Source organism: Sitophilus oryzae, unplaced genomic scaffold, assembly GCF_002938485.1.
Source record: "Sitophilus oryzae breed Bouriz unplaced genomic scaffold, Soryzae_2.0 scaffold_1062_pilon_pilon, whole genome shotgun sequence".
Taxonomy (NCBI): Eukaryota; Metazoa; Arthropoda; class Insecta; order Coleoptera; family Curculionidae; genus Sitophilus; species Sitophilus oryzae.
In genome coordinates, this window is record NW_022145685.1 from 1,857,942 (window position 1) to 1,930,030 (window position 72,089).

At 33.4% G+C, this 72,089-nt stretch overlaps 1 protein-coding gene across 2 annotated transcripts; it reads left to right on the forward strand.

Annotated features, from left to right (window-relative positions):
- The first annotated feature begins 19,154 nt into the window (after nucleotides 1-19,154).
- On the forward strand, nucleotides 19,155-53,073 carry LOC115878435 (transketolase-like protein 2). Of its 2 annotated transcripts, none has more exons than XM_030894950.1 (6): nucleotides 19,155-19,345; nucleotides 23,247-23,582; nucleotides 29,747-30,153; nucleotides 37,241-37,599; nucleotides 45,225-45,491; nucleotides 52,652-53,073. In XM_030894950.1, the coding sequence occupies exons 1-6, from the start codon at nucleotides 19,254-19,256 to the stop codon at nucleotides 53,054-53,056; spliced, it is 1,866 nt and encodes a 621-aa protein (XP_030750810.1). In that variant the 5' UTR covers nucleotides 19,155-19,253; the 3' UTR covers nucleotides 53,057-53,073. The 2 variants fall into 2 exon arrangements, with proteins under 2 accessions (XP_030750810.1, XP_030750806.1); XM_030894946.1 differs by lacking the exon at nucleotides 52,652-53,073 and adding an exon at nucleotides 48,632-49,096.
- Nucleotides 53,074-72,089: the final 19,016 nt, after the last annotated feature.

Here is a 72,089-nt window from a genome sequence, read left to right on the forward strand (position 1 = left end):
TGAGAATTATAGATAAATTGTTTTTTTTTCGGATGAGACCAAAATTGGTCTAAGATCAAATGACCATCGAATTCGGGTCTTCAGAGCTCCAGAAAGACGAGCGAGACTCCAGGCTTTCAAATCTGAACCTCTTGGTTTGGGATATAAATCTCAGTTCCTCCTTTATATCTTTATAAAGGAGGAACTGTGGAGGTACCGTATGATCGAAAAAAAAACGGCGTCAGCGATGGCTATAAAATGAAGATGTCTGTCATTTTATATATAAAATTATATGGGGAATGTTTTCCATCGTCATTTCCAAGCCAACGCCGACCATCGTCATTTCCAAGCCAAGGACGCCGTTTTTTTCGATCATACGGTGTTATACTGGGAGCAAAAACTCCATTGTTACCACTTCAACAAACTTGAATGGGTCGAAGGTATGTTGATTTAGTGCTAAAATCAATCGTTAGGCTTTGGAGAGCTGCAATTGGGGATAATTTTGACTTCATGCACGATAATGCAACTCCCCATACCAGCAAAGTGGCTAGAGAATCTCCTGAAACGGAAGGTGTCGTAGTTTTGGACTGTCTTGCATGTTCACCAGATCTAAACCTTATCGAATACTTGTGGAACCAGCTCAAAGAATGGTTAGAGCTCGTCGAAACAATCCAGGAAATATCGTACAGCTTATTGATGCAGCATTAGCAGAATGGAAAAACATACCCCAAGACAACGCTGATAATTTAATAAGAAGCATGCCATCGCGTATAGAAGCTTGCATAGAGGGGCTACCTTATCGAATACTTGTGGAACCAGCTCAAAGAAGGGTTAGAGCTCGTCGAAACAATCCAGGAAATATCGTACAGCTTATTGATGCAGCATTAGCAGAATGGAAAAACATACCCCAAGACAACGCTGATAATTTAATAAGAAGCTCGCCATCGCGTATAGAAGCTTGCATAGAGGGGCTACCTTATCGAATACTTGTGGAACCAGCTCAAAGAAGGGTCAGAGCTCGTCGAAACAATCCAGGAAATATCGTACAGCTTATTGATGCAGCATTAGCAGAATGGAAAAACATACCCCAAGACAACGCTGATAATTTAATAAGAAGCTCGCCATCGAGTATAGAAGCTTGCATAGAGGGGCTACCTTATCGAATACTTGTGGAACCAGCTCAAAGAAGGGTTAGAGCTCGTCGAAACAATCCAGGCAATATCGTACAGCTTATTGATGCAGCATTAGCAGAATGGAAAAACATACCCCAATACAACGCTGATAATTTAATAAGAAGCTTGCCATCGCGTATAGAAGCTTGCATAGAAGGGCTACCTTATCGAATACTTGTGGAGCCAGCTCAAAGAAGGGTTAGAGCTCGTCGAAACAATCCAGGAAATATCGTACAGCTTATTGATGCAGCATTAGCAGAATGGAAAAAATATACCCCAAGACAACGCTGATAATTTAATAAGAAGCTTGCCATCGCGTATAGAAGCTTGCATAGAGGGGCTACCTTATCGAATACTTGTGGAACCAGCTCAAAGGAGGGTTAGAGCTCGTCGAAACAATCCAGGAAATATCGTACAGCTTATTGATGCAGCATTAGCAGAATGGAAAAACATACCCAAAGACAACGCTGATAATTTAATAAGAAGCATGCCATCGCGTATAGAAGCTTGCATAGAGGGGCTACCTTATCGAATACTTGTGGAACCAGCTCAAAGAAGGGTTAGAGCTCGTCGAAACAATCCAGGAAATATCGTACAGCTTATTGATGCAGCATTAGCAGAATGGAAAAACATACCCCAAGACAACGCTGATAATTTAATAAGAAGCTCGCCATCGAGTATAGAAGCTTGCATAGAGGGGCTACCTTATCGAATACTTGTGGAACCAGCTCAAAGAAGGGTTAGAGCTCGTCGAAACAATCCAGGCAATATCGTACAGCTTATTGATGCAGCATTAGCAGAATGGAAAAACATACCCCAATACAACGCTGATAATTTAATAAGAAGCTTGCCATCGCGTATAGAAGCTTGCATAGAAGGGCTACCTTATCGAATACTTGTGGAGCCAGCTCAAAGAAGGGTTAGAGCTCGTCGAAACAATCCAGGAAATATCGTACAGCTTATTGATGCAGCATTAGCAGAATGGAAAAATATACCCCAAGACAACGCTGATAATTTAATAAGAAGCTTGCCATCGCGTATAGAAGCTTGCATAGAGGGGCTACCTTATCGAATACTTGTGGAACCAGCTCAAAGGAGGGTTAGAGCTCGTCGAAACAATCCAGGAAATATCGTACAGCTTATTGATGCAGCATTAGCAGAATGGAAAAACATACCCAAAGACAACGCTGATAATTTAATAAGAAGCATGCCATCGCGTATAGAAGCTTGCATAGAGGGGCTAGTGCCACCACACAGATTATTAAAATTAATTTTTTTTTTATTTTTGCTTTTTGGTCAATAAAAATTTAAATATCATTTCGTTTCAGAACCCCAAAAATACCATTTCATTTAAATCGGACAATAGTGATAGTGTCTATTTTGGGAACAGATAATTTTTTTATTTCTGTATGGATTATTTTTCGTTAAAAGTCTTTTGTAAGGACTGAGTTTTATTTATAAATACAAAATGTTCATACCTCTCAAATATTATTAAAAATAACAGATGATTCCATATAAGTTTGGTTGTGTTTATAATATGGGGCCTAGAGATGATTTTTGATGTTGCCCCCAGTTTTTTGTTTTTAACAACAGTATTCTCAGAATATTACAATTATTATAAGACAAATATTGGTTATCGATTTTGCAGCATCGCTTTCGAATTGGATTGCAGGAGACGTAAAGACGAAAAGGGGCGACCCCGAAAGGCGGACTCGGGAACGGCGGGCGACCGGGGCGGCGCTCCCGAAGGCAGACACATCAAAGCGACAACGGCGAGCTCGCGCTAGATTGCTCGCTATAATTACTATGCGAAATTATTAGCATATTAATTAAAGAAAATGTAATTAAAATCGAGTTGTATCGAATTATCACATAAGCGAGAAAAGCCAGGGAGGGCTTCCGAGAATTATCTAGGAAAAATTCGGCAGAATACTACTTCTTTATTGAAGTGAAACTACGAGAAAAAAAAGTGGTAAGGATCGCACTATCGCAACACCAAAAAACATTTGATTTAAAGCTAAGAAACTCATTACCAATATTAATAAATTTAATACTGTACCTGATCCTGATGTGACCCAATATCCTCTGGCTGTGTGCTATAGGAAGTAAATTTCCATGCATATTTTCATCGATAGGTTTGTAACTTTTAAATAACGGTTTAGGTAATGCATCTAGCTCATTTACTAGCTCAGAATTAGAATTATTAGAGTTTAACCAACTCGCATTTATGGCGTTAAATTAGGGATTTGCATAAAAGTGTGCATTTTGGGTGGAATTTCACAAAATTTGCAAGCTATTTGAGGAAACAGAAAATGTACAGAAATAAATTGAAAATAATATTTATATTTAAACAGCATTATATGTCACTTTTTCAAACATGGCCTCCAAATCCTTCAATTTAATAGATGTTAGCAAGAAGTTTCACTTCAAATATTCGCACATAGTGCACACAATGTTTTTTATTTTATATACCTACTTACTAACTCCTCAAGAATTGTAAGCTCAGGAGCTTGAAACACCCTCAAAAGAAGAATTCCACTCCTCCATCTACCAGAGTAGATGATATAGCAAGAATATACAACATTGAGAAACACCTTCGACGTAAATCCAAGAATAAATGGGTACCTACCCCAGCATCCTAGTTACTGGTCACTGCGACGCTATCGAAAAATGCGTACAACTTATCTTAATTAGGAACTATCGGAAAAAAGAAACATCCATCTTATCCGATAGTCAAGCAGCATTAAAAGCGATCAATTCAGAAACCATCAATTCGAATTTGGTAAAAGAATGCCTAGAGAGGTTGAACAAATTCAACGAAGAAAATAGAGTCGTCTTCCTCTGGCTGCTAGCTCATAGTGATGTAAAAATTCTAAGTAATCGTTACAAAGTAACAGTTACTTTACGAGGACTCGAAGTAACGCTTACTATTTGAATTTAGAAACGTTAACGAATTTACTCGTTACTGAGCTAATTCGTTACTTTTGCGCCGGCGGTAATCGTAATCCCTGGAAATGCACGAACCGAGGACTCGAAACTCGATACTGAAATATTCCTTACTTCGACGTAGGTCTAGTTGTTACCAATATGTTTATGTTTAAAGTGTTGACTTGACGCCGGCCAGTGTTTTGGATGGCAAATGTGTGATATTTTTATTACAATTATTATGATTGGCTCATGCCGACCCGGAGGCGGTCTGTCCCTTTGCCGTTTGTTGTCGTTTTTTATTTATAGAATAGAATTGTTTATTTAGATTAACATGTCTTAGATATTAATTAAAAATGGATTCACGTTAGTTACAAAAAATGTTAACATCTGAAAAGCAGAGCAAATGTTTTTCTTCTTCAAAAAAGAATAGATATTTCGCCACTTACACTGTAAGAAAATCTCCAAATAAAAATAGTAATTTTTAGTAAATACTGCTGGCATTAATCCAAATTACTTTTTTGAAGAAATGAATCCGCCACAAAGGAATATACATTTTTTTAATAATTTTACATTTTAACAAAAATATATACATTTTTTTTATCTTTACTCTTTAATGATTGCCTATTTATTAATGTAATACAAAGAGAGAGAGAGAGAGAGAGAGTAAAAAAAATACTTTATATTTATTATACACATATTTTCTTTGTTTGATTTGTTTTCTTTTATTTTTAATTTTATTAATAGTACATAGTTTTATTTAACATATCATTATAAAAATATTATACATATTATTAAAAACATACTATTCAGTACTTGAATACCGACTATTGAAATTATCCTATTAAGCCCTTACACTAGAAGAAAGTAGAAACCCCTTATAGGTTAAACCGAGCATGCAACGAAGATCGCCGCGCACAATAAGTAACGAAGTTCCACGTCAAGCCCAAGTCTTCCAACCTGTACACAAAACAACGATTATAAAGTAACGATACTAAAGTACCAAAGTAACGAGTAACTAAAGTAACTAAAGTAACGAGTCCTATTACCAAAAGTAACTAGTAGTTACAAGTCCATAAAAGTAACTAAAGTTTACATCACTACTAGCTCATCAAGGGATGGAAGGCAATGAAAAAGCAAACGATCTATCTAGAAAAGGAAACACCCCACTAATTGGACCAGAATCGTTCTGCTTCCCAGGTTAGGTTAGGTTGTAATCCAACTTAAAGCGGAACTCAAAAACCTGGAAGACTCCATCCGTAACCTGGAATGAGAATTCTCCATCGGTCTTCGAAAAAATGAGTTATCTCAAGAAAGGGGGACACAATAGATCTGTAAGGTCGCGGTGATTATCTCGCGGGTCGTCCCTCCTTAAGATAAATGGTGTTTAGAGCTTGGATGGAATCAAGAGCTTTAATCCTTAGGGACACTTATCCTTAAGCTGGTGAGTTGAAAACATATATTTTTTACATACAACTTTTTCCGTCCGTTGTAAGTTGAAGTTTAGGAGAGAAACTCAATATCTCTTATGCATAACTATCTATCATCTCCCCAGATATCACAGGCAATATTATCACACATAGTTTTACAACTATTTTTATAGGGACTTTAATCGCGAACGACGACGCTTTGTATTCCTCCCAAACGTGCAAAACTTCAGCAGCCTAAGAGCGCTTGCACACACGCCGGCAAAATCGGTGCCGGTGTCGGTGTTGAAATCGATTGCAATATAAATAAATTAGCTCCTTCACATATACTCCGATCCGGTAAAATTGTCGGGACCGGCAAATACAATAGAATTAAATACAACTGTCGGAACGGGTGCAAAGCCGGCGCCGACTCCGGCACCGATTTTGCCGGTGTGTGTGCAAGCGTTCTAAATCTCTTCTTCTTCTCGTCCGTTAACTCTCGAAAGAGTATGGTGACATCATTCTCCATCCCTCTCTATCTTGAGCGGCTATAGAAGCCTCTTGCAGGCCGTGACCAATAATTTCTATGGTTTGGTCCACCCAGCGCGTCGGAGATCTTCCTCTTGATCGTTTGCCATTAATCTTCCCTTCGATTATGATTTTTTCTAGTCCATCTGTTCTTCTCGAAATCCAATTTTATTGGATTTATCGAATATGGAAATGATATACTAAATACCTAGTCACACTTTTCAAGATACTGATCTTTTAGTAATAGCGATTATTATATTGAACTTATAATAAATTTGCTATTTGATTTTTTGAAGTGCAACTACATTACGCGCGCTGTATTATTTTTATAAAATACAGATTTCCTAGATCTAGTCCGGTCCTGAAGCTACTTCCTGTTTCGGAAGCGGCGTCGGGACGCCGTTCGGCGCCTCCTTTGGCGTCGTCGGCGGGGACACACGCGCCAAATTTAGATTATGTTTTTATCGGTGCGTCCGATTCGTTTGCATGTTAATTTTTAAACTTGTTTTCGGCCTCGTCGCCTTGGGATCTTCATTAATTCTTCGAAATATTGCCGGGGAATGGGAAGGGGTTAAGTTTGGTGGTCACAAGTCGTGATCGAATCTGTTTTCGTTGATTTTGATGGACATTCGACGCGACGCGACGGTCCTCTTATTAGGGACGTTCTGATTTAGAGAAAATATCGATATTAGCATGAAAAATTTATGTTTTCAGCCAATTTTGGGGACAATTTCTAACCGCGGTTATGTATTTCTTCATCTCTCGTGGGGAGATTCCTCACGGAGAAAAAGTAAAAATAAGATTTATTTTTTTAAAACATATGTCGATTCTGCTTTGTCTCGTAGCTACAGGGGGTTTAAATTATACATCCCTCCCCCTTTTTTTCGATTTATTTTACATTTTCTCTTATAATGCTTTTAGTGATTCGAATGAAAAATTCTGAGGGTGAAAGTTACTATAATTGCTACATATTTTAATTCTAAAAAAGTGACGATAAATTCACCAGAGGCATGCATATGGGTTATAACTGGAATATTTTGTCAAAGAAAATACATGCTTTATAGTAGAATAATACATGCAATTATAGTAGAATATATGGAAAGATACTAAAGAATAAAATAGAAAATGAAAATAAAGAGATAGAAATAGAAGAACAGGCGGGTTTTAGAGCGGGAAGGTCTACTGTGGATCATCTGTTTACCATAACACAGGTCTTAGAGAAAAAAACGGCTAAAGATCAAGAGGTACACTTACTATATATAGACCTCCAAAAGGCTTATGACAGCATACCATTAAATAAATTGTGGGAAACGCTGGAAATAACTAATATAAATGTCAACCTGTTGAAAGCAGTTAAGAACTTATACCAGAACACCACAGCTAGAATAAAAATACGAGACTCATTGTCAGAAAGCATAAAAATTACAAAAGGTCTCAAGCAGGGATGTTGCCTATCTCCTATACTATTCAAAATATACCTGCAACAGGCACTAAAAAAATGGATGCTTAAGTGTAGAGGAATGGGAATCCCCCTAATAAATGAGGACACCCTGTACACCCTATTTTTTGCGGACGACCAGATAGTCCTAGCCCAAGATCACGACGACCTTGAATATATGCCAAGGAAGCTGATAGAGGAGTATAAGAAATGGGGGTTGGAAGTAAATATCACCAAAACTGAATGTATGACTTTAAGGGGGCCGCAAGAGAACATATCTTAGAGGATGGAAGCGTGATAAAAAACTGTAACAAACATAAATATCTTGGATTAAAAATAACTAACGATGGAAAACTCGATGAGGGTATGAAAGATCGAATAATGCAAGGCAGGAGGGCAATATCTATGTTGAATGGTGTACTGTGGGATCAAGGAATCTCTAAAACTAATAAGAAGAACATATATAATACGGTAGTGAAAAGCATAATAACTTACGGAAGCGAAGTATGGCAGTTGAAAAGCAGAACAGAGAACATGCTATTAGCGACCGAAATAGATTACTGGAGGAGATCTGCTGGAAAATCGAAAAGAGAACAAATAACCAACGACAGAGTACGAGAGATTATGGGAGCAAAACACACAATTGTGGACGACATAAGAACAAAGCAACTCATATGGTTTGGTCATGTGCAACGAATGCCCGATCACAAAATACTAAAACAAATTTTACTGTGGACAACTCGAGGCAGAAATAAAAGAGGAAGACCGCGACGAAGCTGGAGGGAGGGTGTGGATAAAGAACTAGAAAATAGAGAAATACCTGATGATCTCTGGCTAAATAGAGAAGAGTGGAGGTTAGGTGTCGGAAAACGTCGTAGAATATTATGTATATAGAAAGAGCATCAATCGCATACCGTTTACATAACTTTTTGGTAAATTCTAAACATTTGGGCGGGGTTTCAAAAAATGTTTCGCTTGTGCCTCTTTTTTGCTCTCTCGTCCTCTATTTTTTATTTTGTAAGTTGGCAACCCTAGGAGGAAGACGTGGGGGAAGACTAGAAGAGATTAGAAACATAAATATCAGATAACGATGTGGAATACAGGACGTAGTGAGATGGGGTAGGCAAAGAAAAAGACAATGGTTCGCACACGTAAAACGCATGGAAGAAAACAGGCTACCACGCATAGCTCTAAAAGGCGGGTAAGAGACATCCGAGAAGATTTATTTAAGTAGACCTAACCTTAAAAATACCAAAATACTTTTTTATACGTTAGTTAACGTTTTAAAAGATTGCAAAATAATCTGCAGATACCTTGTACCTTGTAAGATTTTTTGTAAATATCGACAATAAAAATATTTCGATATTAATTAACTAATCTAGTCTCTAATTTTGCAGGGCCGGATCTACCTAAGGGTTGTTTGGGCTGCAGCCCAGGGCCCCGAGGTTACAAGGGGCCCCCAGACCCCGCTAAAAACAATAGACCCATAGGTGGAAACTGTTGAATCGTGAAATAAAATTAAAATTCACGTTAAAAAGTTTAAGCCAGACCAGATGGTTTTGCCACTATGATGCTGTCAAAGCCTTAAAAATAATTATGATGACATTATAAAAATTTTCGAAAGTTTCAGCGAAAATGAGATTGAGAAAGTTGATTTCCGGACAGAGGCACGAAATTTATTCAATAAAATGGCGAAACTCGAGACTGCAATTTTGATTATCTTTTGGGAAGAACTTTTGCAGAGATTTCATTTAGTTAATAAAAAATACGCCTGGTTTAGACATTTGTGAAGGCGACAAGTTAATTGTTAATTGTCATTAAAAGACTTTGTAAACAACATACGATACCGATCAGATCAAAAGCTAAAGGAATACGAAGAGAAAGCTAAAAATTAAGTACTAGTGTGAGGATAGACTACAATGACGTAAACAAGAGACGCATTATTCCAAAATTTTCAGATAAGTCTACCGGTGAATTCTCAGTATACGGCGCAGAAAGAAGAAAGATTTAAAAGAGACACGTTAAACGTTATGTTAAGACCAAAATATCGAAAACATAGATTTGGAAATTGCACGTCATATTATTGATTACTATCCCGATGACGTAGACGAGCATTTAGTGAATGAGTGCATTCAATTAAAATCGTACTGACTCCAATCTAAGCCAGAGTCTTACACTAGAGTCTTACACTAGTTAATCACTAGCTGTGAAGCAGAACGCTCCTTCTCCAAGATGTCCTATGTAGAAAATAAATATAGGACAATAATGTCGAACCATCGACTAAATAATTTATCACTTCTTTCCATAACCTGTGATCTAACAAAAGACTTGCAATGTGATGGCCAAATAACTGTCAATTTCTGTGACTGCAACCTATCAAATTCTTTTACTAATTCATAATAAATAAATAAAATAGTTTTATTGTTTTTTTATATTCTTATATAATATCACTATTTCGGTTTCTCTCTCACCCAAAGGTTGCCTGGAAGAGATTACTACCACGGCAATAAGTCGCCTTTTGTACAACTAATACTTGCGTAGATTTAAGTAACATTTATGGTTTTTTTTGTGCAATAAAGAATATATAATAATAATATATCATTATAGAAACAGTTTTTTGACAATGGCTATTAGTTGAGTACTTAGGTAGGCCTCTAAGTAGTTTCAGCCCAGGGCCCCACAAATTCACGATCCGCCCCTGTAATTTTGTCTCTTTTTTTAGCTTTTAAGTTTAACCTCACGATATTTTTTTTTTGTTTTTTAGTCAAATCGTATCAAGCATTATGATTACATGTCTGAAAATTTAATTAAAAAATTATCATATCAAAGAGGCAGTTCGATTTTATCGCAATCGACAATTTCGAATCTGCTTGGTAAAGTAATTAACATAATATAATTTATTTTTACTTATTACAATAACTGGCTATATATTACACTCCCTAGAACATTTTAAATTATAATAATTTAATTTACCAACTTATAGATTTTTAAATGGAAATGAACTTATCATTTACATGTAACTAAAAGAAACGTACATTTATTATGCATACTTTGTTTTAAATTTACAACTAAATATACACAAATTATTATCTTCTGTTTATTTGTGAACTATGGAGAAAACAACTGTTAAGAATTTTTCCATTTGTATAGTTACTTTATCGAAAAGGAAAATTTTAATGAAATGTACAAGGCCATAAATAAAATAAACATACAAAAATAAGCTTTAATAACAATAAAACAAAAAATAAAGTAGTAACAAATGAAAACCAATGATGTTTGGTTTTCATGAAAATAAATACACATTGTTTACCTTTAGGGATTTTTACCTTTAGGGATTTTTACATTTTTACCTTTAGGGATTTTTTTATTATCGAATACATGGTTTTCTTAAACTGTGAAATTTTCTTACCCCATCGAAACTGTGTGGTTTGGATTTTAACGTGTAAGACAGTGATGTCGACAGCTTAATGAACAATCAAATGTATTAAAAAGAGATAAAAATTTAGGTTAATACATTTCTTCTATGCGGTATTGCCGGATTTTGCATCAAAATGTCAAACCGCACAAGTAGGCGTTTATGAAAAATGTTTCTAGATTTGGAAGTTAGTTACTCATTTTACTACAGCTGTAATAAATTATATTTAGCTTAGATATATTGTAGATATATTGTCTTCATTTCAGTAGTATATCTATATATATATATATATATATATATATATATATATATATATATATATATATATATATATATATATATATATATATATATATATATATATATATATATATATATATATATATATATATATATATATATATATATATATATATATATATATATATATATATTATATATATATATATTATATATATCTATATAAAATATATATATATATATATATATATATATATATATATATATATATATATATATATATATATATATATATATATATATATATATATATATATATATATATATATATATATATATATATTATATATAGTATATATTTCTACATATATATATATATATATACATACATATATATGAAAGTTTTTAAAATAGTTTATTTTTTCTACACACGTTTTCCTACAAACTTAACAACCGGCAATACTGTATGCCGCTTTTTATTTTTTCTCTCTGTCTGTCAAACGGTTATTTATACTTATCTCTGTCTGCATGCATTAAAATACAAACCACGCAGATGAAGTCACCAGGGCTAGAATAGTGTAAAAATATATTGAAAATTATAAGTTAAGTATCTGTTTTTATAAAATAGCTAATGGGTCTAGAATTTACGATGACCAATTTCACAATTTTCCAATGTGACATTGATGTGAGCGTTTTCAATATGTTAACATTAAACGAAGCGTTTGATAGTATTTATTTTTTTTTATATACTTAGTGTCTTTTATCACACGAATGTTAACAAATCATAGATTTACGATAACAAAAATTAAATATACTTCCAAACGGCACTAATTTGTATTTGCTGTTTCACTATTTAATTAATTATACTTATCTAAAAAACGTTCAGGTTACCGACCTTATTGTAAATTTTTACAGATAAGATAAATTTGAACATTCAGAAGTAGGCACTTTAAGATATTACTAAATTATGAAATTATTGTGTTAGTTAATTTTTTTTGTTACAAACTAAACCACTTGTTGAGTGAAAAGTTCAGAATCTTTAATAATGATAGCTCACCAAATTTCAAACCTGTAAAAATGTTAGTACTTATATTTTAGAAAATTGATCTAAGAATTTAACACAGAATTTTGAGTACCTAATCTTAAAAGAAGGGTCCACATTTAGTAACATGTTATATAACATTGCTATTTAATAAGCTACATATCACATGTTAAAAAACCGGGAGCCGTCCACATTATAGTTTTCGTAATCATGAATCGTTTTGGCGAGAAAGAGGTTCTGCTGCTGAAAGAGAAAGAAAGTCGAGAAAAAAAACAGTTTTGAGTCCGCCATAGCCTACAAGCAAGATCTAGATATAGTTGAACTCAATTAGCTTACCGTTTCAATACCTGCCTCGGGTGTATCTCGTGGTGTGTTTCTGTCTTTTAAAAACATTAATAACTTAAAAGCAAACCATTTTGAATTATCCACTTCACCAGTACCTGATTTGCATTTCTTTTGTTCCCTCGAGGACATTGAAATAATTATTGAAACCTTCGAAAAAGGAGATCTGGAACTGGCCTATTAGATAACGCATTTTTTTCTCAACTTTTTCTCTTTCCGAATACATACTTTTTGCAATTTTTAACCATGCATCATGCTTTTTTTATTTCACTTTAAATGAGGGACCACGGATATCCCATAACACTGTATGATCTCTATACAACTTAATTAGTTGACAAGTCTGCTATTCAGAAATTAATTTAAAATTAATATAATTTTTATATTAAAACTACTATAAGTTTCATCGTGGCTAACGTCATATTCAAGGCCTGACTGTTTTGACAGTTCTGCCGAAGTGGTTCAGAATTAGTAGTCGTAAACAAACCTATTGTTTTCATTAGTTTCGCAACAAATCTGTGTTTTTTAAGCGTTTCTATGCTAATAAAATTATACTAAATAATTTTGAGTGTACTCTGAGTGAGTAGTGAACTATCTAGATCCGATTCATAACATCGTACCCGCGAAAAAAACCATACATAAAAAAGTTGGGAAATTTATATAAAAACTTAATTAATAGCGTTAGTGTTAGTGTATAGTGTTAAACCAACGTAAGTGACGTGTATTTTTAGGTAAAACCCCCAGTTTTCGTTTCTTTATTTTTACTTTGTGAAATAAAAAATGCCGCGACATTGTTCTGTGCCTTGTTGTAGCAGCAATTACAATAAGTCCTCAGGATCTGTTTCAATGTTCTCTTTCCCAAAGGACCCAGGAAAACGTAAGAAATGGATATCTGCTGTCCATCACGAAAAAGGTTTCACTGTAACAAATGCTTCTGCTGTTTGTGAGAAGCATTTTGCAGAATGCCATGTGATAAGGGAAAATTCGGCTAAAAGGGCTAGGCAGATGGCACAATATTAACTGTAACTAGGTCACGTTTAAAACCTACAGAAGATGCTGTGCCTACAATTTTTCCAAATCAACCCTCTTACATGACTGTGCATGTTCCCATAAAGAGAAAACATCCCAATGAAAGAAAACAAGATTTGGAAATTCAGGATGAAATAAATATTGAAAATCATTATATTTTAAGGCAATATATTTTAAAGAAATTAAATGAATTGTACTTTGTTTCAGTATTTTATATAAAAAAATGATATCTTTATCTTTTTATTTACGATTTATGGAGACGGTTACTTGATGAACATCAAACTACAAATTACTTAATATAGTTAATTCTACCTGATATCCATATATTTTAAATATGTTAGGCAAATTTTTACAATTATTTTTAATTAAACTTTAAAATGTATTCTGCCCTTATCATATACAATACATTTCTTAACTTGTCGATAAACGTATAGTTTTCAATTTTTTTAATATTTGGAAACTTTTTATCACAAGGTATATTATTACTAGTTGCTAAATACTCGCTAACGCAATTTTAGGACACGCTTTTTATTATCTAGATTTTATTTGTTCATCTTATGCTGTAGTTTATTTCATATTAATATTCGTGCTTTAGATCTAAATTTTAATGCTATTCAATTACTTTAACGCGATAAAAAGTTAATGTTATTTTTTAATACCTTTCTGTATAATATTTTTCATATTTATATCTGGCAAAACTATCAATAAATACTATTATTTATGCAAAAACTATATGCAGTACCATATGGCACAATACAAAAGCCCGACTAGTGCGGTGACGTCACAAATCGATGTCTCTGGCCTGTATCTCATGTTGGTTATGGTTTCATTTAAATAGAACAATTTTAAAGGGCAAATAATTTTTTTAATTTTTACAATATTTCCATTTTACAAGGCAAAAAACGTGTCACAATTTTATTATTACGTCCTCTCTCCTGAGCCCTCTGCAAAACAAAAGCTGGCACTCGTCCGCCGAATACAATTCCACAAGTTTCAATAGAAATCCAATATCTGATCGATTAATCACCCATATATTATTCGAAGTGACAGATCTCGGGCCTGAACAGCCTCACAATGCGGCAATTTTTCATAAAAAATCGGCGTTAATGTTCCGATTCTCCCCGTCTGTCGACAGGACTCGCCATGATGACCGGAACATTTTGCCATTCTTTGCAGAGAATAGAGCAGGAATGGCTGAAGTCATTGATTCGCCAATATCGTTAAAAAGTTATAGATTTTAGAGAATTCGGATGTTTGACGTGTAAAAATTTGATATAGCTTTGTTCGCACAACGAAATACCGTATGATCGAAAAAAAAACGGCGTCCAGTTGGCTGGGAAATGACGATCGATGACATTTCCCATATAAATTTACATATAAAATGACAGCGATCTTCACTTCATAGCCATCGCTGATGCCGTTTTTTCTCGTTCATACAGTATCTAACCGGTCGTCAATTTGTTTGTACAGGGTGTCTCATTTTGGTTGAAATCATACGATATCTACGTTATTTGTGAAGATAGAAGGGTGCGGTTTGCACAAACCTGTCCCGCTTTTTTGACAAACGGAAGACGCCGTAAACAAAATTTTCATAGCCCTCTTCATTTCTGAGCTACAGGGTCTTTTTAAAAATTTTGCAATTTGGGACACCCCTTGTATCTCTGTCATTGTTAAAGGTATCGAGACGGTGAAAACTGTTTATTTTAGAACTTTTTACATAAAATACAGTAGAGTATTACTACGAAAAGAATATTTTTAAAGATATAAACTAAAGTTATGTTTTCTTAAATGGAACACCCTGTATATTTATAAATTATGTGATCTGGCTTGCCATAAGCTTCTCAAAAATATATATCACTCTATATTTATTTTCATTATTTAGTGCAATATTTAAAAAAATATTAAAAGATCAAATTTATTAGTAGGCCATGATTGATAATAAAAGAAACTATAGAATTATTAAAAGTATACTGCTATCTGTCTCTTGTTTCATTTTGAGAGCCACTAATAAATTCTTTATATATTAGGGAAACTTAACTCTCTACCGCTGTTTGTAAATCTTGGAAGCTATCGTATCGGGAGATTCAAATATTCCTTTAGCTAATTTACATGAAATATACTTTCAGCAAGATGGGGCTCCCCCTCGCAACTTAACTTACAACGAAAATATTAGAATTTTTTAAAATTATTATTTCTCAAATCAATAAATTGGAACCAATGGCAATGTTATTTACCAATACCAATGCCCTTATTCCCGGATTTGTCCGTTCTCGATTTCTGATTTTGACGATTGGAAGTATGAAATATATCGTGGCAACTAACACAATGTCGAACACCTGGAAAATGCTTTAATAATGCAATATTTTAGATACCTGCAAACCCATCCCGTTATAATAAATTCCGTTATAAAAAAGAAAAATATATTCAGAGATTCAAGGGTAACAGTTCAAAAGGAAAATAAATCAATTCGAAATAAAATTTTAATATTTGTATCACTATTTTAGTAAATATCATTTTGATTTTTTGTTATTTATCACGGTCTACTAATAAGAAAATGATATATTTTAAATATTGCAGTAAATAGTGAAAATAAATATAAAGTGATATATATTTTTGAGAAGCTCATAGCAAGGAGGATCATATGATTTATAAATATAAAGGGTATTCTATTTGAAAAAAACATAACTTTAGTTCATATCTTCAAAAACAATTTTTTCGTAGAAAACAGACTACGTCACTGTATTCTACGTGAAAAGTTCTACAGGAATCAGTTTTCACCTTCTCGATATCATCCAGTGTGCCTATTCATTCACATATATAATTTATTTTTTCTCTCATGCTATATCGTTTAAAAGGGTTGGAATATAATATATACAATACCTATATAAGTAATCAATTCACAAAACATAATTATTCATAATAACGCCAACACTACTCTGTACGTTGCACTCGCTTTATCCAAGAAAGTGCTCTCCCGAGTTAACTTACATACCGCCGAATCGCAGCAGACCCGACTAATTCCGAATGGACAATCTGTGTGCGACATACAAATATGCGTCCCGCTTCTTTGATGTCTCAAAAGAACCGGGAATTACCGGTACTTTCGGTACCGGGATTTCCCGGTTCTGAACCCTAGTAACGATGCTAGCTATTTGTTTAAAAGGGTCCATGAAATGGGGGCATCCATGGGAGTATGCATATAGTTTCACAAAGCGATTATGTGGAGCTATAAAAATAAATAAGACAACGTTGAATCATACAAAAAATATAATTTACCATTGTAAATCAACACGAAATGCAACAACTTCACTGTCATACACTCTCCTTATAGGTAAACCCAAGGTAAACCAAGGATAAACGTCTTTAGTCTGTCATATATGTTTTTTTTACGTCCATCATGCGTCCATCCTAAATTTGTCATAAATATGACATTGACTTTTTGATAAAAATCCTCTAGAAACATAAAGTTATGCAGAAATATTCCAGTAATATTACAAGAAAATGATGAAAGACATGAATTAAAATAATTTTGTATAACAAAGATTACCTATATATCTAATATAGAAAATAGCAATGACAGGTAAGTTCAGTAAATTAATTTATTTTCGTTCAATTAATCTCTATTAATTAATTTAAATAAATCCGAATATTTATAAGGACTGTCTTTTTATCTCAAAATAAAATAATAACTATGATACAGCAAAATGATAACCTTTACCTGAGTACCTACAATTTCGTCAAGTTTCGCGTAATAAAATTTTATGTCTCACATTACATTAATTAACTTTAAAGCTTATACAGTGTATCAAATAATAAATGCATCTGTTATTAAGAATGTCACAAACTTTCTGAATTCTCACATTCATTTTAATTTTTGTATGTGGAAAAGTTAAAATGAATTATTGGATATTATTAAATAATATCGATTTTTAAAAGCTATAACTATTTTTATCTGTTTTTTCCCTCACATATCGATCACCTAAGGTCACTTAGCATCCCACAGTGGCGGCTCGTGGGTATAAAAATAGGTGAAGAGTTAATATTTTTTAAATTAGGCCGCATGCGAAATTTTTTTTGACGCATTCACCATTTTGTAAATTATTATTTGAAAAATTTTTGGTGTATTCACTATTTTGTCAACATTTTTTTTTGTTATTACTTATACACTAATACCTATAATTTTTCCTTTTAGTTTGGGCTAAAACGCATTAAGTAAAAAGAGATACAACCAGTTTTCGATAAACACATTATTTTGCATTCCAGTGAAAATATAATTAAATATAATAAACATTATATACAGTGTCCACCGTAAAGTTAGATCCATATGGACGTTTTTTTTATATTAGAGTTTTAAAAAAAATCGTTCTAAATGGTTTTTGAATCTCCACTAAAAACGTTTTTAATTTTTTCATAATGTTTAATTTCCAAAGGGCTTATTTCAATTAATATCTTTAATAACTCCTTAAAATTTCCTCTGTTCATTGAGTCAATCCTTTCATCGTGCCCACGAAAAGGCAATTCTTGCTTGCTTACATATAAGATTGCTTGAATAACTACCCGTAAACAAAGTCTATTTAAACGAACATTTTCATTAAAATTACGCTTATAGAGTCTACCGTTTTTTTCTAAAGCATCGGCAATTGTATTTTGATTTTTTTAAAATTTCTTAGCATTAACTGACATTTTAAATGTTCTGCAGAATCCCCGTGTTTATGCAAAGATCTTGATATATTTACGAAATCAGTGAACACTTTATTCCAAAAGCCATGTTTATTGAATTTTTTTTGCAAAACAATGCTACTGCATAGCCAATTAAAATCAGAAAACCAGGAAGATTTAAATTTAATATTATAAGATTTACCACTTTTTCTTATTTCTTTTTTGCAATTTATAGTTAAAGATTCAGTTGGTCGTCCTTGAGATAAAATATCCCTCTTATCTTCATCTGTCCACCGTCTGAAGGGAGTTTTCAATAAATTGCACACCAATTCATTAATAAATAAACAGTTTTAAAACACAACAACAAAACAAACAGCAAAAATTAACAGTACCAATTAACAACTTCACAGTCTTTACACAGTTAATTACTCGCCGAAGTAGCCGAATATTAGCATAAAGGAAGACGAAGCGAACTGCTGAAAAACTCAGTCACATCGGTGGCCGATAAAAAAATTTCTGGGCGTGGGATCTACATGCTGCCGCTAGGCTGACGCCACGTTACCATGGAAACCTTGCAGCCGCTCGGTTCACAAATATTTTCACTTCACTTTTCACTTGTGGCTTCCTGGAATCTGGAAACATAGGCGCGTGCGGGCCAATAATGCTACTTTTTCGGCCGGAATTAACGATGCGGTGGACCTATTATGCAGAGGTCCGCCCGGAAAAAAAATATAAAAAATTAACATTTTATTATTTAAATACATGTAAATATATTAAACCCTTTAAACTAAATTAATATTTTAAGCAGTAAAGTTTTTTCTTTAATTTGAGGATTTTTTTCGGTGAAATGCCCCTTCACCTACTGCACCTGACGATCCGCCTCTGGCACTCCAGCGTTTCCTATTTATCGAGGAGACCTCTTAATACGTAAACAATTCTGATAACACTGTAAATACAAAAAAGATAAAACTTTATTAAGTAATATAATATCTGTAATTGGTGTGTGTTGAGTCGAAATCATTCTCATTCGAGTCGAAGCAGGCCGAGTGTCGCTGGTTTCTATAATTTCGATTAAAAAATGCCTCTTGTTACAGATCTAGACGTCCTTAGGGATATCGCGACCAGGATAAGGATCCATAGTGTGGAATCGACAGCTGCCGCTAATTCTGGGTAACTAAATAATTATATTATGTATTTTTTAAGGTTAACAATTAGTAATATTTTTTTTATTTCAAACGCTTTGTGATAAGAATATCATCGAGGTTATGTTACTTAATAGCACACTACCTCCAGCATGGGCTGGATGTTTGTATATGTTTCGTTTGTCTTTCATTTGACCTTACAGGAAATTATTACACACAACTGTAGATAATCAGTTAACACTTTCTTTTTGTTATCTATAACTTATTGTTTTTCTTCTGAATGATAATAATTTATTTTGTTTTAATAATATTCTTAATAATTAAACTTTAAAATATAGTTACGTCGTCTACTTAAGTGTTCTTCTCTTATAAAGAGATTTGAGGATACTTTTCAAAAAAATAAAATCATCACGGATTTGTTCAGATTAAACTGAAATACTAGAAGAGTACTTAATTACTCGTGATTTGATTTGGAATCATCTTTGGTTCTTGGGAATATAATTAAAAAGATAACTATTATACAGGGTTCGGCAATAGTGCGTCGGGCATCTGTAGCTCCTAGAATAAAAAACTTGGGAATTTTGTTTAAGTGTAAACCTAAAGTATGTTCTAGGATGTATTTCAGGAAAATATGTTAACTTCTATAGGGTGGCTCAAAAAGGTGTGAGTGGATAGGGATGTTTTTTTTTAATGGAACACCCAGTATATTATTGCATTTTTGGCTTCCTTTCAGATCACTTTACATAATCCTAAGATATGAGTAAATATATTTTGATAGTTTTAGAGATATTAATAAATAAATATATTTTTCAGCCTTTCTTAAAAAAATATTAAAAATACAAGAACTGCCCTGAAATCCAAACTATATTAGGTACCTATTTACTTTACATGTTGCGTACTTACTTTGCTGTAAATATGGTAATCGTAAATCATACAGGATGCTCAAAATTATTTTATATCTTAGAAAGTTTGGCGTATAGAACTTTCTAAAATATAAAATAATTTTTCTTCGTTTTTTCAAATGGAACACCCTGTATATTATTTTTTCAATAGATGAGAAGTTAAAAAATGAAAATTTTTTTGTGTTTGGAGTATTTCAAAATTTTTAACGATCTCGCAGATATTTGCGGTTTTATATTTAATATGGCATTTTCCACATTATATTATTTTAATTAGAATTTTGAACATCCTGTATCATTTAAGATTACGATATTTATAGCAAAGTAAGTACAGACAATTTAAAGTAAATACCTAATATAGTTTTGATTTCAGGACAGTTCTTGCATTTATAATATTTTTTTAGTGAAGGTTGAAAAATATATATTATTTATTTATTTATTAAGATCTCTGAAACTATCGAAATATATTTACTCATATCTTAGGATTATGTAAAATGATCTCAAAGGAAGACAAAAATGCAATAATAGACAGGGTGTTCCATTTAAAAAAAAACACATCCCGATCCACTCACACTTTTTGAGCCACCCTATAAAAATTAAAATATTTTCCTGAAATACATTCTCATACATGCTTTAAGTCTACACTTAACTAAAATTCCCAATTTTTTTATTCTAGGAGCTACAGATGCCCGACGCACTATTGCCGGACCCTGTATAATTAGAGCATAAAATCTCTAGATCGTTATTTAATGCTTGTATTTTTCTCGGCATGCTTCTAAATAATGTTTTGATACATTCTTCATAATTAACACTCACGTGAAGCATAAGGCTTGTTCTTCAGCGGGTTCGGTTGATTGAAATTAATTTAACATCTCGCCATGATCGGTTTACTGCTGCGATGTCCTTGCTAATTGCTCTATGCCATCTGTGCCTTGGACGACCGAATCTTCTACTGTTTTGAAGGTTCCAATCAATAGTTCTGCCAGCGATGTTGTTGCCGCTTCGCCCAAAATGTGTGACCAGTCCACCAATGGTGTTGTTCCAATAATAATGGTAGTGACAGTACTCGTATTGATAGAGATTCTCATCGATTTAGTTTTAATACTTAATATGGATCTGGTAGAATAAGATTCTAATTTTGGTTTCATTCGATAATTCAAGCAGTTTTGATGCCATATCTGCGTGACTACTACTACTACTGCCATTACTCGCTGACGAGTATTTGACACGCGTCCGATAGTTACGCAAGGGGTTTCTTTCATGGGCTTTTCTGTGACTGAAAAGCCCGCTTCCGCACTCCGGACATTCAAAAATCTCGTTGCTTTGTGGTTGTCGCTGTTAACTGAGTTTACAATTCTCCATTGCGTTCTATTGTGCGTTGCTTCTTCCCACTGATTGTGCATGCTTATCCTATATCTTTACGTTTTCATGGAAAATATCCCTGAATCTTTTGATTTGTCCATCCAGTTTCCTCTTACCGTCTACAACTATCCAATAAGACGTACGTTCGACAAATTTTACAGCATGATAACGAGTCTCACTTCAACTCGTTTGTATGCGTCAATATATTCATTCCCCATTTCATTTCCTTTCGTGCAAGGGTTGAGGGAGCAAGGATTGCAGTGACGTCAAAAGTGATGCCGCGAAACTAAAGATTTTATGGACAAATTAGACCGGATAATTCTGTTTAAAAACTGTAAACTACTCAGGACAGTTTAATCGGCCAAATTTGTCTATAGAAACTGCAGTCATTGCTGACATGGAAGGAATTGAATCGAAGGAATTGAATATTCACGTATGCAAACGTTTGGAAGTGAGACTGTGGTCTACAGTGACGTTATTGAGCAGGGAAATTTGGCTAAAGTACGTATTATGTATTATTTAAGGATTAAGAAATCCTATTTATTCACCGTTTTTGGCTGTCTATTGGTCTTTGACTCATGACTCAGTTCATACTCTGACATTTTACTGAACACCTGAACACTGATGACAGAAAATGATATTTGTCAATTCAAAATTTAAAGTACACTTGCCACCTCTTTTGATGTACCAACTTAGATAACTTAAAAGCAAAAAAATCAGCTTTTGTTAGCTGATTTACTGTTCTGCTATTATTTTTTATACGAAATATGTAAATTTTCAAAGTGTGTAGCTCAGGTGATTGTGGTGTAGCTGTGCAATCATTGAAGCAAATGTGTAGCAAAGTACACAATTGTGTAGCTTGTGTCAACCCTGATAGGTTTGAGACATGGTGGAACTATTTGATTCTTAAGAATTGTCTAAGTTGTCTCTGTTGCAACTTGTTTAATGCTTTTATGTGTTAGCGGTACGGCACTCAGGTTTCGCTTCCATATAACATGGTGAGGATTATTATTGATCGATACACTGCAAGTTTTGTCTATGTGCTAAAGTCATGTTTGTAGAAAACCCTGTCTTTTAGTTTCCAAAATGCTCTCGAGGCGCTGCTAATCTTGTGCTTAACTTCTGGGTCGAGATTGGCCTTTTCCAAAATCAAACTGCCGAGGTAATCGAATTCCGCTACATATTCTAATAGTTCTTCTCCTATTTTTATAGCATTGTTGTGATATTCCGGGGGAGTGCATATGGTTTTAGTTTAATTGTTCAGCTTAAGGCCCAAAGCCTAGTATGCCCAGGTATATGTGTTCAGGATTTCTTGTAATAGTTGTAACGATTTTGCAAGTAAAGCGCTACCCAACATCTGCGTGACCGTAAGAAAGGAGGCAGACCAGTCATCTGCAACTCTACACTCCTTAATAATTGTGTTCCATTAATATTATGCAGAAACCCGAAGTTATTCTATGGCAATTCGACCGGGATTTTTTTTTGTCATCATAATTTGGACAAAACATCGAAATAATTGGTCACTATAACAGATGCATTATCACCAGCATGTCTAGCATTGACTTAAACAACATTAGCATAAGTTCAGAGTAATAATTTAAAAATAGTGAAAAAGTAATCAATAATCATGTCACAATTTTTTTTAATTTAAATAAAATTGATTTTCAGCCATCCCACAACATGCGCCTCCATTGCCGAGATCATGTCCGTTCTGTTTTTCAACACCATGCGGTACGCCACCTGTTCGCCCAGAGACCCGTCAAGTGACAGATTCGTCCTGTCTAAAGGACACGCAGCCCCAGCACTGTACGCCGCCTGGATCGAAAACGGTCTCATTCCGGCGCCAGAAATTTTGAAACTGAGACAGTTGGGATGCGACCTTGAAGGCCATCCCACACCCCGATTGAACTTCGTCGATGTCGGTACGGGCTCTTTGGGCCAAGGTTTGGCCATCACAGCCGGTATGGCCTACACTGTTAAACATTATGACAAGATTGACGCAAGGTGAGAACTTTTCTGTTTAAAAAAATCAACGTATATTTTCTTAACGATAAATGTAAATGAAAACTACTATTTAACAATGAATCAATAATAATTATTGTATGTTATCCTATCCTTTGAGATATCGTGCGAGATAAGATCAAAAAATATTTGGAATAAGTGTGTGATAAAAAGTAAGTTATAAAAATAACATAAAAATAACATATCATCCTAAAACTAATGAATTCGTGGCTGATGAGAATAAATCTGCCGTATTACGCTGATAATTGAGAACTAATGTACAGGGTGGGTCAAATTCGACGCTTTTTAATGGAAACACCCTTTTCTAGAGAAGATAGACGAAAACTAATATCGGTGTCTCGAGCTCAATTTTTGTCAAAAACATGATGGTGAAAACCGCGTATCGATATCTGTTACCGTTTCGGAGTTACGGGGTGTTTTTCAAAAATATGCACTTTTAACAAATCGCTGTAACTTTTTTGCTATGGAAAATTTTGTATTTTTATAAAAACATTTCCAAAGCACCTTTTTACGTAGAATTTAATGGTTTAAGTATAATTTTTCATAATAATTTAGGAATTATCAACAGAAAATTTGATTTTTTTATAGACACCCTGTATATTTTTAATTTATTGAAAAAATTTAAAATTACCTTTCCAAAAATATAACACACTTGGATATTTTGCTCGATTCCTGAGATATAGAGTATATAAAAATTCGCCCGCTTTAAATGAGTAGGCTTTGAACGACACCGGCTGTAAACCGGCAAAAAAATCTAGCTATGAGTATCAATTAAAACGAAAATATGATTTGCTATTAGAGATGCAGAATTTTATAACTATTTAAAATATATTTAACCAACATCAACACATTTAAACTATATCTAATAACAATAAAAATAAATAGCAAACCAAGACATAAGACTTTGCTACAGGTGTTCGACATATCGACCTGGATCTTCTGTTATGGACAGACGGGGCAGTTTTTGAACATTTCTAGCGGAATTCATTAACTCAGTAGGGGTGAAAGATACCCTCTCATAACTGCTAAGTATTTATAATTCTTGTCTAGATTATACGGAAGAATAAGAAACCTTTATTTTTCCGCAAATATATCCATAGGATTAGATCCATGGGCACTAAGTCAGGCGGCCTCGACGGCCAACGGCTGGAATCTTGGTTAGCTATTCAATTATTCTTGAAATTGGATGCAAAAATTTGCTGATAACTTCAATGTTCAGAGGCGGTGCGTCGTCTTGCTGGAAAAATATGTTTTCGAGTTCCATTAAGGGATATCATCAATAAGGAGTCCAAAGCCTACTAGTTAAAAGTGGCGAACTTTTAAAAATTCTGTATTTCGAAGGGGATTATAACAAAATATCAAGTGTGCTATATTTTTGGAAAGGTAATTTTAAATTCTTTTCAGTTAATTAAAAATATAGAGGGTGTCCCAAATAATCAATTTTTTTGCTTGATAACTCTTAAATTATTATGACTTTAAAAAAAATATATTTAAACCATTAAATTTACGTGCATGTGCTTTGGAAATGTTATAGAAATACAAAATTTTCCATAGCAAAAAAGTTACAGCGATTTGTTAAAAATGAACATTTTTGAAAACCACCCCGTAACTCCGAAACGGTAACAGATATTGATGTGCGGTTTTCACCATCATGTTTTTGATGAAAATTGGGCTCCAGACACCGATATTAGTTTTCGTCTATCTCCTATAGAAAAGGGTGTTTCCATATAAAAACGTCGAATTTGACCCACCCTGTACAGGGTGCCGCAATATTCCGTAGACATTACATAGAACTATACATATTTTTTTCAAAAATCAAAATAAGTTTATTGGACATAATTTACCTCTATAGGGTTGATACATTTCAGTTGATTTCAACAAATTCCGACCGCAGCGCACTCTACGGCAGAAATCAGAAATCATCAATATACAGGGTGAGTCTTAAATAAGTGCAAATATTTTCAGGAGTAGTATATTTTGACCCCAGGAACACGTCTCTGAGGGTTTTTTCGCTAAAAAAGATGTTGAGAATCGTGCATTTAAATTTGCGTGTATATTTTCCGAAAACTTTTTAGAACTTCCTGTTCACCGCAAATTTTCCCACGGTATAATTTCTTAATATCAAGACAATCAAAGGGATGCAAATTCAGAAAAAATCCGGTGACTCAAAATTTTTTCAAAAAAAAATAATTTGTTTTTTATATTTTCAAACTTAAATAAGTCGGTTATTTTGGACTTATTTGAAAAATTGTAAAGAGAAAATATGTTTCTATTATCGAAATCTACAAGCCCTGAAAATATTTGCATATATTTAAGACTCACCCTGTAGAGTTCACGTGTTGTGACTATTTCAAATGTTTATAAAATTGACTAAATAAATGTTAACGCGTAAAGGAGTGCGTAATTAGGGCGTTGCTGGGTGCAATAACATTCAATAACTCAACTTTCCCGGATATTCAACTTTTCTGAAACATTTTATAGCTTCATAATTTCTTACACCGATCTGATCAATAGCAAAAATGGATTCAAGCAGTTCGACTAAACAAGTGAGTAAATAAAGTGCTCGTTACATATCAAAAAATTAAATAGACATATACTATGAGAGGATGAAATATAATTTGCAATATTAATGGTATACTTTTTGAATCAACTAGTGATTAAATGTTTTATGAACATCTTCTAAAATTAAAATTATGTAACTTTAAAAAATTTCTTTACATCCGAAATAGCTCAAATTATGCCCCACTAGCAAAACCGGTGACAAAAATATGCTCGCTACCGTAGTTGATCTCATCTATTTTTTTTAACTGGAATAATAAATATAATGCAAGTTAGACTTTCTGAAGATATCAAAATATTTACCTTTTTATTTTTTTTTGTTTAGAATTTCCACAAATTATACTTTCTAACACTTTTATAGAATAATTATATACTAATTTTTTCGTTCACTCGCCATTTAAACCCGTGTATTTGTATGTATTCGTTATTTACGATATTTTTCCGGCGGTGGCAGCGCCGGCGGAATGCACCAAGCAATGACTAAAGAATCCAAGGACAAATAATACCCGAGAGCAAATTGTGACGATGTCACCAAACAGTGCCGTGGCACATATTTTTCTTAACCTAGCTGTTTGAAGCAATATTTATGTTTATTGATAATTGTTTCGACTACGCCTATGGTGTATCATCCTAATTAATTACGAAAAAAACGTATTAAAATGTTAACAAAAGGCAAAAAACTAGTATCGGCGTATAGCACATATCAAGTACATATAGATGTTAATTGAAATTGAAGAATAATTATCGAATTCAATAAGAAAACGCTAAAAAGTTGGAGTGGACTGTTTATTTACCTATGAAACGTAACTCCTGGCTCTTTCTTATCGCTGCTGCTTTTACACTTGAAAGCTGAGCAACTAATCACCATTGTAATAAAGGTTATACAAAGTTTACTACACACAAACTATTAAAAATCGCTAAAATTGTCGCTGGTGACCAAATGATGGGGGGCGTTACATGTCCTTATATTCTTTAGTCATTGGCATCAAGCCTATACAAAAGTGCTTCGTTTGTCCGTTAGAGGGCATCAAACTTTAAGACACATTTTTAAAATGTATTTTAAGAACCGTTACTCCGATTTGAATAGTATTTGGGGTGCTTATGTTTTGCTAGGTTGCTATAGTTTGAGGGGAAAAACTACCCCCACCCCTACATAAATTTTAGTAGAAATATTTTCCAACTCTATCGACGACAGATTTATCTTTTCGTAAAATGGTCCTTCTAGTATTTACTACATATTTAGTCTCTTGTAAAAAATCGTCAACGCGCTTACTTTTTGAGGAAAAAATATTTTTCCGAATCTGACTTCCATCAATTCTAGTTTGCGCAAAAAATCTAGTTGGCGAAAATGTAAAATTTTATGTCAGTATCTGAAATCATTTTTGATAATAAGCTTCATAAATTTTAAATTGATTAAAGTTAGGTTTTATTTTAGATTGATGCCCTCTAACGGACGAACGAAACGCTTTTGTATAGAGGTAAATTTTGTGACCATTTGACCTATTTTGATTAAAAAATATGTACTTAGTTGTTCGATGTCCACGGAATATTGGGCCATTAATCTAAATTTTATCTATTTTGATTTATTATATAAAAGGAAATATTTAAATTTTTTTCATGATAACGTATCAACATTATAACATATATTTTAGTATCTTTGAGTTTTTATCTCAATAGAATTACAATCTAATTCTGAACTTGACCCATAAGTTGTTACAAATCTCCTTAGTTGGTTTTGTGCTAAAGTTGTTTAATTATGTTTAGAAAAATGTATATAATTTTCATATAATTCACGACAATACACCAAAACACTTTACTTCTGCACTGGATGCGCGTTTCGCTATGTTAACATCATCAACAGATGGCTAAAACTAAACTCATAATCTGGACAGAAGTTTAGTTTATTCGTTGATGATTGTTTAATGTTTCTTCTTTTCTAAACTTGCTTAGCGAAATACGCGTCGAGAGTTAAAGAACGCGATTTGGTGTATTGTTGTAGATTGCGATTTGGTATATTGGTGTATTTTCAAACATTCTGTCATCGAAAAAAAAATGCTATTAAAATTCAGTATACAGGGTGGTCCGAACTGTATTCCGGAAACTTCGGCAGCATATTTTGCAGATAAAAATAAGTAAAAAAGTTCGTATAAATGTATGTCCTAAAATGCTTTGTTTCGGAGATACAGTGTATATAAATTTATTTCGATTTTTTTCCAAATAATTTCTAAAGTAACGTCAATATTTGGATGAAAATTGATGTCTCGGAGTTTTTTGACATGAGAAATTGTATTTTGATGTCAATATGACTCCTGTTTGTAGGGAGCGCCACCTACATGTGTTTCAACTGTTTTGAAGGTTAATAACTTTTCGACCGTACCTGTATAAAACTACTGAGTGGAAAAACGTACATTTCCGTGATATTTTACGTAAAAAATGGCAGTATGTATGTACGTAAAAAATGTCTTTTTGTAAAAATCGTTAGGATCAACCGTTCTCAAGATATTTAGAATGGAAATAGTCAATTGACAAAAAATTAAGCATAAGTAGATACTTACATGAGTAGAGTTAGATATTTGACTGAAATTATAAATTTGGGAACGTTTATTTTTTTTTAAATTAATCATAATTTTTTTGCAACCTTTAAGTTTGATTTTCATGCATCCGTTATCCGACGATGCCATGATACGATATTAATTTTATTGGTAGAATTTAAAGACTTTGATTGGTTAGAAAAATTACGCATTTTTTAAATTTATTGCATTTTCATGCCTCCTTTTTGGATATACGTTGGTGTTATTTTATATTTTCGTTTCCATAACGAGTTTGCTATTTTACTTATATTTTTATTAAGGTTAGATTAAATTTGCCAAAACGTCCGTCATGGTATGAACGGGTCCGTTGACGGGCTGAAGTAAAATATTTACGGATGAAAAGTGGCGCGAAAACGCTATGACCAATCAGAGCACCGTCGGACCATCGTATCAACGTATAACAGGGTATAAGGGATGCATGAAAATCAAGCTTTAAGGTGAGTTTCTATGCACCCGTAATGGCCGTAATGCATGATCCGTCGTTCCGTTAGTCCAGTCATATTCAAGTATGAGCTGTAATTTTTGAAATAAACCAATAAAATTACATAAAATCAACGATGGACGACGCATTGCGGATTCATGTAAACCTACACTTACTAGCTATTTTTACCAAGAGACTTTTTTTACGTAAAAATCATCGTAAATGCATATTTTTTACTCAGTAGTTTTATACAGGTACGGACAAAAATTTATTACTCTTCAAACTAGTTAAAAATATGTAGATGGCACTTTCTATAAGTGATATCAAAATCAAATTTTTCACGTCAAATAACTGCCAGACACCAATTTTCATCCAAATATCGACATTAGTTCAGAAATTATTTGGAAAAAATCGAAATAAAAATGACATTTCTACATACTGTAGCTCCGAAACTAAGCATTTTAGGACATGCATTTATACGAACTTTTTTACTTATTTTTATTTGCAGAATATGCTGCCGAAATTTCCGGAATATTGTTCGGACCACCCTGAATAAAATGAAAAATTTATTTTAGAATTTATTGTCTGATCGGAGATGGTGAGAGCGCCGAAGGTTCGATTTGGGAATCTATCGCTTTCATCAGTTACTACAAATTGGACAACGTGGTTCTGATAATCGACGCCAACCGGCTGGGTCAATCCGAACCCACCGCTGTCGCCCACAATCTCGACCTCTACAAGCAGAGATTGGACGCGTTCGGCTGGAACGCAGTCATCGTGGATGGCCATGATGTAGGCGCCTTGGTGAAGGCTTTCGACGATGCCGAATCTGTAAAGGGCAAACCTACGGCCCTTATAGCCAAAACCTACAAAGGAAGAGATTTCCCTGGTATCGAAGACAAGGAAAACTGGCACGGAAAGGCTTTGGGCAAGGAAACAGAAAGGATTTTGACTCATCTTAGAGGTCTTTTAAAATATCAAGGTATGCGTTTTAAAGCTTCACTAGAATTGTTTGGGAATAATTTTAAAAAGTCATCAATTTCTTAATTGAGGGGTAAAGCTTGATTTATGCATCCGTTGTCGGACTATACCATGGTACGATATTAATTTTATTGGATGAATTTAACGACTTCGATTGGTTAGAAAATTACGCAGTTTTTAAATTTATTACATTTTCATGCGTCCGTTCATCGGATATACGATTTGCTCGTGATTCGTGTCATTTTATATTTTCATTTCCATTGCGATAACACTATTTTACTTATAGTCTAAGAGCTAGCAACGTTTTCGAGAGAGATTTTAAGAAAGCTGGTTCTTTAGTATGTCTTTTGCTATGCTATGCTCTCCTGAACAGAGTGCGGACCGTCTGGCTGGCAGTACGCGTTGCTTTTATTTCTGCATGATGCGCAGTAATGAAAGCAACTCTTAAAAGATGCGCAGCATCTATATTCAACATCTGTTCACGTTCTCTTGTACTTATTTACGTATATTTTTATTAAGGTTAGATTAAATTTGTCAAAAAAAATGTCAAAACGTCCTTTATCCACAAAACATCCCCCTTTAGAACTTCATCTGTCATGTTAAGAAATGAAAGTAAATAATAAAGCGGACTGAAGTAGCGCCTCTCGTGTACCTATATATTTTTAATATATTTTTTAAATTTACATTTTTTTAATTGTAAAGTAATATATTATAAATTTAAATGGAATACATTACATATCAATTATGTCAATTACAGTAAACAAAATTTCAATATATGTATATTTGTCGTAGGTATGAAAAAAGTTAAATATGAAATGGATAAACGCTTACTTACATTTCAATAAAACTTCTACTTTTAGTTTTGCAATCCAAACGCAATATTTCTATTTCACAAATAAAAATATTCGACAACACTAAAATCACTGAAACTTCCGCGGCTGACAACGAAAACTGAAAAATATATCAGCACTTTTTGTTTTGGACCGGCATGCGGCATATTAACATTACGCTGTACCATTATGTTTTTGTTTTTGAAATAATATAAAATATCCTTGTGAATTTTAATGTTTTAACATGATTTTAACTATTTCTGACAATAACTAACTTATAACGACGGCAACTGACATATATGTCATAATATTTTAATTTTAAATATGTATGTAATATAATTTAAATTGATATAATGCAATTTTATACTAAGAAAACATTTATAAATTCACAAAATACAACAAAGATTAATAATATAGTTTGAAAACAATGAAAATTGAATTAAAATTAAAACTTTAAATTAAAAAAAGTTAAGCGCGACCCCTTGTGTCAAAATTGGATGATTAAATGTTCGCAATTTTTACACCATTTGATGACCAGTGGCGCCTCTAGTGTTTGTTTGGGCGGTTAGTCTTTTACTCTTGTTTATGGCCAATAAAGAAAAAGTTCTAAAGGGGGTTTGTGCCTTTATCGTACGATCTTTCTCCGTTGATGGGCTGGAGTAAAAAATTTACGGATGAAAAGTGGCGCAAAAACGCTATGACCAATCAGAGAGCCGTCTGACCATCGTATCAACGGATAGCGGACGCATGAAAATCAAGCTTAAGGGATAAAGACTTAAGCTTCATTCAGAACCTCGCAATCAGTGGATTAAATCAGTGGTTTCAATTAGTTCCTTGTAATTGTTCCTGTAATTTGAATGTAAGCATTCAGAACGTTAAAATTAGTGGTAGGAATTTTCAATTAGTGGAAAAAGTTAACAAACTTTTAACTTTTCCACTAATTAAACTTCAAAATTTGCGATGAATGTCATTTTGGCTTTTGATTATCATCAGTCAAGACATAATATGGTTAGACAACAAAAGTTTATTATTTAATGTCAGAACCTTGCAATTATTAGTGGTATAAATTAGTGATTTCAATTACACTTTATACTTTTTAGTTTAGGAGCATTTACAATGTCTAAAAAAAACTAATATTTAGCTTATAAAACAATAAACTTTTGATTTCTAACCAAAAAATGACATTCCTCGCAAATTTTTAACCCTTTACTTGGCGAAAGAAAATATTTCTGATTTTGCCTAAAATTTTATGATTAATGAAATAAGTAACATCAATGTAGTTAGGAAAAAATGCCAAGAGCAAAAAAATTTTTTTTTTTGCTCTTGGTGGAGATTTTATATGTATCCCATAGGATATATTACCTATTTTGAAGAAACTAACGATAAATAATAAATGTATCTTAAAATATACATTGCCAATTATTACTAACATTGAAATACTAAAACTTAGACTAAATAAACAAAAGAGAACGTATTGTTTTTGGATATTATTTTAATAGTTACACAGGTAGGTTAAAATTCTCAAAAAAAAAATCCATTTAAAGTACCATTTTACGATACAAACTTTGTTTTCATTGCATACTACCTGAGAAAAAGAACCTCAACCATTTTTTGAAGCTGTTTATCAAACTCTAAATATTCCTCTACTCCTCCAAATTCGATTAAAAAACAAAGAAAAATATTCGTAAGGTGATATTGTCAAGGATGGAATTATTCGATATATAAAATAACATATTTAATATTAATATATTTCGTAAATTAATAATTCGATTGAAAGGAAGTATAAAATAATTAAAGTTCATTGGCATTTACGCAACAAAAGTAAAGTTTTAAAAATCAAAGTTATAAGCATAATTGGCAATTGCGAAAATATTTCCTTTCAATACTACGAATTTGAAAAATCATCAAATCAGCACTGACGATCATCGGACGTCACGAATCGATGAACCAATAATGCTGATTCGATGATTCGACGATAAGTCGATATCCCGACAAAAATAATGTCACCTGAGCCACTCGATGATCGACGGTCGATAGTCGACAGTCCATAGTCGGTAGACAATTAGTTCGATAAAGGTCGCGGTCGAGATTCCGGCATTGGCGTTACACTACCCTAGACAACTACCCCCAGACATATGTGGTTATGTTCGTCCATAGCAAATAATAAATAAACTTCACATTTAACTTAATAATCAATTGTATTAATCTTAGATTAATTAAAATAATTATTAAGTTAAATTGAAGTATTTATTATTTTTATGGACGAACATCATCACACAAAATGGGGTGTGTCAGGGTGTAACGCCAATGGGGAATCTCGACCGCGGGACCTTTATCGAACTTACTATCGACTATCAGACTGTCGATCTGTCGACTGTCGACTGTCAATGGACAGGCATCATCACTTTTTCGGCGGGATATTGGCTCGTTACGTCGAATCATCGAATCAGCATTATTGGTCTATTGGTGCGATGACCGGTGCGATGACCGCGTCTAGTGCTGATTTGATGATTTTACAAATTCGTAGTATTGAAAGGAAATATTTCGCACCATTGCCAGTATGCTTACTAACTTTGATTTTTAAAACTTTACTTTTGTTGCGTAAATGCCAATGAACTTTAATTATTTTATACTTCCTTTCAATCGAATTATTAATTTACGAAATATATTAATATTAAATATGTTATTTTATATATCGAATAATTCCATCCTTGACAATATCAATTTTCACTTTGCGCAGTATTCAAATGGTTAACGTTCCCATTTAGGGAAGGCTTACTTCGTCTAATACCAATTCATTTTTTCAAAAGCCTGGGTCTTTTAGGACGCGTAAAACTGGCCGGGGAAACACTGACTGATATTTTCGGGAAATTGGAAGGCGTCAGTTTTCTTAAACTATTCGGTGTGGCCGTCCTTGGAGATGAGTTTGGTGAATCAGATTCCCTCTAGGTACTAGGTTACTACTAATACAGGTTTAGTAACAGCTGTTTTGAAATGCTCTGAAAAAGTATACAGCTTTTTCATAGAGAAAGAGCAATATGATCGCCTATTATATTTTGCGATTCGCTTTCGGAAAATATACTTAAATTTTCTAGCGAGGAAGAAATCGATGGCGCAGAGGATGTATCATTCTCTTCAATTCGACGGCGGCAAGTATGTTGTATTTCATCTTCAGATGATGAGCTTCTCTGGGTATCAGACTTTATATTTTTCTTTTGGCGCAGAGGATGTATCATTCTCTTCAATTCGACGGCGGCAAGTATGTTGTATTTCATCTTCAGATGATGAGCTTCTCTGGGTATCAGACTTTATATTTTTCTTTGGAACCAATTGGAACCAAGGATAATATTTTTCTTGTTCTGTAACCTTGAGTAAAAGAAAAATTCTGGGAGAAAAATATCTACATAAACATGACGATGTATCTTGTAAGATACGGAATTTAAATCTTTATTTATATTGATCATGGCGGTGTATCCTGTGAGATACGTTAATCATTTTCTGGATTAAAACTAATCAAAAAATAATTAGACAATACAAATATTGTAATGTCGAAGTAGTTGATGCCTCTCTTTCATGTCTTGACTAGGTGTTAATGGATTTTTGAAAAAATACCACTTATTTATGTCAAAAACTTATCTGCATGTCGAAACACCCGCCTGCACTCGACGCCATTATGCACCCGACTGCCACCTAGTACAAATTTAGGCTAGCTATGCGCAGGGAACTATCTCTTAAATACATAAACTGTGCATAGAGTGCACTAGTTAAATTACAGAACATCTATAGTAGTTGTTACGAATTTTTTTATTTAATGTATCTCAAGAGATACAGAGTGAAGTAAAGGGTTAAGTATAATTAGTGGAAAAGTTAAAAGTTTGGTAACTTTTTCTGTTAATTGAAAATTACTACCACTAATTTTGATGTTCTGAATGCTGACATTGGAATTAAAGGAACAAACTTCTACGCTAATTTTTGAAGCCACTAATTTATTCCACTAATTGCGAGGTTCTGAACGAAGCTTTACAGACGGAGAAAACGATGATTTAGTATCGTTGTTTGGTTTATTCAGTGACAATTTAACATGTGTTTGGGACTTGGTATTCTCAACAAGTTGAGTTAATTACTTAAAAGTTAAAAAAAATTATATACAGGGTGGCGCATTTTCGTGTGATCTCGTTTCGTACAGGGTTTCTCGTTTATGAGTAGAGGTACTATAAGATGTGATTTGATGACTCGCCTCGTATTTCGAATATCTTACAACTTATTGAAAAGGTGAAAACTGGGTCTCAAAGAATTTTTCATGTGGAATTTAGTGGCGTTACTATTATAGTTGGTCATTGGAATCTGTCGTTCTTGAAATATGAACCAAACTTATGTTTGTTTTAATGGGATACCTTGTATATTATTTTTTTGATTTATTGGCCTTCTTATGAGCTTGCTGAAAGTATAATATACTCTATATACTTATTTTTATAAGTAAGGTACCGTATGATCGAAAAAAACTGCGTCCAGTTGGCTGGGAAATGACGATCGATGACATTTCCCATATAAATTTACATATAAAATGACAGCAGTTTTATTCCATAACCATCGCTGACGCCGTTTTTTTCGATCATACATATGCAGGCGTTTTAAATTGGAAATCAAAACAATCGAATAATTTATTCTACGTCAAATTTTGATTGTTGAATTCCAGGCTAGTTTCTATGTGTGAAATTATTTCAAAAGTGCATCGAAAATATCAATAACTCATTTTCAGTGGAGTTTATAAAAAAAATGATGGAAATCCAAAATGATCTTTTAAATTAAATAAAATAAAATAATGATTTAAGTTAAATAATTGTTAAATAATGCATATCTACCTTTGTATGAAAATAACTATAGAGTGTATTACATTTTAGAAAGCACATAAGGCAAATAAAATAAAAATTATATATACTTAGAATGCTATACAGGGTGTACCGTTTAAGAAAACATTAGTTCATTTTTTAATTTTATTACATATTTCGAAAATTACAAGTTCCACAAAAAACTAGTTTCCCCACTGGATTTTACGCCAAAAAAACTCTACCAGGCACAGTTTTTATTTTTTCTCCTTTCCAGAATCCTCTACAAATGCTCCCTTTATTTCCGGAACTAAAGGACAAATCTGTGTGTAGCATTTTGTTTCACAAAAAAGTAGCATAGCAATGTGAAAACCGAGTCTTTGTATCTCTACCCATAAACGTAATTTCGTAAGACACACGGAAATGACACAGCAACTGATTCATATTTCATATGATAGAAGATAATAAAATAATTGTCACAAAACACAAAGCTACAATTTATAATATTTTGGAGAAATTATATACCGGGTGCGTCTCAAAAGTGGCTCACCCCTATAACTTTTTTATTTTTTCAGTTAAAAAAACGAGATTTGGTATGTTACTATATGACATAAATTAGGATTGATTGATGTATTCAATTGTTTTCGGTCACATCCTGTTTCACCGGAAATGACTACAACTTTTGATTTTTAAATGGTACCCTCGTGATTTTTTACTTTATTCGAAATAAAATGACACTCTGAATCGAATGACATATCATATGTCAACTTTTGACATTTTTGCATATGGTGTATTTGAAATTATACTAACTTGCGGTTCGTAACGAAATTTTGACTCGAAATACCAAGTGTGTGGTATCAAATTATTCGTAAAAAAATGCATTTTCCAAATATGCTAATAAGCCACCCTCGTTCCATTTGAAAAAAATGAGATACGATTAAAAATACGATTTGAGCATTTTCTAACTGGCCAGGACAAGGCACTAAAAACATTAGACGATCAAATCTATTTTTCCAAGGCTCCTTGATTAAGAATTAGTGTTTTTAACATAGCCATGGCACTCTAGATTCAATTTTAAAATACGATTTTTTATTAAGCGAGAATGTCAAAAGTTGACATTTGATATGTCATTCTATTCAGAATGTCATTTTCTATCGAATAAAGAAAAAAATACCGAGGGTGTCATTAAAAAATCAAAACTGTAGTCATTTCCGGTGAAATAGGAAGTGACCAAAAACAATTGAATACGTCAATCAATCCTAATTTATCTCATATACTAACATACCAAATCTCGTTTTCTTATCTGAAGAAATAAAAAGTTATAGAAGTGAGCCACTTTTGAGCCGCACCCGGTAGAATATGCACAATTTAATATTACGTTATCGAAAATTTTGAAAAATCGTCATTTGTTAAAAACGACACTTTTTCGCAGGTGACCTAAAATACACCATACCTAAACCACTCAACGTCGCTCCTCAAGTTAATATCAGAAATATTACTCTCTCCTCCCCACCAAGCTATAAACTGGGTGAAGCCATAGCCACCCGTCAAGCTTACGGAACAGCCTTGGTAAAAATCGCTCAAACCAACCCGAGGGTGATCGCTTTAGACGGTGACATGAAGAATTCCACGTTCTCTGAACAGCTGAAAAAATTCGACCCCAACAGGTACATCGAATGCTTCATTGCCGAACAAAATCTTGTCGGAGCAGCTATTGGAGCAGCTTGCAGAGACAGGGTGGTGGCTTTCGTATCTACTTTTGCAGCTTTTCTTACCAGAGCTTTTGACCAAGTAAGAACAGTAAAATAACTAAGAAAACTATACCGTGCATTGATTGCATCGCCGACCCAAACATTGGAAATCCCATGGTAATATTAAAAATGAGGAATAAACAGTTACCCATTTTACTCCCCCCGACAAATTTAGTATATTATTTTGTTCTAATGAGCCGATTTTGACGATTTTTTAAGCAATATGTAGCTAAATTATTTGAAATATTAATACATATTTCTAAATTAAAAATGAAAGTTCTCATCTCTCAATTATACGAGAGCAAATAGAATTTTGATATTTTGGTAAAAGTTTGGAACACCCTGTAAAATCTGTTAAGGCAGCAAGAAACTTAAAAATTATTTTATCATCTAGATACAGCCTTTCTCGATAGTTCGTTTTTTGATACATCTCAATAGCTTCATTTTTGTTGGAGATATTCGCTTTTGTAGAAGACACTTTCTCTGTTTGTTTAATGCGCATCTGTTTTTTTTTCTTAATTTTAATACTCAGACTCTTTATGTTTAGACAGTATTAGAATATACAATTCATTTTATAGAAAATTTGTAAACTTTGAGATCCATAAAGTGAATTGGATCTCAAACAGCACCCAAGATATACGGCAATAGCAAAACATTTTCCGATGCACGTCATAAATCATATCGAAATTAACACTAAAGTGTATGAACCTAACTAAATAAAATTTTGGCAAAAATGTGTCAAGGGTGGAATTATTCGATATATAAAATAACATATTTAATATTAATATATTTCGTAAATTAATAATTCGATTGAAAGGAAGTATAAAATAATTAAAGTTCATTGGCATTTACGCAACAAAAGTAAAGTTTTAAAAATCAAAGTTATAAGCATAATTGGCAATTGCGAAAATATTTCCTTTCAATATTTGGAAAATATTTCCTTTCAATACTACGAATTTGTAAAATCATCAAATCAGCACTAACGCGGTCATCGCACCGGTCATCGCACCGATAGACCAATAATGCTGATTCGATGATTCGACGTAACGAACCAATAAATACAAAAATGTCACCTGTTGGGGCACAGTCGACAGTCGATAGTCGATAATAAGTTCGATAAGGTCGCGGTCGAGATTCCGGCATTGGCGTTACACTACCCTGACACTACCCCTCGAGCCAGTGATGATGTTCGTCCATAAATATAATATGTAAGTACACATTTAGTTTTATAATTATTTTATTATTCGTAGATTAATTAAATTGATTATTAAGTTAAATTGAAGTATTTATTATTTGCTATGCCCCTAGTCATAACCCACAAAATGGGGTGTGACATATGTGGTGGAGGCGCCGGGTACAACGCCGAAAAGAATTATACTATAACTGAATTAGAAGGATTAGCAGTTATTTGGGCTCTAACGTATCTTAGGCATTTAATATATGGGAAACCGTTACCAGATACAAAAATATATGAGGCAACAATTCCGCTAACTTACCAAACAAGTTGGGATGAAGATCAGATTAACACTACCGTGCCATTGAAAAATGTTTGTCAGAACTCTGTTTTGAATGACAAAGAATGCATTATATTATACCAAATGGGGCAACTTTCAGAAGCATTTTCAGAAGAATTTAATATGCTTAATGAAAATTGGAATACTAAGGCGATGAGATACGAAGATCCGCCAACAGTAAGACGAAGAAGAGCGCTAGACTTTATAGGATCAGGATTGTCTTGGTGCTGTGGAGTGGCAACAATGCAAAAATTGAATTTAGTCGAAGAAACTGAGAAACATGTGGTTCAAAGGTTAAATAAAATCAACGAAGGTGTTTCCGAAACTATAAAAAAGATTAGCGAAGACTCGAAACATTTCAAAGAATATGAAAAATCAGTAGCAAAGGCATTTGAAACCACAGAAACTAGAATAAAATACATTGAGAGATATACTGAAGAAATTCAGAAAAACATAAAAAACTCTGTAGACAAACAAGAAGTATTAACGTTAAACATGCTTTATAACCAATATCTAAGTTTAAAGAGAATCGTACTCCTAACAAGAGCATTAAGAAGACATGCCATTATAAACTCATGCAAAGACCATAAAATACCGTCCGATTTAGTTAATCCACGAATTTTAATAAAAGACTTAAACGAATTGAATAAAGAAATATTTCCCTCAGGTCAAGGACTGGCCATCCAAACACCTGAGATATCAAGATACTACGAAATTCCTATTTGCGATTGTTCATTCACAAGTACTAAATTATTCATACACATCAAAGTTCCGATAATCCAAAACAACCGACAATGGCAGTTATATGAGTTAGTAACTACACCATTTGCATGGTTTAATCAGACATGTTCAATATCACACGAACCACTTTACATGGCAGTATCGGTAACAAAACATCTTAAAGATAGCATGAGACAGATATCGGGAACAGGTCTACACCAGTGTAAACCCTATCACGACAAATTGTGCTACATCCCTAGATTCTCTGCAGATAGTCTACAAGGGCCACAATGCGCGAAAAAGTTATATACAGGAGCAACAGTACAAGAAATAAGCCAGTACTGCCCAATGAATTGCCACTCCGCAACAGCGATGATCATATCCGAAATAGACGAGGAAATATATGTACTAACACACATCAAAAACGATTTAGAGATATCATGTGACATACAGACAGGCATCAGCCAATACAAAATATCATCAAACTTTGCAGGTCAAGGCGCTATAAAAATTCATCTACCTTGCAATTGTCATTTACATTCCACTAACGAAATTATTATACCAAAGAAATTTCCGTGCGTAGAATATCTAACTCCATTCAATACAAACGTAGTTCATATTATACCTGCAGTTTGGTCAAATCTAAAATCTTTTATTCTTAAACCAAAGATGTTACACGTCTCTCCAACTTTCAAAAATTTATCTGAATGTTTAAATTCAAACTGGACCCTTCAGGTGCCGCATCTCAACTTAACCTCAACTAAAACTAATATCGATACAGTCATAGATTCAATTAAAAATTCGTTTCCAATATTTGATTCTTATAGTGATACCTATGGCGCTCACAGTGATACTTTATTCATGATATGGAATATCGTATTATCTGTCTTAGTAATATATCTCTTATGTAATCGTAATAGACTAGCAGTTGCAACGTCATTAATTCAAATGGTTCACGGTCAAGGTGCGAAACTTGATCACGACACGTCTCATGACATACTTTTTGGGCTAGTTTGCACTTTTTTCATTGTTTTCTTTTTATGTTTAGTTATTTACTGTATTTGGCATTACTTTATAAAGTTAAAAAGGCAAAATAATAGGCGTTTAAAAAATTTAAATAGATGTAATTTTAACAATGAAAATAAAAATATTAAACTCTCTTGCGTATCTAGCGAAAATCGAACATTTCATTATAATTTAGAGCCAAATGATAATCAGAACCTCCTATCTCTATCTCCTGGGGATAAAATAAATGCAACTATTGAATGCATACAAATAGAATAAGTATTGTGTATACGTGTATTGGAAAGGCAACTCTGTATGCCCAAGTTAGTCTTCTTCAAAATAAAATCAAGATGGAATATTGAAATAATTGGAAAAAAGATATGTTTTTCTTAACATAAAATATTAATGATGTCTTTATTAATGACATGTATTATTGGAGCTCCCCTAGTGTGTAGGTTTTAAATTGATATTTAACCCTAACTGCGCGCAAACTCTAGGACAAATATCAATTTGAAACGAAAAGTATTGAACCACTAGAGTTAATTATTTAGCGCTTAATATAAAAAATAAAAGAAATAAAGTAAATTATTATAAACCCAAATGTAGGTAGGAGATAGAGGGCATACAAATTAGGTAGGAGTGTTCATAAATCCTACAAATTTGCAACGAAAATATAAGTTTATTGTTTGTTTTACGCCCAATCATATAAAATTTTTATATTCTCCCTTGCCGTCAAGAACAAAAAAAAATGATATTCTGAACTAAGTTGAAAAATGAAATTAAACAAACAAACTTAAAATAGGATTAAGTTTGATATACTTTAAGAACTAGTTTATAAGACATAATAATTTAATACAATAAGCTGTAAGTAAGAGCACATATTTACTCTTTGTTCTCTTTTTTCATGTAATTACTGGTCAAAACTGCCAATACCAAGCAACAAGTCAAGGAACACCACTGAGAAGAATCGACGTATGGACTCAACCCCGAAGGAGAAAGAAGAATGTAGTACCACACCATCATGCCTATACGATGCAAACTGCCTACCCTTGTTTATGAAGCTTTGTGAACAGTACACTATGGTAATGCAGTCCGAAGCAAGTAGTCCAATTCAAAAATGGGTTCAGAACGTGCTGTCAAATTTGGTTTGGCGATATAAGCAGCTACAGGAAGAGTTATTGTCTTGTCTAAAAACTGGTCTCTTCTTCGAAAGATGAATTCGACGCCAATCCAGATGACAAACAAAATCATACTGGAATTTTGTTTCCATTGTCAGCCTACACCGATATCAAGAAACAACTCCCTAAGGACGCAAGTATTGAGAAACAGCTTACCAAAACAAAGAGCTTTTCAAAGTGCAGGGAACGGGAGGCATGTGTGCATTCGTTAGGTTTATGATGTGAAGGTGGATACTACAATCAAAACTTCAGTTTTCAGCCTCCGTGAGCAGCCGACGAGATTTGTGGGTGGGTGTTTTATGAACGAAGTCAGTGCAAAGTATTGAAACTTAAAAACTATATAGGTATTGTGCAGTTCACGTTAGTGCCAGTATTAAAAGACATTTTTTTTTGTCTATATGTAAACGGCTAATCGCCATCCTTAAACTTATAGAGAAGCTTTTTTTTATATTTTTTTTTAGTTAGTAATTTCTTTAAAAACATTTTTTTTAATTTTTTTTTAATATTGTATACTTAAAACATTTTTTTATTATGAAACGTTAAGCACAATTTATTGCAATGTATAATAATTATTGTTAAAAAGTATAATTTCATAAATCTTGAATTATCGCTGGGGTCCAGCTTTAGAGGTGCGGGGGAAGTGTCAAGGATGGAATTATTCGATATATAAAGTAACATATTTAATATTAATATATTTCGTAAATTAATAATTCGATTGAAAGGAAATATAAGATAAATAAAGTTCATTAGCATTTACGCAACAAAAGTAAAGTTTTAAAAATCAAAGTTATAAGCATAATTGGCAATTGCGAAAATATTTCCTTTCAATATTACAAATTTATAAAATCATCAAATCAGCACTAACGCGGTCATCGCACCGGTCATCGCACCGATAGACCAATAATGCTGATTCGATGATTCGACGTAACGAACCAATAAATACAAAAATGTCACCTGTTGGGGGAACAGTCGATAGTCGAGAATTGATGTTCGATAAGGTCGCGGCGAGATTCCGGCATTGGCGTTACACTACCCTGACACTACCCCCGAGCCAGTGATGATGTTCGTCCATAAATATAATATGTAAGTACACATTTAGTTTTATAATTATTTTATTATTCGTAGATTAATTAAATTGATTATTAAGTTAAATTGAAGTATTTATTATTTGCTATGCCCCTAGTCATAACCCACAAAATGGGGTGTGATATTAATTTTTTTGTCTAATTTAAGATACCCAGCAGCTCTTCATTTTACTTTATAGAGCATATGTTTGTAACATATATTTTATTTAGATTAAAGCTGAAAAAATTTGTTCAAACCGAATTTTATTATCGCTAGGTTGGTCACATTGCGCCGTATGCAGCAACGTTGTCGTTTATTGTTTGATAATTATCATAGTCAGTCATTATTTTGTATAATATCGTGTTGTTGTTGAATCTTTGTGAGTAATTCTCATTTTTTGCCTATTGTCAAAATTGTACTTTTAAGTACAAACAGTCCTTTTAAGAACTAAATTTTCGAGTTTTTGTATTGCATTTCTTGAAATTGTGTGGAAACTATGCCGAAGCATTTAAACAATCGAAGCAAAGAGCTTGTAGCTTCCCTGATAAACTATTTTGCACGACAACATGTCAATAAAGGTCCTTTATTAACCTTGACTGAAGTCAGAGACGTAAGTTTGATTGGTAACATTATACCACTTTCAAAGATATTTCTACGTTAGTTATTAGTGATTTCTGTGGTTAATTGTTCGTGCATTAATCGCACCGTTTTACTTGTTATTACCACTTGTGGTGTTGTAAGATGTACATTAATAAATAAATAAATAAGAACGCTTAGAATAATCTTCATAATTGACTAGTTTTTGCCTATATGTAATAAGTAAAATAAGCTATAAAACAAATAAATCAATAATAAGTACATTAATAAATAAATAAATAACCCATAATAACGCTTAGAATAATCTTCATAATTGACTAGTTTTTGCCTATATGTAATAAGTAAAATAAGCTATAAAACAAATAAATCAACCTACTAAAATATTAATTAACAAATTAAAAATAAAATGTAAAAGTGATATAATAAATATATTGTTTCCCAATTTTACATTAAGATTCATCTTATCACAATCTGGCAGCGCTGTCGCCATCGCTGTTCGCTCAAGTTTGTCACGTAAAGTTGCAAGTTGATCACGCGCATCGGAAATTGTTTTGCGTTTACCGTAAAAAAATATTTTGAAATCTAGTGCATTTTATTTAAAATTATCTTTAAAAATGGATATTTTTTCAAAATAAAAATACAAAAACAAAAATTACAAATGTCATGCCAAAAAAACATGTCAAATCCTTAAAAAAACGGCCCATGCCAAGCATAGATAAAGGATAGATTGGAATGCCCGTCAAAATTTTGGGTCGCGAAATTGTTTTGGGTCGCGACCGTTGTACGCGACCTGGCACTGCTATAGCGGTTGCTAAGAGCAACCGCAAACATAAACAGAAATAATTTTCTCTTTTCCATATCTCTTGTCAAAGTTATAATCTTCAAAATTATTAAATTATAAAATCTTTCAAAATCTAAACCGCTCTCATTGAAAAAATTCTGAAAAGTGTTTAAAGCGTCCATTTTTACAGTAATTATTGCTATCTTGTGAGTTTAATTTAAGTTTTATTTACTTAAACCCTAATATAATTGTGAAAAAGTGGCATTAAAAACTTAAAAAGCTGTGCTGTGAACTGCGAAATGCAAAAACCATCGTGGATCGTGGCATAGCGTCGGTTTCCAATGTTTCATAGGTATTTCATGCATGTCCTTGTATAAAACAAAGTTTCTTGTATGCAACACACTGTATTTTAATTATAAAATTAATAGAAAATAATAGTAAATTTGAATAAATAATATTTGGCGATATAGTTCCGGAAAAAGCCGAACCGCTCCGAAATTTTCAAAAGCTTTAGGTCGCGACCGTTGCAAGAATAGCGCCAAACAGTGTTTACATTGTCCTTATGGGCACTTTCCAATCGAAACTTGTTTCATTTATCTATGATGCCAAGTCATGCCAAATCAAGTGTTAAAATTTTCATTTATTAATTAAAAATTAAAAAAGTTAATTAAGTTCTTTAAAAATTAAAGAAAATGTTTCTTTAAAATAAAACGACGGGGAGCTTTTTCTATGGGATTTCCTATGTTAAAGTCGGCGATGCAACGACGGTACATCTACATATTTAAACTGTTTTCTTAAATTTTAGATTCGTATGGGAGCTATTTCTCAGACCAACGTCAACTTTGTTGGATCACATTGCGGTGTATCGATTGGTGAAGACGGTGCGAGTCAAATGGCTCTCGAAGATTTAGCTATGTTCAGGGCTATTCCTGGAGGTACCGTCTTTTATCCTGCCGATGCAGTAGCTTGTGAACGAGCTGTAGAATTAGCTGCCAACACTCCCGGAGTTTGCTATCTCAGAGTGAACAGGCCAACTACAAAGGTCGTATATCCCAATGACCACCATTTCGAGGTAAGCTATATTTCGCTACAGTTAAATATTAAACACGGTAGGGGTGGGATCATATTAAACACATTGTCATTTTTTGCTATTTGGTTAAAGTATTTTTTTGCTGCTTTTTCTTTAAAAAATAGCTTTTTCTTTCTAAAAGTATTTATTTCCATTTTACTATGTACACTCACCGGCAAAAAAAACGGCCACTAAAAACTAGTCTCAATTTCAAAGTTGGATTTCTCGCGAACCATTCATTAGATTTTGATGATTTTTTAAATTGTAAATTAGTTCCTTCTTAACGGATGCTACGTCAGCAATCTTTAGTCCGAATTTATTTTGAGCATATACAGGGCAGAGCAATAAGACGAAGTTTTTTGCCCGAACTTTGTAACACCCTGTAGGGTGCGGCAGCGGTAGTAGCTATTGCTAAATCAAATCACAGTGTAGCCTCATCTTTTGTGAGCATTTTGATTTTTTAACCACGACATTATCTCTGTTTGTATTGGAGATGCGCTGCTTTAAAACAAACGCATCGAAAAAAGCTTTAAAAACAAAACAAACATCAGAACGTAGGTAAGTTTAATCTGAAAACTAACTAAAACATGAAAATAAAAAAAGGTAAAGAAATTTTAAGGGACTAATATCTAGTGTCCACTCGCCTAGTGAAATTTCCCGTTTCGATATACCGATTCCAGGCATCCTGGACTGTTGTTCGAAATATACCCAGGGTATCGGAGACATGTTGAGATATAAAAAAAGATATAAAGACAACGTTGACTTCGCCCATCCTCAATTAAAGCCACAATACGAGCAACATCCGTTACAGATAATAGCATTTTTTAATTTGACAACCGTTGTTGTCATATTGCAAATACTCATAAATCCGTTTTCGCCTATGTCGCTTTGATTATTTACACATAAAAGTTTCTGTCTGCGAAGCATTTTTCCGAGACTTTAGTTTTAAAACAGCATATCTGCAACACAAAAAGAGATAATGTGGTGATTAAAACAAAATGCACACAAAAGATGAGGCTACAATGTGATTTAATTTAGCTATAGCTACTACCGCTGCTGCACCCTACAGGGTGCTACAAAGTTCGAGCAAAAAACTTTGTCTTATTGTTGTGCCCTGTATATGCTCAAAATAAATTCGGAATAAAAATTTCTGACGTAGCATCCGTTAAAAAGGAATTAATTTACAATTTTAAAAAAAGCAACAAAATCTAATGAGTGGTTCGCGAGAAATCCAACTTTGAAATTGGGTCTAGTTTTTAGTGGCCGGTTTTTTTTGCCAGTGAGTTTATATTGGAATATTATTAAGAATTTATAATATAAACTATACCGGGTGCGTCTCAAAAGTGGCTCATCCCTATAACCTATATTTTTTTTGTTTTTTCAGATAAAAAAACTAAATTTTGTATGTTAGTATATGACATAAATTAGGATGGATTGACGTATTCAATTGTTTTTGATCACTTCCTGTTTCACCGGAAATGACTACAACTTTTGATTTTTAAATGGCAACCTCGGTATTTTTTTACTTTATTCGATAGAAAATGACATTCTGAATAGAATGACATATCATAAGTCAACTTTTGACATTATCGCTTAAAAAATCATATTTAAATTTCAATCTAGAATGCCATGGCTATGTTAAAAACATTAATTTTTAAATTTTCTAATTTCTAGTGACGTGTCCTGGCCGGTTAAAAGATGCCCAAATCGCATTTTTAATTATATCTCAATTTTTTTCAAATGGAACGAGGGTGGTTCTTTGGCATATTTGGAAAAAGAATTTTTTTACGAGCAATTCGATACTATACACTTGGTATTTCGAGTCAAATTTTTGTTATGAACCGCATGTTATAATTTCAAATTAACCATATGCGAAAATGTCAAAAGTTGACATATGATATATCATTCTATTCAGAGTATCAGTTTCAATCGAATAAAGTAAAAATATACCGAGGGTGCCATTTAAAAATCAAAAGTTGTAGTCATTTCAGGTGAAACAGGAAGTGACCGAAAACAATTGAATACGTCAGTCAATCCCAATTTATGTCATATACTAATATACCAAACCTCGTTTCTTTTTACTGAAAAAAATTTAAAAAGTTATAGGGGTGAGCCACTTTTGAGTCGCACCCGGTATTATATTTTAATATTAAACAAGAGAGTTTATATTAACTTAATATGAAATGTATAATATATTATTTAAAAATGGGGGGGGGGAGGGGGGGGGAGGCGATATTATTTATAATTAGTGAGGCAGTAAAATATTCCATATTTTGAAACTTGTAATAACTGTAGTAAATTTTTATGAAGAAAAAGTATAGTGTTGATTTTTCATTTTTACAGAAATTTGTTAAAACATCTAACAGCATCATAATCACATGCATCATTATCATCATAATTTTATGCTTATTTCCAATTATGGTGTACCCTTCCCCACATATTTAGATACTCTCTTTGTAGTTGGGCCCATTGTTGTTGAATTTTGCTTTGCGGGCCCAAGTAATTCCTAATTTCCTAATATCATCGTCCCATCTCAGGTTTAGTCTTCTTCGAGGTCTCTTAATTCCTCGTGGGTACCATACTGTAATTTTTGTGAGCCACCTGTTGTCCGTCCATCTTACCAGGTGTCCTGTCCATTGCCACTTGAGGGATTTGATGCTGTGGATGAAATATATTACCTGAGTCTCTTGTCGTATCTACTCTATTCTTTTACGGTCTTTTTTGGTTATTCCCAATTCCCAGTATATTTTTTTTGTGCAGGTTTTACATGTATAGGTCATCACACATTGGTCGAATGTTTAATTATTTTTATGGTGTATAATATTTCGATTTTTTTGATTTTATGTACCTACAAATTTGTAGGTAACCCTCAGTGGCCAAGTTCGACTCACATTTCTCCGTTTATTTTTTATTTTAAAATTTATTTCGTTAATAGTCGAGTTTGACAGATACCCAATAGTATCATATTAAATTTATTATCTTATTTTGCATTCAATTCAGAATACGCTTAACTCAGTTAATTAAAATGAAATCCCACGTAATGATTAGTCTATTTGTTGCATTGGTTCATCGCTTGTTCATTCATTCATTCATTGCATTTGTTCAGTGGATAATTCCTCAGTATTTAATGACGTTGGTTTTAGATTGGAAAGGCTACCGTTGTTTTCTCATCTCCTAAAGACCAAGTCTTAGTTATTGGCGGTGGAATAACACTCCAGGAATCTATCACAGCAGCCGCAGAACTAGCCCAGCAAAAGATTTATGTGAGAGTGCTGGACTTGTTCACTATTAAACCCATCGATCAGCAGGCCATCATCAAAAACGCACGTGAAGTTGGCGGTAGGATTTTGGTAGTGGAAGATCACTATCCCGAAGGCGGTATTGGAGAAGCTGTCCTATCAGCAGTCAGCGAAGAGAGGGATATTTTTGTAAGGAAAATTGCAGTACCCAGAGTACCAAGGTCTGGAACACCCGCGGCTGTATTGGACTACTACGGACTCACGGCCAAACATATTGCTAATTATATAAAAGATATTCTAAAGAAGTAGAAGAGCTCCATTTTGAATGCATATACACTGTTATTTTTTTTAAATATACATTTTGTTTTTTGTTTTGTTTAATTTTAAAATGTGACCCTGTATGTAAAAAAATATTTAAAAATATTAACTTAAATAAATAATAGTCAAAGAACACACCAATAATTAATCAATAATTAATTAGTAGGTACTGTCAATTTTTACGTCAAAATATAAGCTATTACAATACCACACCACACAGAGAAAAATATAATATGAATATACATTTTAAACATTACTATCGATTCTACTCTTATCCTATTATCGTTTAGTCAAATTACGTTTAAAAAACTCTTAGACGTGAAACTTGAGGTCAAGCTATGAGTTTTTTTGTAACTAATAACTAACTATTCAATTTCAAATTCAAAAGTACTTTATTGTTAAAAATATATAAATTTTTGTTAACAAAGCATATTCCTAAATCTAAACCTAAAATATTTATTGTCAGCAATTTTAACATTAAAAAACAGTTTTATCAAAAGTAAATAAATGTGTCTAAATATAAAAACAAAAAATAAAAAATTTGTGTAAATATAAGATTGAACAAAATACATCCATTTAAACAAACAAAGAGAATTCAGCAAAATAGGTTTAAACAAGTAATTAAAATGACATATCTATATTTGAAAAACCTTCGCCAATTTATCACAATTTGCTTATTACAGAACTTTATTCAAAACTAAGTTGGCACGCTTTGAAACTTTACGTATCCCGTGCTCAGCGGTCTTCTTGCAATTTCTATTCCAGAACTCTGTAAGATTCTTTTGGTTTCCAGAAATTTCCGCTGTCTCATTCGGGATTGTCCACCAATGTCTAAGAGATGGCGCACTAATTTTCCGAAAGATGTCGCCACACTTCTTGACAATATAAATGTCGCAGGCGTACTGAATAATTCGGCTTTTTGCAAAAAGACTAGGCAACGCCAGCTTTTTACACAAAAGAAGGCTATCGGATGGCTGTAATGTTCTACAAGCTGATGTTTACGCCATAAAGGAAGCGGCTAGTTGTATACGAGAGAAAATTGCTGATAGACCAATAGGGGATATAGTGATATACTCTGACAGCTTGGGCGCTTTAAGAAGCATCACCATGCAATCAATAAGATCGAAAACTGTGATGGAATGCCGAGAAGCACTATCCTGGCTGTGCTGGGTGCCAGGCCACAGCAATGTTGTGGGCAATCAGGAAGCAGACAGACTCGCCAAAAACGGGGCCAGGGGAGAGGCCGTGGCAGATGACCCACCACTTGTGACGATCAACACACTGAAGGAGGCTATAGGAATTGCCATCAAAGCCAAGCAGCAAGAGACGAGGCAACACCGTGAGGACTGCGCTACAGCTCGAAGATTCGGTAGATAGCAAAAAGACAAAACAACTACTAGAGCACAAAAAGGACCTAGTACGCATAATTTTAGGTGTCGTTACTGGAAACTGTCCCACGGGGGTAAACCTCGTGAGATAGGAAGTTTCCGACGACGACTACTGCAGAGAATGCGGAGAGAGAAGAAGAAACCATAGAGCACCTGCTGTGCCACTGTTCGGCACTGGAATATCGACGCTTTAAAACTTTAGGGCAAGGTTTTTTGGAGGGACCAGAGGAAACGGCAGAAGCCAACATCGGCGACATCGGGAACTTTGCAAAGAGCTGGAAGTGCTTTAACCAGGGCTTTAACGCACAGAAAGAATGAAAGGAAGGTTTGGTACAACAATACAGGGGTATCGCAATGGGCCCAAGGCCTCCGAGTGAGGGATTAAATATGATTCCAAACCCCAGCAACCTAACCTAATCTAACCTACACAAAAGAAGGATTTTTTACAAAAAGCTTATCTATTTTCAGTCACCTTGGAAAAAGCTTAATCAGAATTAGGCATATTAAACAATGATGATTATTAAACACTTCTGCAAAAAGGCTGCCAATTTTCGGTCATTTTACAAAATGCCGAATCGATAATCGAGGCCAGGCAGATTAAAAAATGATCAAAGTTTAGTCAGCTATGAGCATAAGTAACTATTGAATATTTTACGCTTTAATAAAAATACCCCATATTTTCCTCTACGAAAACAATAATTATTTATGTCAAAATTTTATTATGTTTAGACGAAAACAACTTGAATCCTATTTCTTAAATTTTAATTATAAATAACAAAATTTTAAATACAAAATTTAAATAGACCAAAAAAATATTTATTTATTGTCGAATTTGGCAGATTCCTGCGAAAGCGGAGAGCTGCCGTACCAACGTTGAAAAATATATTTTTTTTAAATTTACAGTTTTCCTGTAAATTTACATTTTTTATGTAAATTCTAAATTTACACGTTTTCTGTAAATATACACATTTTCTGTAAATTAATACATTTTCTGTAAATTTATACTTTTTCTGTAAATTTACCATTTTTCTGTAAATTGCATGCGAAATACACTACCCTGCATGATGATGTCTCGGCATCGACCTGTTCGTTACTCAGAAGTTATTAGGCCTTGTTCTCTGCCGGTTAATTTGCCATTGTGCCGATATTAATCAGATATTATGGACGAATGCATTAAAACCTTCTTTCAAATCGGATTAAGTCACAAAGAAATTTTGACATGTTTGCTAGAGGACGGTTATGTCTAAGCTTTACGTCAATTGCGAATAATTCCGTATTTAGGACGACTTATTTTATTTCGAAGAAAGCTTAAAGGTTGATTCTCACTATACCTTCCGTTTCCATTCCATATCCGTTCTGTATTTTTTATTGTATTGATATACGTAAGCGTTCCGTATCAGTTCCATACATAATTTATATCATAACTTTTAAAAATTTGTATCTTCTGAAAAAGGTAATAGATTTAAATAAGAGGTGAAAGAATGAATAAATTTTAACAGAGCTGGTACAAAGTTGTAAGAACTTGACAACGCTGTTTCGGATGCGCTTCAGTCCGTCCGCCAAAAAAATGTTTGGAAGGAAAGGATATGGAACGGAAGGGAAACGGAACGGATAGTGTGCATTGTCCTATTCATTTACATGATATAATATTTTATGTAAACGGAAGGGAAACGGAAGGGAGCTGATATGGAAGGTATAGTAAGAATCAACCTTTACACGGACATTGATATTCTGGTACGATTTTTGGAAACACACATTTTGACACACGGTCAGCTACACGTTTACATCTGGATCCGCCTTAAGTGCCTTCAGAATGGATTGATTGTCAAAAAACAGAGAACTGTTATGCGGTTTGGATCCTGATGGCGAGTTACATTACGGAAATTACAGAAAATCTCTAAATTTACAGAAAAAGTGTAAATTTACAGAAAAAGGAAAATTTACAGAAAAAGTGTAAATTTACAGAAAAACGGAAATTTACAGAAAAAATGTAAATTTTACTAAAGTATTTTCTAATGTTGCGCTGGCAGCTTTTGTAGATTCCCAATTAGCTTGTATTGTATTGTCTCATTTTATTATTATCTATTAGTATTCAATTCGTGCGTATTCTGCTAACCTCAATTAATTAAAGTACAATTCCATGCAATGACAATTTTATGTCTCTCACCGCATTTGTTTAGTGGATATTTTTTAGTTATTTTATGATATCTTTTTTTAGATTGGAAAGGCCCACGTTCTTCTCTCATCTTCTAACGACAAAGTCGTTGTAATTGCTGGTGGTGTAACTCTCCTGGAAACTCTCACAGCAGCCGAAGAATTAGCTCGGCAAAACATCAGTGTGAGAGTCTTGGATTTGTTCACCATTAAACCCATCGACCGGCAGGCCATCATCACAAACGCACGTGACGTTGGCGGTAGGATTTTGGTAGTGGAAGATCATTATCCCGAAGGTGGCATTGGAGAAGCGGTCTTGTCGGCCGTCAGCGAAGAAAGGGATATCTTCGTAAGGAAAATTTCAGTACCCAAAGTACCCAGGTCTGGACCCACCGCAGCTGTATTGGATTACTACGGTCTTTCTGCCAAACACATTGTAAATTATGTAAAAGATATTCTTAATAAGTAAGAGAGCTCGAACTTGAAGTATTCTTATACACTGTTATGTTTTTTGAGGTCTGTTTTATTATTGTTCTATGTTATTACTGTTATTACTACTACTCAATGACTAAATAATACAAGGACATGCAACGCCCACATACGGGCAGCAGAATTTGTAACGTTAGACGCCATTTTGTTGGTGGCAACGAATGAGTGACCAGCTGGTCATCAGCGATAATTTTAGCAATTTTTAATACTTTGTGTGCAGTAAACTTTGTATAAACTTTATTAGAATGGTGATTAGTTCTTCAGTTTTCAAGTGTAAAAGCCGCAGCGATAAGAAAGAGCCAGGAGTTACGTTTCATAGGTAAATAAAAAGTCCACTCCACCTTTTTAGCGTTTTCTTATTGAATTCGATAATTATTTTTCTAATATTATATATAAGTACTTGATGTGTGCTATTCGTCGATACTAGTTTTGTATATTTTGTTAACATTTTAATAATATGTTTTTTTCATAATTAATTAGTATGATAACACCGTATACACCATAGGCGTAGTCAAAACACTTATCAAAAAATATAAATATCTCTTCAAACAACTTAGTTAAGAAAAACATGTGCCACGGGACTGTTTGGTGGCCTGGTTACAATTTGCTCTCGGGTGTTATTTGTCATTGGATTCTTTAGTCATTGCTACTATCGACTTATTATAAGTTCCAGTTGAGCAGTTCAAAGCAGGACAACTGCCGAATTACGGCAGCACACCAACTAATTCCGGTACTTCGACGATGAGGTGAGTGTTTGGACGGGTGATCGCGTCAAAGCCTAGTCGTGATATTTTTCCAACATAGAGTTTCTTGAACGATTGAGTATTTAGCTACTGAAACAGAGAGCTAAAAATAAAACTGTTGTTTTTAGTAAAATATTAGGGAGCAGAAAAAATTGTTTTTTCTTAATTACCGTGAAAATATCGTTCACGATGATAAAAAAAAATTCTGGTAAAGTTTGATATCTTAATATTAACATTAAGGGGTGTCTCATCGTAATTTTATATTTTATTTGAAAAGTTATAGAGTGCTTTATTTCAAATTTTGAGAAAGTAACCAGGATTAGAAAGAAAAAGTTCAAATAGAAGTTGTAGAGCGCCAAATTCTCTACAAAAATGTCTATACTTTTTTTTGCTCAACTCAAAATTAACCGAGATAGTTTAGATAGAAGCTAGCGGATAATAGTAGAAATTTATAAAAAATCATAAGTTGCTGAAAAATTCATATATTTAACATTTTCTTTCAATTTGCTCGAAAATTATATTCAATTCTGATTCTTCGCAGAAGCTTATTAGACAGATTGGCGCATGCGCGAAAGGTACCTTACTTAAAATTAATTGCACCCTTGTCGCATAAAAAATATTTTTCCATTATTTTATACCTCTATTTGGAAATGACAAGTAAACAAACTTTAGACGCGTATGGGAAATTTATGAAATAATTACAGAACTCGTAGAAAAAATGGCGCCGGGTGGCACGTATAGCCGCCCATACTAAAATATGTTAATAAAAAGCTGGTAGGCAGGTCTTTTAGTTTCAAAGTAAAGGCATTTCGCCAATTGGTCTGCGGTTATTTCCCCTATCCGCCACCTGGGGTCGCGTCCGATGGGAGTTTGGAGTTCTCCACACGGATTTTTTCAAAAACGGACTACGGAAACACGGAATATCTCAAAAACTGCGACTCTGACTGATTTTTATGTTATTACAAATTTTGTTGCAAATATTATTCCCAACCTTAAATTGAAAACCGCGTTCCGCTAGCTATTGTAATTTTGGAGTTACGATTTTTAAAATTTTTACTCCCATCCCATACTCCCTTACCAACACCCCACCAAAAACTAATGGCCAGATTCTCGCGTGTCACAGTATCTTTGTGCCAAATTTGGTTAAAATCGGTTTAGCGGTTTTTGAGTTATCGTGTTACAGACGGACAGACCGACAGACAGACAGACACCATGAAAATATTTTGTATTTAGGTCATTTATGACCCAAATAACTTATTTTGGGTGAAATTAAAAAAAAAAAAAATTTTGCCGATCTTAATAGCCTACCATACCTGTTGGTATGGTCGGCTAAAAATAATTTTATCGAGGTTTGGCTGTTTTAGTTTTAAAATGAAATTTTTAAATTATTATACCTTTGATATAAACAATTAAAAACCATTTATCTCTACAATTAAAGTTTATAATTTTCTGAGCAAATTGAAAAAATACTATTAATATATCAATTTTCGAGCCTACTTTCGGATTACTTTTCAGCCTACTTCCTAATTCGAGCAAATTGAAAGAAAATGTTTAATATCTTATTTTTTCAGCAACTTATGATTTTTTTAAATTTCTACTATCACCCCCTAGCTTCTAGCCTCCCTATTTTCGTTAATTTTGATTTAAGCAAAAAATGTATAGAGAACATTTTTATGTAAAATTCGATTATGTAACAACTTTCATTTGAAGTTTTATTTTCTAGTCTTTTCCGTTTCTCCGAAATTGCGAAAAACATTATTTACGTACTTATTTCACCTCTTCTCGGGGGTGAATTTAAAAATAGTATATTAAACAACGAGTTTCGAAAACGACGTTTTGCACACGAGTTTGACAGTTTGTTGGCTCGAGCCGCAGGCAAGAGCCACAAGTCTTTGTACGCCACAGTTTTTGTACGCTTTTTTTCTACTACTACAAATTAGCAGCAGACTCACTCAGTTTCTGCCAGTTTTGTAGAGTAATTTGCGATGCAATGATGACATTTTTCTGACGGCTGCGTTGCGTTTGGCGTTTCAGCTAAATATAGGAGCATATAATAGGAGGTTAAAAATGACACATATCGTGTGGACTAAGACACATGTCGTGCGCTAAATCCTTAGCACACGACAGTTTGCAAAACGCCAATTTCAGATCGAGTTTTCCGTGTGTCAAACTGCATTTTCTAGGCTAGTCGTAGAAAAAATCTTTTACAATTCGTTTTTAGATCTGTTGAAATTCAGGTTTTTCCCAATTATTCGTATTTGAACACCTATTTTCTTGGAATAATTATTCACAATATTTTTTTTTCGGCCAGTTTATTTATTTTCAATAACCCACCATAACAAATATCCATATTTACCTTTTTTATTTTCCTCTGCTTCTACGACCTTTTTCGATTTTATTATTTATATCTCAAGCCGCGATCCGTTTCCCATTACGTCACGTTGACCCCCCTTACCCCCCCCCCCTCCCTCCCATCTCATCCACTCCAAACCGACCAAATTGGAATATAACAAAGACTATAAAAAATCCATCCATCTCAACGCTAAGGTCCCGCAGGATTCGGGAAGCGGGCGCCCCGCCACGCCGATAACTGGATTGAGAACAATAAAGAAACAAAAGATAGAGATAAAGCGGGAAAGACAGCTGACAGGCGGTTAAGAGATTGGCCCCAAGATGAATCGGCGGAGGAGTGACCGGATGGACTCGGCAGTAATATCTCAAGTGGAGGAGGAGGCTGCAGTTAATTTAGATACAGTAAGGATTTTTTTTTTGTTTTGTCAGTAGAAACTTTGAATAAAAAGATTGAGGAAGGTGTATAATGCAGATAATGCTATCCATCTCACCGGCAAAAAAAACAGCCCACTAAAAACTAGTCTCAATTTCAAAATTGGATTTCTCGCGAACCACTCATTAGATTTTGATGATTTTTTTTAAATTGTAAATTAATTCCTTCTTGACGGATGCCACGTCAGCAATTTTTATTTCGAATTTATTTTGAGCATATACAGGGTACAACAATAAGACGAAGTTTTTTGCCCGAACTTTGTAACACCCTGTAGGGTGCAGCAGCTGTAGTAGCTATTGCTAAATAAAATCAAATTGTAGCCTCATCTTTTGTGAGCATTTTGTTTTTTTAATCACTTGCTTTAAAACAAACGCATCGAAAAAAGCTTTAAAAACAAATCAAACATCAGAACGTAGGTAAGTTTAATCTGAAAAATAACTAAAACATGAAAATTAAAAAAAAGTAAAGAAATCTTAAAGGACTAATATATAGTGTCCACTCGCCTTGTGAAATTTCCTGTTTCCATATTCCGGCATCCAGGATTCCAGGCATCCTGGACTGTTGTTCGAAATATACCCAGGGTATCGGAGACATAACGTTGACTTCGCCCATCCTCAATTAAGGCCACAATACGAGCAACATCCGTTACAGATAATGGCATTTTTTAATCCGTTTTCGCCTATGTCGCCATGATTATTTACACATAAAACTTTCTACCTGCGAAGCATTTTTCCGAGACGTTCGTTTTAAAACAGCATATCTCCAATACAAAAACAGATAATGTGGTGGTTAAAAAAACAAAATGCTCACAAAAGATGAGGCTACAATGTGACTGCAGCCTCATTTACAAAGTTCGGGCAAAAAACTTCGTCTTATTGTTGTGCCCTGTATATGCTCAAAATAAATTCGGAATAAAAATTTCTGACGTAGCATCCGTTAAAAAGGAATTAATTTGCGATTTAAAAAATTCACAGTCCTTTACAAAGAGGCAACCGGGGGGGCATTGAAAATGATGAGTAAAAACGTAAAAATATGATTAGTGTTAATATGAGTGTATTACATACATATTTTTAAATAACGAACTTAACAAAAAACAATAGATTTAAAGATTCACTGAATAAGTAGTAATGTTAACATTAAATAAAACATTATCAATAATAATTATGCGATCGCATCTGTCCGTAAAACAAACAAGCAAAAAAACAAAATAACATACAAAACATCAGGTTAACATGATGACAGATAAAGAATTCTTACGGAAGTTTACACTTTACGATATAATTTTTTAACTGTTAAAGGCAAACCCCATTTAAACACAAAACTTTTTAATACCTACTACTGTATCTAAAAGATTTTTTTTTAAATTACTAAATTTTTAGCCACGCTTCTGTTTTTCTTGGCTGTTGTGCGTCACGTCACAGATTAACAGGCCCACGTTTGCACCACAAGGCGATGCTGTAGACCACTAGGTAGACCGGTCGTAGAAATTTATGTTATACAACTTGTAGTCAATATACACAAATATTATCAAAAGCTTTTTTTCTTTTAAAATGTGTTCAGATTTTGTAAAAACTATAAGTCAAAATCGCAAAACTTAAATTTGATATGAGTTTCTTAGTTTTTAACTAATATAGTTGCGAATTACAAAAATTCCTTTTCAATGAAAATTAATCAGTTAAATAAAATAATTTAATAAATTACTAGCTTTTTCCCGCGACTACGTTCGCGTTATACCTCGAATCGTTCATGCATTGATTTAAATGATTTTTTACTAATTTATTGAGAGCTAGTTAGCATAGATGTTTTTTATTTTTCATCTCCTTTTTATTTATTAAGAGCACTAATACTCTCTTTATAGTTTATTTTTTATTCTTTGAATGATAATTGAGGAAGATATATTTCGTTATGATGTCACTAAATAAACCCTGGTATAAAATTTTATACTGTCTGGTTTATAATGTTATAGTATTGCATTTTCGTACAGCAAACTTCCATTCCCTTTTCTACTCCCTAAGTGTATAAATTTCATAAATTTGCTTTATCTTTGTGCCAATTTTTATGTGTATAATCCAGAGGTCACCAAGTTTTATATAAATTTTTACTAACTTTACCCATTTGGTTGATGAATTTCAAAAATTTCTTCTAATTATTTTTGTAGGATTTCATTTTTCTAGACCAAATAGTAAGGAATTTTCATACAGCAAACTGTTCCGACATAATTTTACTCTCTAAGAGGATGAATTTCCTAAAATCGCTTTGTGTAGCTAATTCACTAATGGCGTTTAAACGAACCTTTGTGCTAATATTTATGTATCTAAACCTGGCGGTATGAACTCACTCCTAAAATATCTAAAAACTTAAAATATAATCTAACTGACACACCACTGACAATGACAAATAATTTATTTCTGGAGGTATTGTGTGTAGGTGTTTTCAGGTATGTTTTAGTATTTAGTCGTTTTACACAAAGAAATAGCCATTAAGCACTATAAAAATACTTCATAACAAATCTACATTGATGTATACCGTATGATCGAAAAAAAACGGCGTCCAGTTGGCTGGGAAATGACGATCGATGACATTTCCCATATAAATTTACATATAAAATGACAGCGATCATCATTTCATAGCCATCGCTGACGCCGTTTTTATTCGATCATACGGTACCTTCATTTAAAAAAAAAAGAATCATCAAGATTGGTGAAGCGGTTTCGGCGGGATGGATGCAACAAAAACCCTTTGAGCTTTTATATATGTATGGATTAATTATTTTTCCAACATATTTTACTTTGCAAATTTTTATAAATATTCAGACTCGCCAATATCGTAGTCCACCGTGTCCAGCCTGTTTAGCCAAACGTAGGCCGATTCCTCTTCGAGGGCGCCGGCGTCGTGAACATTTCTTATTTGTGAGATTAAAAAAACAAAACAATGCATTGGTTAAAATAAGTACATTCAATACATGTATTGTGTTAGACATTTATATGCCCAGTATATTTTTGTTTAACAAACCAATCAGGAAAAAATCCAAAACCTACCGTTATAGGAGGTATAAGATGAATAAACTTATATAATGACAACTACTTATCGGATAACAAATTAATTACTACTGTCAGCTACTGTCTAAGTAGAATATACCTAGAGTACCTACACCTACCTATGATGTAGGTAGATTAAAGCTTATTTTGACTTTACGTCTCACTTCGGTGTCACAAGCTGAATTTTTCAGGGATGGAAGTACAGTACATGATATGGAGACCCTTACTCCGAAAGTAGTACAAAATTAGACCGGGTAAAAGGGCACTATCATCAAAAATCGATATATTAATATCGCCGTATAGAGAAAACAAATACTTATTTTTTGATCCAGTACACAATAAAGTCTTCGTAGGGAGTAATTTTTTATAATTATTTACAAAAAAACATTTCCATTAGCGCTTACGACAAAAAAAAACTTTAAACATGAATAACTCATTTCAATCATGCGAAAATTTGGTTTAAAAATAGACTTTTTTTAATATAACTTTCATTTAAGGAAAAACGAAGGCCTAAATGAAAAAAAGAAACAATTTAAAAGTTTCGCTTATGTCTTGACAAGGTATCAAAGCAAACCCCATATTTTTGCTTTTAAACTAATAAAGATATAGCAATAAACAATCAGCGATGTAATGGTTTTTGCGCGCGCTGGCCGACTGCCGCCGCTGCGCCGAGATTTCCTATACCCTTGTATATATGACGTCATGGTGTGGCAAATGTAGCATTTTAATTCGATTTGGGCTCCCTTATATAGGATAACAGAAACATTTTCAATGTTAGAAAATCAGCAAAATCTAATGAGTGGTTCGCGAGAAATCCAACTTTGAAATTGTGTCTAGTTTTTACTGGCCGGTTTTTTTTTGCCGGTGAGTTTATTTATGCATATGCATGGTAGAGAGGGTGGGGATGCTTGACAGTTCTGTTTGACGATTCATTTGACACATTTAAATTTGATTTAAAATTTTGTGGGTTTGTAAATCTTTACTGAGCTTATTTTATGTTATTTATTAATTATTCTGCTACTGATAGTTGTTTAAAGGTAGTAAATCTAGAAGGAAATTGTGGCTGAACTTAACAGTGACCTCATCAGTGACACTATTGCGATTTATCGAAAAAGACTGTAGAGTAGTTGGTTGTGTAGCGTGCGGTAGACCTCGGCCAAAAACTGAGGGAAATAATTGAATAATTTTTCGCTAATTAGTGACTATACAGGGTGTTTCAAACATCATGTGCCATCTCTCGTGGGGATATTCCTCACGTAAAAATATGGTTTATTTTTCATATCAACATAGGTCCGATTCTGCTTAGTTTCGTAGCTACAGGGTGTTAGTCTTATTATTTTTTCGATTTATTATAATTTTCTTCCAAGTAACTTTTAGCGTTTCGAATGAAATTTTGAGGGTAAAGTTACTATAAATGCGATATACTTTAATGTTAAAAAAGTGTCGACATATTCACCAGGGACGTGCATATAGGTTATCACTGGAATATTTTTCTAAAAAAAGCTTGGACGCCACTGACTTTTTTCTCTTGTTAGCGAAATAGTGTAAGGAGTTTAATGCCGATTAAAAGTTGTCTCTTGATATTTTGTCGATTTCAGCCTCCTTGATGATATAAACGTAATTTTATTAATTTGTGTTGATCCAAGTCTAATACCAACCTTTAAACTTTTTTATATCATTAACTCATTGATTCTTCATAAAAAAATATGAAAAAAAAGTTCCTACAAACATGATTGTGGAAATGCATAGTTTTAGAGTACCGGATGTTAAAACTTTTTAAAATTAGGTTTTTGTAATTATCTTAAATACCTTTATTCTCTTTTATTAGCCGACCATACCAATAGGTATGGTAGGCTATTAGGATCGCAAAAAAAAGTTTTTTTAATTTCACCCAAAATGAGTTACTTGGGTCATAAATGACCTAAATACAAAATATTTTCATGGTGTCTGTCTGTCTGTCCGTCTGTCCGTCTGTAACACGATAACTCAAAAACCGCTCAACCGATTTTAACCAAATTTGACACAAAAATACTGTGGCACCCGAGAATCTGGCCATTAGTTTTTGGTGGGGGTGGGGGGTTGGTAAGGGGGTATGGGAGGGTGTTAAAAATTTTAAAAAATCGTAACTCCAAAATTACAGTAGCTAGTGAAACGCGGTTTTCAAATTAAGATTAGGAATAATATTTGCAACAAAATTTGTAATAACATCAAAATCAAAGTCGCAGTTTTTGAGATAATTGAAACTAAAAGAACTGCCAACTTTTTATTAACATATTTTAGTATGGGCGGCTATATACGTGCCTCCCGGCGCCAATTTTATGTTTTTTTTTATTTGATATCACTCATTTTATTTTTAGCGTACGGATACTCGCGCACTTATACGCGTTATAGTATTTTATTAAGTGTCTGGGGTCTAAATAATAACTAATAATAAAATAAATCCTAGAAGGTAAACCAAGTATCAGTACTGGATACCTCGCAGCAACATTTCGAAAAAGGGTTTTAAAGGAAAAACAAGAACCAGAGACCTCCATGACCAGAAATGAAAATAAAATTCAAAAGGCTACTGGAAATGAACTTTGTCCATTGAATTGTTCAAACTGCGAAAAAAAGTTTGGTTTGGTTTGGTTTGAAAAAAAAATAGTTGGTTATAGTGTCATTGTTAGTGGTAATAATATTCTGTGAGTTAATGTAAAAAGTTTTTAGTAAATTTAAATAAGAAGTTGAATTTTATCGTAGAAAAAATGTTGCGTGCAACATGCGCAAAAAGCATATTTGTTGCACTCAGTATGATTGAAACTCATAAGATGTGCAACAAATATGCCCGTTTTGCACTAGTTACACAAATAACTATTTTAAATGCAGTAAAAAATATGATTTTATTTGGACTATTATGATTAAAAAGCAAAATAAAATTACACTAAATCACCACAATACACCAAAACACTTTTACTTTTACACTGGACGCGCGTTTCGCTAACCATGCTAGCATCATCAGCAGATGATTATAAACTGAGTTTATAATCATCTCAGATCAGATTATAAACTCAGATCAGATTGTAAATTCAGTTTATAATCATCTGCTGATGATGCTAACATGGTTAGCGAAACGCGCGTCCAGTGTAAAAGTAAAAGTGTTTTGGTGTATTGTGGTGATTTAGTGTAATTTTATTTTGCTGTGTAACACCAAAGGTTCCAACCCTCAACTGTAATCTATTATGATTAGCCTAAAATAAAAATTCTCAAAATCGGTTTAAACCGTTTTCCATTAAATCCCAAGAATTGAAAAATATCAGAACTGTTTTTTTCGGAAAGACCCCTTTCAGATTTCGCAAACTTGAAACACATCCACAAAAGATTAATCAAAGCTCTCTCTCTCCCCTTTTTTTTTCTGCCGCTACCGAATCGTATCAAAACATATTTCGACATCGGCGCGGGCGACGAATAAATCACCGGACGAATCCATTATGGCCTCGAATTAACGTCATCTTGAAAAGAATTAAACGGAATGGAATTAATTATGAGATTGATGAGATCGGCGAAGAGGCGATGACGAGAACGAGAGTGAAAGAACAAAAATAAAGATAAAGGAGAAATTGTTGTGGTTGAACGGTTGCTAGTTTTAAGATTAGCTTTTGGTCCAATCGTTACATGCAAAAAAAGGACTGTGTGTCACTTCAAAATGCATTTTACGACTGTGTGTGACACACTTACCTAATTAAGTAAGACCAGAAAGGGATAGTAAGTAATTGTACCTCATTAGGTAATTGTGATCAGGTAGGAATTGCTAATTTGAAGTTATGTTTGACGTTTGATTTTATATAAAGTTAGGTTAACAGAACGTTAAAGCTTCATTCAGAACCTCGCAATTAGTGGAATGAATTAGTGGTTTCAATTAAACTTTATACATTTTAATTTACGATCATTCACAATGTTTAAAATACACAATTAATTAAAATCAATAAAATATCCTTGCAACAGTTTGTGGTAGTTAGTTGTATCCACACTTGGATACAACAAATATATATACAATAAGGCATATAAAAAGATATAACAAAAAGGCACGAAGCCGTTTTCTTATGGTTTCAACTGAAACGTTCACATTTGTAGCTGCCAGAAGTTGTCTTTGTAGCTCCGGATGAGAAACATTGGGATTTATTCTAGCAATTTAGTACGTCTTGTTGTTCAGTTGTGATTCTTTGACGACTTTGTCTGGGCCTATCCTTGTGTGTTCCTAATTCCAAGTACCTTCCATATGTTTTCTATACAATACCCTGGGTAACGCCTACTATTTCTGCTAAGTCTCTTTGGAACATTCTTTGTTCGGTGAGAGCTATAAATCTTCCCCTCTATACATCTGTTAATCCAACATAAGGCATTTTTTAATTTTTTTGGATTGAATGATAATTACCGGACAATCGTGATTTTACTACTGAACACAAAATTCGAAAGAAAATAAATCGCAGCAGTCGTTTATTCTTTATTATCATGTTTATTTACAACAAATAGCCTTATCTTAAAGTTGTATACCAATTTTTATCCTTGCAAGAAATGATATAACATATAAGTTTGGTTGTGTGTATTTAGAGCACATACACAATCCTATACTAGTCTAGAATTAACCTACGTATAAAGGAGTGCCTTTAACCTTGCCACCGAACTATGTATTCTTTGCTGCCTTATTACTTCTTCGTTCTCTGAGTAGTTATATTTAAAAATTTTAAACAGTTTTCACCTGTTATGGAACCGATTTTTCTTTGCAGAACTCTTGCAAATATTGCACTTTTTTTTCGTGGATTTTTAGTGCTTCTAGTAAAAATCTTTGCAACAACACCAACACCAACACCAATACTGAAAAAAAGACCAAAGATCATAACTAAGACCAAAGCCATGGGGATTTTGGTCTTGGTTTTGCATTTGTTCATCACTCTTTTTGCTTCTGATGACAGGGCGAATTTGTTTTACAAGTAAAAACAACACTAATAAGAATAAGAACTGGCTTTCGTTTGGATTCCACACAGTGTGGTATATTACAAAAAATAATTTTTAGGTCAGGAGCACATGCAATTAGAGCCAATAAATTGAAATGATTCGATTTGAATTATTTTAGTGACACAATATAATCTGACTAAAACAATTTTTTTGAAATTGATTTCAGTAAAAGTAAAGTATTTTAAGTTAACGTTTCCTTTTTATTGCTATATAAGGATAATCTGGACGGGGCCTACTTTGTTTACGCGGAATCCGAACCACGGTCCTCGGCTAAATCATTGGCAACGACTTACCAACTTCGCGAGTGTCTAAATCGACTCTTACTCACGAGATATCCTACTATCTATATCTTACTCGCCTCATCCGGCCACATAACTTAGTGAATGAGCAGTGTGTGTCAGTAGAATTTACACTTTTGCCATGGAACAACAGCTCGACAGAGTTTCCAGACGGGTAGCCGTCTCTGGAGATTGATATTATAAAACAGATTTATGAAGAGAACATTTGGAGAGAATCCAGTATGAAAATTACCAATGTCGATTAAAAGGACTGATCGAGAAATATATACTTCGCTGAAAGGGTTGGGGATTATAAATGGGGAGCAGAGATTTCGTAGCGGCGATAAGAACTGAAACATTCGGCAAATTACATACGGTCAAGTAACAAACCCTTTTAAAAATGGGAGCGGATTATAGTATGGAGGCATATATGTCGACAATCTTACCGTATTTTATATACTGTAAACCAGCTTGTGAAATGTAACAATTGGATAATGGTGCTTGATTTAAATAATAATATTAAGTCTTCATGATAATTGTGATGTGAAGTTTCTGACTAAAAGTACTTTGACAATACAAGTTATTGTTTTTTTTACTACAGAGAAACCGTGCAGTATACAAATAAAGAAGTTATTGCCCTACAATCTCCAGAAAATTAAAACAATAATTGACCACAATACACCAAACACTTTTCTTTGTAACACTAGATGCTTGTTTCATCACAAAAAATTGGTCAAGTGCGAGTCGGACTCGCGCACGAAGGGCTCCGTACCATTCATTATCTATACAACATTAGACATTATATTATTATAAACTTTTTTCCGATTCAGCTGAAATTTTGAATGCTCGTATAAGTAATTTAAAAAAAATGAAGAAACACATTACTAAAAATTGTATTAATCAATAATAAATATGTAAAAAGTAAAAATAAATATGTAAAAATATGTAAAAATTAAAAAAAAAACGATTAAAAAAAGTCTCCTTGACTAGGATTCGAACCTGCCTTACTACGGCTCCAACGTCATAGCAGCGTAAAGTCTTAACGCTTTAACCACGCGGCCACCGAAGACTTGATAGATTCTATGTAAAATTCTTACTTAAAAGAGAATGTTTAGTGAAGTACTTTTTTATTTATAAACATTTATTTAATTCTGTTTTTAGTATTTGTTCTTATAGCGGCAACATAGATACATTATCTGTAAAAATTTCAACTGTCTAGCTATAACGGTACATAAGATAGACCTTTGTGACAGACGGGCGAACGGACAGCGAAGTCTTAGTAATAGGGTTCCCGTTTTTATCCTTTGGGTACGGAACCCTAAAAAAGCTCACGTCCATTGTTTCAAAGTAGTAGTGTACTAGGTCAGTAGTAGTAGTAATAGCACTACTTTTTTTACTGTTATAACACCAAAGGTTCCAAGTTTAACTGTATTTGACAATCTCCAACCATTATAATTTTGACGAGGTCCAGAAGCGGCCTAATTATAACTGCGATTCTTTATTAGTTAGGGTTTGCGGAACCGGAACTGCTTTTTGGAACCGGAAAAAAAACGAGTTTTTCCGGTTCTGAACTCTAGTTATGACAGACGTTTGCCTTGAGAGACTGGTCGCTTTTTAACGTTAATGGAGATGGCGCGGCGCGGCGTGAGAAAAAAAGGCGTAACGTGCTCTCGTACTATTCCGCGCTGTATATCACACCCAACTTATCAAATTTCCTCTAATTGTGCCGTATTTAATCTGGAAATGACTGCACAGAAACGACCTTCGGAATTCTCATCGGCCCGCGTGTCATAATGAATGATTAATGGGCTCGATGATTATGCCAATAAAAACAAACCGTACTAATTACGGGTCGGTCGGCCGATGGCCAAGCGGGCCGGACCAGTCAGCGTTCGTCGTTCTCTTCACTTATTCGGAGCATTCCATACAGTCTATTATAGTACCTCTTTGTTCTTTTTTTCTTCCATTTTTTCCAAGGAATTGCCGAGAATCGATCGGCAAGAAGTAACGAACACCAATAAATGGGATGACGTTTAATTCCATCTGTAATTTTTATGTCCTGTAATATTTGTACTCACCTTTGAATAAAAGAGATTGAGTAAGCAGTATAAAGCTTCATTCAGAACCTCCCAAGTAGTGGAATAAAGAAGTGGTTTCAATTACACTTCATGCTTTTTAGTTTACGATCATTCACAATGTCTAAAACACAATTAAAATTAATAAAATATCCTAGCAACAGCTTGCAGTAGTCTGTTATATCCATACAGAAATCCTAATATTTAGCTTATAAAACAATAAACTTTTGATTTTTTTTTTGATTTACAAAAATGTTTCTTGACGGGTGATAATTAAAGGCCAAAATGACATTCTTCGCAAATTTTGAAGTATAATTAGTGGAAAAGTCAAAAGTTTGTTAACTTTTTCCAATAATTTAAAAATACTACCACTAATTATGACGTTCTGAATGCTTACATTAAAATTAGGTGAACAAACTTCTTCGGCTAATTGAAACTACTAAATTATTCCACTGATTTCGAGGTTTTGAATAGGTTTTGAACGAAGCTTAATGCTATCCATGTATGTAAAGCATGGCAGACATCAATATATATGGTAGACTTCCCATCCTAGACTTAAGTAGCTCAGTTATTGTGGACTTATTTGAAAAACGTTATTTTGAATTAAACCGTATTATTACTAACATAAAATTCCATAATTTCGCCAACTACATTATTAGAGCATAATAGATTTTATGTGATAAAAAACATTTTTTGGTCAGCTTCAGGAAAAAAAAAATCTTCAAAAAATATGCGCGGTGGCGTTTTTTTACAATTCAAACCATCATTCAATTAGAATAAATAAAGTTCCATTTTTTTACCAACTAGATTATTAGAGCATAATAAATTTTATGCGCCTCCATAAGATGATGTGACAATAAACATTTTTGAAAGTCAGCTTCGGAAAAATATTTTTTTTCTTCAAAAAGTATGGGTGGTGGCGTTTTTATACAAGAGGCAAAAAATGCAATAAATACTAGAAGGACCATTTTACAAAAAAATCGGTCGTCGGTTGAATTGGAAAATATTTTACTTAAATACCGGGTGCGTCTCAAAAGTGGCTCACCCCTATAATTTTTTATTTTTACAGTTAAAAAAACGAGATTTGGTATGTTAATATGTATATGACATAAATTAGGATTGATTGACGCATTCAGTTGTTTTCGGTCACTTCCTGTTTCACCGGAAATGACTACAACTTTTCATTTTTAAATGGTACCCGCGGTACTTTTTTACTTTATTCGATAAAAAATAACACTCTCAATAGAATGACATATCATATGTCAGCTTTTGACATTTTCGCATATGGTTTATTTGAAATTATAACTTGCGGTTCGTAACGAAAATTTGACTCGAAATACCAAGTGTGTGGTACCAAATTATTCGTAAAAAATGCTTTTTCCAAATATGCTAATGAGCCACCCTCGTTCGTCTTTGTTCTGTTGAGTCTTTTAGCGTCACTTTATCCCATTATTTATATATTTTTATATATGTCGATATTCTTTATATAATCCTACATAGCCTTGTTATTTTGGTAGGAAAGGGCTACCTCAGGGTTATCCACGATACCGTGTTGTCTTCGTTTTAACGCGTTCTTTGGGCATTCAAAGATAATGTGTTTGACAGATATTGGAAGATTACATGTTTCACAAATGGGCTGATTCTGTCCTTTAAGGAGGTGTTCATGGGTAAGTTTCGTGTGTCCTAAACGAATTCTAGTGAGCACAACGAAATCTCTTCTAGGTAAGTTCACTACATTATTTTCAAAATAGTCCCTTTTGATTTCATGAAGCTTATCATCATTCATGTCTAGAGATATGATTAAAAATACGATTTGAGCATTTTCTAACTGCCAGGACAAGACACTAAAAACATTAGATAATTAAATCTATTTTTCCAAGGCTCCTTGATTAAGAATTAATGTTTTTTAACATAATCGTGCTACCCTAGATTCAATTTTAAAATTCAATTTTGTTTTAAGCGAGAATATCAAAAGTTGACATATGATATGTCATTCTATTTAGAATGTGATTTTCTATCGAATAAAGTAAAAAAATACCGAGGGTGCCATTTAAAAATGAAAAGTTGTAATCATTTCCGGTGAAACAGGAAGTGACCAAAAACAATTGAATACGTCAATCAATCCTAATTTATGTCATATACTAACATACCAAATCTCGTTTTTTTATCTGAAAAAAAATAAAAAAGTTTCAAGTTTTCAAAAGGGTAAGCCACTTTTGAGACGCACCCGGCATACAGGGTGTCCCAGGCTGAGCGTGCATTAGAAGTTTCTAGAGAACTACAATATTTAGATCGAAATTTTTTTCTACATTAATGCTTCACAACGAGATCTATCGATTAAAAATATTTTCAATATGGCGGCACTTCCTGAAATACCGAAAGTTGACAGCAACTTTTTTATTTTTTCTTTTTCTTTTTTAATTCGTTACTTTTGATTATACATGTTCCTATGCTTAAAATAAGTCGTTTTTAAGTTATTTAAGGTATAGTTTTAAAGGGTCTATTTTTTTTTGTTTTTTAACCAGTAGCTTATGGACTTTAAACGTCACGCCATGTAAAATCTATATCTGATCATGTCATATTGCCATTAGCTATCAGTAAAATACGAGATATATTTTTATAAATACACTTTATAAAGTCCTACCAGCAGTATTTATAATATACGAAATTCAAATAATTAGTTTTTTGATAGAAGGAAATAAATTGTCTGATAGTTCGACACTTAATGTCAAAGGAAGCTAGATAAAATCAAGAAAAAAATACGCTTTAAAACTAAATCTTAAATAACTTAAAAATGATTTATTTTAGGTATACGAACATGTATAATCAAAAAGTAATGAATTGAAAAACATTTTCACTAGTGAAATAAAAAAAGGGGGTTTCCATTTGATAAAAATGATTTATAATAATTTTTTAATCGCTGAATTCCATGACAGACGGCTAATACTATATGAAACTCGAACAATTTAAATTTTAAAATAGATAGCCACATATCTTCTCTTTGTGCCACAGTGGCTATGGTAATAATTAAATTTGTCGTTTAGGCTATACCGATTTTTTTGACAGGCAGTTTTTTATCTCCAAAAATTTTAAATATTTTTTTCTCAAAAACGGTTAATGTTAGGTATAGAGTGTTTGATATCAAAATTTTACGGAGAATTTAACCATGTAATAAAAAATGGGAGTACCCATTTAAAATAAAAAAGTTGCTGTCAACTTCCGGTATTTCCAGAAATGCCGCCATATTGAAAATATTTTTAATCGATAGATCTCGTTATGAAACAGTGATGTGCAAAAAATCTCCGATCTAGATATTGTAGTTCTCTAGAAACTTCTAATGCACGCTCAGCCTGGTACACCCTGTATGTAGGGGTAGAGGTAGTTTTCACCCTTCCCATACTTTTAAAAAATGTTAAAGCAAAACATAGACACTCAAAATCTCATTCAAATCGGAATAACGGTTCTTAAAATATCTGAAAACGTGTTTATTTTTTTAAAGATTGATGCCCTCTAACGTACAAACGAAGCACTTTTGTATACAGTTAAATTGTTGTAATGTTCACGGAATATCAGGACACCCTGTATTAACATTTTAAGTGGAATTAGTACAGGTGATCCAGACTGGAAAAAGTGATGGACTGTCAACCGTACCGAAAGGGGTGAAAATTCTAATTGACCATCGTTTATATTAATTTGGGAATGATCGGGGAAATGGGCTTGGCAATCAGTTGGGGTGTATGAGTCAAGAGGGCGGATGTATGATTGCAAAAAAAGCATCGTTTATCGAAGGGGTTAGAATATGAAACAAACCTTTATGTTAAAAAGGTATAAATTTTACTAATTGAGACATATAAAAATTAAGCACCTTTTTGGTCTTGTCGATTTTAAATTGCATTTCATTTATCTGGATTTTTGTAAATGCAGTTGTTCAGATTTTTTGTATTTTTAGATTTTGATTCTCTCCAACAAAATCCTATATGGGTTTTTCGCCACTGCAAGAAAATCTACAAAATAAAATAGTTATTTTATGTAAACACTTCTGCGTTAATCCCAAACGTAAACTACTTGTCAGAAGTTAGGTTTACAGATATACAAATTTGCCTAACGAACAAAAAAATGCTTAACGTGTCGGAAAGTTTATCTCTTCCCGTCGTCCTCGGAAGGAAGAAAATACAAAGAATAAAGAAAAACTATTTAAAACATTTAAATTCAACTATTCGAGAACTCTTTAGTTTTTTAAAACAGATACGTCTACAAAAACGGTTGCCGTTCTGTTAAAATTACATTATATCATGTTAAACTTCCAAATTAACAATTACTACCTGATAACAATTACTTAATAAGGTAAAACCAAAAAGCCCAAACTTTCTATATGATTATTTTTAATTTTTGCGTATGTTATGTTTATTTATGTTATGTTCTTTATAATAAAAAAAAAACGATTGCCATACATTACTAACATCTACAGATGCATGAGCAATACATTTATTTTTATTAGATTATATTAAAAACGCCATTTTTATTTTTCTTTTAGAGGCTAATTGTAGGTTGCACTCTCTAGTTATGTGATGGCTGGTTTGGTGAGGGGATCCACAATCACATTCTGGGGTAGGTATTTTACCCCACTTATAAAGGGAATCCGCGCATCTCCCATGGCCAAAGCGTATCCTATTCAAAATTGACCAGGTTTTCCGGTTTAGATCGGTACCCGGTATCTGGCAATAGTTATTTTGAACCAGGAGTATAGGTGATCATCGGCCATTTCTCTCCATAACTGAAGCTACTGTTCTCGAGAATTGTAGTTGCTGCTCTTTAGTTGTTCAGCTGTTAGCAAAGGTGGATTTCTCGACTTCAGTCTATTCACCTGTAAAGCAGGAAGTGTGTCATGAACAGGGAGCGTTAGGGTAGCTGTTATTTTATCAAATTCTCTAAGAAGAGTCTCGTTTCTGCGTAGATTTGGAGGTAGAATGTTACTCAGAACTGGAAGCCAGTAACTAGGTGTGGATCTGATTGTCCCTGTAATCAGCTGCATGGTGTTGTTCAGCTGTCTGTCTATGAGATATGTGTGGTGGCTGTTCAACCACACTGGTGCACAATACTCT

Excerpts from the sequence above, each read along its gene's own strand:
- LOC115878435 (XM_030894950.1), top strand. The coding sequence starts at position 19,254 with ATGCCTCTTGTTACAGATCTAGACGTCCTTAGGGATATCGCGACCAGG. Across the intron at positions 37,600-45,224 it reads TTACCAGAGCTTTTGACCAA|ATTCGTATGGGAGCTATTTC; the intron begins GTAAGAACAGTA and ends CTTAAATTTTAG. Across the intron at positions 45,492-52,651 it reads CCAATGACCACCATTTCGAG|ATTGGAAAGGCCCACGTTCT; the intron begins GTAAGCTATATT and ends ATCTTTTTTTAG.